Below are 72,089 nucleotides of genomic sequence, written 5' to 3'. Positions count from 1 at the left end.
CAAGCAATCCAAAACGATTAATGATGACGACTTTGAAAGAAGCGTACACACGCTTCAAGGAAATTCACGATAATATTAAAATAGGTTTTTCCTCATTTGCAAGCCTTCGGCCAAGGCAATGTAAGCTTCTTTCCAATTCAGGAACACATAATGTGTGTGCACAACCCATGAGAATATTAATCTTATTTTACATAGTTTGAAAAGAATCAATTTAACAAAGGATATTAAAATGTTAACTGGTAGTCTTTTGTGTGAAAATACAACATCAAATTGCTATCTACGATCTTGTTCGGATTGTCCAGATTCTTCATCATTGGAAAATACTTTATTCGCTGAGTTTGAAGAAAAATATATTGATCAGTTATCATTTGAGCAATGGGTGACCACGGATAGGTGTGACATAGAAACTATTGTAAAACCTGTAGATGAGTTTGTGTCATATTTTTGCTTGAAATTAGAAAGTTTAATCCTCACGATTTCATTAAAACAGAACAATCCAGCTTTTTAAAAAATACGAAAAATACATTACAAAATGGTGAATTTTTAGTCATTTGTGATTTTTCTGAAAATTACAGCTTTGTATTGCAAGATGAAGTGCAGTCCCATCACTGGAACGTACAACAAGCTACAATTCATCCATTCGTTATTTATTTTAATGGAAGTACGCAAATTGAACACTTAAGTTTTATTATAATTTCCGAAGATTTAAGACACGATTCAGTATCCGTAAACTTGTTCATTGAAAAAATGATTAACTTTTTACGCGTTGATAAGCATAAAGAAGTCAAAAAGATATATTTCATGTCTGATGGAGCAGCGTCGCAGTACAAAAATCGTAAGAATTTTTCGAGCCTATGTCAATTTCAATCAATGTACGGAATTGATGCAGAATGGCATTTTTTTGCTACATCACATGGCAAAGGTCCTTGTGATGCTATTGGAGGAACAATAAAGCGCATGGCCACAAGAGCAAGTTTAGCCAAAGAACGTGAGCATCCAATTAAAACTGCGAAAGAACTTTTGATTGGGCAAATCGTAGAAAAGAAAAGATTTAACCAAATTATCATTTTGTTTTACTACTACTGAAGAGTACGAAATAAAGGCTTCAGAGCTCAGCGAGCAATTTAATAACGCGAAAACGATCCAAGGAACCCAAAATTTCACTGTTTCATTCCATTGTCGGAAAATAAAATTAAAGCAAAACTATACTCAAACTGTGCTGATAATAATTCAAAAGTGTTCGATATTTTAAAAAATTTGAATAAAAATAAATAAAAATAAGTATTAATAAACTGTTTTCATGATATCATAACCCATACCAAAATTCAAACCCAAAACTCTTAGAGTTTCTATAACAACATTGTGTAACTGCCACATTTAATTTAATACTTAGGATAATATTAATTCATTTTATTTATTTATACATATAATATTTATACATATAATATACATAATATCGATGAATACATAAATATGGAATATCATACAAACAACTTGTTTAACTCACGCAAGGCCCTTAACAATAAAATCAGCATCAAACTGCGATTCTTGAAAAAAATACACGGAAATTTTTTTGTTTACTATATGTGAAAATTGTGAAATGTTTGAAATGTCATAACTTTTTGTTTATTAGTTTACCATCACCAAATTTGTATGGTAGATAGCTAATATAATGGAACGTTTTCCTAAAAAATTACGTTCGAAAAAGATAGGGTTTTGAGATATTTGAGTTTTGTGACAAAAATGATATTTTTAAAGGCAAAAAATTTTTTTTTACTGTGCACATTTTCTTAAGAATCACCATTTAGTTGTCTAACTTTGCTGAAAAATCATAACAATCGAACATTCCGTTTTTGCTGTGCAGCTTTTAAATATTTTTGAACCATTTTCACATACACCCTTTTGAAAAGTTAGTCGTGACTCAATATGAAGATTTGATATCGAAAATGACGATTTAGATGAAATTGAAAAACTGTGCAAAGTTTCAACTCAATAGAAAATCATGAATTAAAATTTTCTTAAATTTTGATGCTGTTGCTTGGAATCGCTCAAGTGGCTATCTTCAAATGCATTTTTTTTAAACATTCACACTTTTGTAAAAAAAAACAAGTTCGTAAAACTAGCTTTTTTTAACAGAGTTGTATAAAAAGACACGTTGTGAACGACTCCCGTAAAATAAAAGAAAAAATAAACATTTCTCGGACACGCCCGGATTGATCAATCCGCATGAATTCATTATTTCAATTGCTCCTTTCAATCCTTGATTTCTAAAAGCAAACTAAAACGTATTTCAAAAGACACATAAATACCACTAATTGCAGCTTATCCACGGAGATTGAGATTGAAGAAAATATTTTATTACCCACAGACACGTCAAATGTCAAAGAGGCGTTCTACCTTGAAAGGGGAGAGGGGGAGATTGTGTGAAATTTTTAGATTCCCAATGTTGTATATTGCAGTTAAATGCTCCCGCTTGGTTTCAAATGCTGTTTTTTAGTAGTCCTGGTCAATCTCGGAGCAGAAACTTCGGATGGTACACACAACCGGGGGATGCCAGATTTCCATATGAATGTGTATAGAAACCTTACTTTACGGATTTATATTAATCGAGAAATATGAATGCTATATCCTAATTGTCTTTGAACGGATTAAATTGGCTAGTTGAGAATCAATATAGCCAAACTTGAAGTGTCCGGAAATTCGAAGCATAATTGTCCGGCATTTGAAGCATCCCTTATACTGTGTCCGGATTTCGAAGCAAGCGATGTTTAATGTTTTCGATTATATTAGCTATTTCGTGCATACAAAATGTCATTTTCACTACACTACAGCAAATTTGATAAGTTAATCATGACAGGGTGTGTTATCACTCAGTGTAAAGTACTTATTTCCGTTTGAAATATTGAACTGAAAATTCAGCAGTGCTTAGGTGTCCGGACTTCGAGTCAAAACGGTAACTAAAACTTAACACAATTTTAACATATTGTGATCTTTATAACTTATTTAGATACAATTTTGTTCTTAGTAGCCATTATCTTTCAAATGTTGTAACAGGATTTTAACATAATAAGATTTAAAAAATGCTTAATACCGAATTGCCCAACAGTAGGCAATTAAAATAGATGTAGCAAAGTCTACTGCCATAGATATCACAAACGCTGATATAATTTGAAAAAGTTGTCTAATTTGTAATGTTCTTAGTATCATGTTCTTGAAAAATATTCTTGTTCAGAAAAAATTTGGGGTTGTATACAAGACACGACCGCTCGACGTAAACTACGTAAAATCAAATATAGTACACTGAACCAACTATTCCGCTCTATATAGAAGAGAAGGAACCATCCCACGACAATACTACCCAGCTTTAGCAGCATCTCCCACTCTGTGAGGGAGTAGGGACCTTACAGTCTAGCAGCTGGGCCACCCCATTCATACAGCCCAGTTCAATAATAGATAATACCCTAAAAGTAGGCAATTACCCAGGATTGGAACGCGCTGTATAGGGGATGCATGATGCATAAAAGAACAAAATTTTCAATAGTTTAGCGTTGATAATCAATAGTTTCAATACTACTGGAAAATTGGTGGAAAGTTTACGAATCGATTGATATATTAATCATCAAAATCCATTGAAAGATAAAGGACCTATTAATGTTACAAATCTTACATGATTTCGTGACGGTCTCCAGTTTTGAAATTCTCATTTGACACCCTGTATCAGAGTCTTCCCCTTAGACGTAGTTTACGTCAAAAACTAATATTTCTGAATGTTGATCACAATCTGGAGACCTATCACGAACTGTAACTGCACAGTAAACAATATATTTTGTATCTGATTCTGTTATAAATTTCTAACAAAATATGTTATTTTTATGATAAAATTGTAACAAATTTTGATAGTTTTTTGTTTCGAGTAGTGTAATTTTTGATAGAAATTTAGATATTTTAACAACATCCTGCACCACATTTCTAACAAATTTTATTATAAAAATGCTGTATAACAGATTAACATATTGTGATATAATTTTGATATGACCTTCTAGTCGGGATCTCATCCTTCCACGTTCTGCCGGATACCTTGCTGCAGCGCGACCGCTCGCGCTGCGTCCTTCTCTTCCAGAATCTGTCTGCACTCTTCGTCGAACCAATCGTTGAACGTTGACTTCCACAGTTATTAACTGCGAGGTTTCTAAGCCAGGTTACCATTTTTGCATTCGTATATCATGAGGCTAGCACGATGATACCTCTCCTGATAACGCTGCCTCGAGATTCTGCGCGTATGCAGTGGCGATATCAGGTTGCTTCAGTCGCTCTAGGTCGTACCGCGGCGGCCGTCGATACCGAACATTTTTGATGACGGATAGTTTTGGGCGCAGTTTAACCATCACCAGATAGTGGTCACAGTCGATGTTAGCGCCACGATATGTTCTGACGTCGATAATGTCGGAGAAGTGGCGTCCATCAATCAGAACGTGGTTGGAAAGTTCAATCAATTAGTCAGCGAAATCAATTAGTCGTAGGCCTTTTTCGTTTGTCAGCCGGTGAGCGCTGAAACTCCTTCTCTTGGCCAACCTGAGGGTTCAAATCTTTTATGATGATTTTGACGTCATCGCTTGGGCAGCTGTCGTACTCACGTTCCAGCTGCGCGTATAATGCGTACTTTTCATCATCAGTGCTTCCAGAGTGTGGGCTATGGATGTTGATTATGCTGAAGTTGAAAAACCGTCCTTTCATCCTCAACCTGCAAATTCTCTCATTGTTCGGACACCAGCCGATCACGCGCCTTTGTATATCGCCCACCACTATGAAATCTATCCCATGTGTGTTGCCGCAGCTCTGATAGATGGTACCTCTTAACGTTCGAACCATTGATCCCTTCCAACAAACCTCCTACAGCGTTTTGATGCCGAATCAACGGTCCTTGAGCAGATCGGTGAGTATGCGTTTGCTCCAGATGAAGTTGAGAGATTTACAGTTCAACGAACCGAATTTCCAATCGCTAGTCCCTTTTCGTCGCAGTGTTCTTCGCCGATAGTTCCGGTCCATACTCGCTAGTTGATAATTCGTTACGTGAGTTTTAGAGACTGGCTTGCAGGGCCTGACACCAAACCCCTTAAATTTCCGGTGGACCATGATGCACAAGTTCACTGATAGTTCCTCGGACGATGAACAGCCCACCCTAACTTGGAGAACAGACGCTGTTGTTAGCCACTCAGACGCTCAGTAAGATTTGCACCTCCAGAGAGAAGCAAACCCCCCTTCCTTATCAGAATACGACCATAGTTCATACCGGGGTTGGTTACCCGATCTTCCCTAAGGTTGCTCGTATCCCGATCAGCGCCACGAGGAGGTAGGGATAGGAGTTGCTGGGTAAGGCTAAGAACCGTGAGATGGGGTCTATTTCATTTCTTCAGGTACGCGAAGTACCAATAATGGTACGCTTTACCCAGCATTTGCCGTGCCTGTGCCGCAAAAAATGCTTTTTTCATTTAAAAGTCATCGAGAAAAGCCAATCAAACGCAATTAATAAACCCTATTTGTACCTTACATGTCTTCTTCTTATTAGCATTACATCCCCACACTGGGACAGAGCCGCATCGCAGCTTAGTGTTCCTTAAGCACTTCCACAGTTATTAACTGCGAGGTTTCTAAATCTTCCATTTTGCATTCGTATATCATGAGGCTAGCACGATAATACTTTTATGCTCAGGGAAGTCGATAATTTTAAATGTGCCTAGACTGGCACATTCATAAACCACTTTAAATCTTGATTATGTTCCAATCCCACAGAATTTACAATACGAGATATGTGAGGTTTGCAGTGGAAGCTCCCTGAAATCAATTTTTTAGCATAACTTTTTTAAATCTTCCACTTCCACAGCCCTATCAAATACATGTACTGCGCCAACCAATCTAAAACCTAAATCGCGTTCAATTCAAACTTGAAACTACATTCTTTATCATCCTATCACCAGGCGTTTTATTCTCGAATATTCAAAACCGCCAACAATAATCATTCATCGCCACGAGTCAGTATAATAAACCGTTTCGCATGCTGTGTTACCATCCTGCTAGGCTTCGCTCGGCCCGGAAGGGATGGCACCGATCCGAGATTTGCTCCAAATTCTACATCCGGCTACTGAGCCTAAAACCGGCATCGGCACCCAACAACTCCGAGGAAGTTCAGATTATGACAATAAAAAGCAATGACTGTTTGGTGACTAGCTGAAGGCCCAACGACTAGCAGCACAAATCGTCGCCGCCGCCGTCGACGTCCTCCTTCCTACGAGGGTGAAAGTCTCCGTCTGCTTGTCGTACAATAAAAACGATTTGATTTGATCGTAACTCTTCTCTAGCTTCCATGCCTCCTGGACGGATCCGACCATGGGGCAAGGAAAGGCGTCCTGGCATGTTTCACGGTGCGGTTATCTAATCGGGAAAAGTGCGACGCTCTACCTACAGCGCCGGAGAAGGGGCAAATGTCATCAGCTAGCATCCTGAATTTTCGACGACGACGACGACCAAGGACGATGAGCCTGGCAGCGAGAGACCTTTCTCCGGCAAGAGGAAATGACTGAAAAGGAAATAAAATTTTACTGCATATTTTTATAGCCCTTATTTTTTGCCATCGCCGTTGTACTGCTTGATGGTGGCGATGAATGTACACGATGAAATGTACTAACCCAGAAGAGAACCGGTTATAAGTCATTTTTGCTAAATTTTAAAGAGCAGGGAAGATGGCAAATCTGTATTAAATTAGGTATTGTTGTTGGATCACGAGCATTTTTTTTTTAAATTTGATGCATTGATTGATCAATCAACATGTTCTCGATGTATGCCTGGCTATATCAAAACACTGCAAAATCAGAACCACCAAGTTACTCATTTTCGGTTACAACGATCCCAGCGTGCATTTCCGGAATCTGGTATGCGCCAGCCCTACTCGACTCCGTTTGCATAGATTTGCTGAGCCGTTGTCATCACTTGAGCCGCGTCCTTCATGTTTATGAGCGGGCTCAGCAAGCGAGAAGAAATCCTTTTATTATCATCTGATACTGCCAGCAGCGCCTTCGGTGGGTGACAAATTCTTTCCGATGGTCTAAAAAGGTCCCGGCAGTTTCTTTCCTTCACGGTGGCGAAGCAAGTTGGTGGCATGGGGACCGAGCGAGTGGAATGTGATGAAGGACTATGAGTGCTTCGGATCTGGCTTCGTACATGTTTGCCAATTGTCCTCCTCACTTGGGCTTCTTTATAGAGCTAGCGGAACCGGAAAGCTTCGAATTCGGGGAAATCATAAAGTACGACAAACACGCTTTTGTAGATCTATTGATTGGTTGCAGAAGCGCCAAGGGAATTAAATTAAAGTAGGAGTATGAGACACAGCGCACACAAATTAGGCTCGGAGACGAGCCAGCCTCGGGCTGAAAGTCTCTTTAATAAAGACACAAAAAAAAAAAAAAAAACAAATTAGGCAGATAGTTGAGTGCCGTTAATAAACATTTTGATGGTTGGTGTATTATAGAATCAGAAGCATTAAATGTTTCCAAATTGTTCAAATAATTATGTAAATCTACAAGATTTACACATATTAATGTTTTTTTTGTGCAATTCGAAATTATAACTCTCTATCTCAATTTAATCCGGTAATTATTCAGTCAAATAATTTTCAAATATTTTCGGCGTTATGTGCGTAGCTATTTTTGCCAATAAAGAAATTATGATTAATCAGCAATTCGGCTGCTTCTACTAACGTTGAGTTACTCTCAACGAACTGGAAACGATGCATGGGTGGATATGATAGGATAGTTTTCTGCAGACACGAGCCTTTGCCGTTACGAATCGGCAATGATCACTTGAAAACCGCTATCAAAGAATAATGATGAAGCAAATCAACCACGCCTAGCAGCGGCTAGTTTTGCCATATGTAACTGACTTCATAAGGTTCCGTTTTCTGTAAAACAGGTTTCCGATTATTCTATAGATCGGCTACAACATAGTGGGCTTCGTAATCGTGCGGCTAGCGTCGTCAATTCTAGACAAACATTTGAAAAGGGCGTAACAGCCAAATTTTATTCTTTCTGATTCTTCGTCCACATAAACAGCTATATATGTAGACGAAGAATCAGAAGGATTAAATTTTGGCTGTTACGCCCTTTTCAAATGTTGGTCTAGAATTATCGAAACGCATGTGCTGTGGAGTGTGGGTTCAATTCCCACCCCGGTTAAGGGAAAAACTTTTCGTAAAGCGAAAAGTTCTCCAATGGTCCACTGGGTGTTGTGTAAATGTCATGTCCGCTAGCTCATGCTAGATGTTAAGTGTTCAGTCTGTGCGACCTCAGGTCGAAGACGGTGATTCTGTCTTTTAACATTCTCTAATACTATGTTTCCAACGAAGTTTCCGACCAAATTTATGAAAACTCCGATGACAAAAGTAGGTAGCTCTTTTTTTCGGCGCCCATGCCTACCACCAGTATGGCATCTCAAGAGCCATTTCTGTGGAACTCTTTCCGGAAAGAAGTACAAAGATAGTCGAGTAAAGTTGTTTTTGGTTCAATTCGATTGAATTGATTCCGAACATGCAGAAGGCGGTCATGTTCGGATAGATGGCGATGACGATGTCGTCGATGATGGCGATGATTACGGTTGCCAACCAGCAAACTGATTCCAATGACAATGAATAGTAGTAGAATGCGATTCGGTTACTCCATCGGTTATCGGTTCTATTGCAATTTGGATGTGAGGGAGGAGGGGAGCGTATAACCAATCCTGCAAGGGAATCAGTTGAAAGGATTTTATTGCGCTCCTGCAGCAGGGGTGGCTTCGGTAGTTCATATTCAGCAGCAATAAAAAGTAATGAATTTCCTGATTTTAATTGAAAATTGGCTTTTTATAGGATGCGATTGGCGAAAATGGGTGTTTTCCCGAGAAAATATATGAGCTTCGAAACATTGTAATTCCGTGCGGAACTACCTCGCTTTCCGGTAGAAGGGGACGACAGCAATAAAATCAATACATTTCCCAACGAACTGCGCGTTAAGCTCGATGAGAGGTCGTTAAATTCGAAAAAGCATTGAACGATTTATGCTTTCCAATCAAGTGGCGAAAACGTAACAAATTAAAGAAGAACAACGACGTGATGGCCTCTCGCTCGTCATCAATCAAATCCCTTTTGACCTTTCTCGGTTTTCGTTAGCCAACGCTCGGACTCGGCACACAATCAACGTCCAAATCACATTTGCACCACGACGGCTCCCAAGCGGAAGGCTATCGACTCCTGGAAGTAGAATGGCAACCAGAAAGGCCAGTTCAGTTTTATATCCTTCCACTTCGTGCCGACTTCCCCGGGATGGAAAGTGCCATTCAGCCATTCATGGTGGGAGGGACAAGCTTTTGCTGAGTTCAATTTGAGTGCAGTGAAAACATTAGCCTTTTCGACATTTTCGACGATTCCATCTGGTGGCGTTTTACTAATGCCAAGCCATGGTCTGACGTGGCCCCGGACCTGGGCGGGGATCAACCCTCCTCAGAAACAGCACTCTGATATCGGTTTTCGATTTAGCTTTGAAGTCAAAGAATAAAAACCCATTTCCACCGACACGTTAAAGTGTCAATCAAGCTAAAACCGAATTCCCATTTTTCGTTTGCTGCTGTGGTGGACTGGAAACCGCAAGAAAAATAACCATTTCAAATAAACTGTTCGATTATCACTCACGCACACAATTGGGCGCACACGTGACAAATTCTTCCGCTTTAATCACTTTTTAACGACCGGACTGAAATTAAAACAGGGTTCCGCAAAGCATTATTTAGGAAGTTCCCATTTTTTGTTGGATGCTTTTTGACAATATCGATCTATTGTACTGCTTCAACATGATATCCAGTTGATCTTAGAACCATCGGATTGGTCACCCTAATGCCGTATGCTACAATTCGTGAAAACCTATCAGGACTGTTGGTTTCCACCGCCTTTCGAACTCCCACCCCACACCAAACCATTCGTTTTACTGCCTTTTGCATTCAAATAATGTTCCTCTTTCCCAGTTATTGGCAGTAATAACGGTGATGATGGCGCTGACGTTGTCCACGTTGCCACTCGACGCGGCACACGTTCACACCGACTCCATCCAGGCCATCGTCCTCATCCTTTCCACTGTATTATGGACGACAACGATGACGGTTGTTATTTTTAGTTATTTTCAATTTCCCGAACACCACCCCTTCGGTTTCCGGCGCACTTCCGGTGGACCGGCTGTGCTGACTTTTGTCTCGACGCATCCGGACCGGTAGGCTCTCGCTTCCATTTGCCAGCGTTCGGCGGGTTGTAGATTGAGCGGAACCATGCAGGAGTTCAGAGAAGCACATTTGGCCGCCTGAACCTGGGATGTACGAAGGGGGTGCGGGTGAATATGCATGCAATATCCGTTTGGCCTGTGGCTGCTGGATTATTATTGCCTACGGGTCCTATCTATGATTGAATTTATAGCCATTGGGATTCTAAATGGTACGGAAAAACGTTAGGTCAATTGAACGTTGAAAAAATTGGCTCAGTATCGTTTAATGTTTGAACATTCATTCCATAAATTTTCACCTTAGTCGTATGCATATTTCCACGGAAGGTTTTTAATTTTAGATGTTTTAAATCTTAACACTTTACTAACACTTTACTTACGCATAGAAAAAAGAGGTTCAATGAAGGAACCAACATTATTTTAGGGCAAAAGACGAGAAAAATGTTGCTAGCAGTCGGCCTCATATGCCAAATCTATAAGAAAGGGCACAGACTAGAGTGTACCAATTACAGAGGGATCATCCTTCTGACCTCGGAGTACTAAATCCTGTCGCGTATCCTGTTCAACAGACTGAGACCGCTTGAGGAGTCCTTCGTCTGCGAATACCAGGCAGGTTTTCGTGAGGACCGATCAACATCGGATCAGATGTTTAGCCTGCGAATGATCCTTGATAAATTCCGGGAGTACAACTTGCAGACTCACCATCTGTTCATTGATTTCAAAGCAGCGTACGATTCAGTAAAAATAAATGAGCTGTGGCAGATAATGTCCGAACATGGTTTTCCGGCGAAACTGATTAGACTGATACGTGCAACGCTGGATGGCTCGAAATCATGTTTTCGGATTCGGATTGCAGACGAAGTGTCAACCTCGTTTGTGAGGACGGATTGAAGCAGGGTGATGCACTTTCAAATTTATTGCTCAACATTGCACACGAAGGCGCTATTAGGAGATCTGGCGTGCAGAGGAACGGCACTATCATCACCCGGTCGCATATGCTCCTGGGCTTTGCGGACGACATCGACCTTATTGAAATCGATCGCAGAGCAGTAGTGGAGGCTTTTGTCCCACTGAAGAGGGAGACGGCGAGGATAGGCTTAACCATTAACTCTACCAAGACAAAGAACATGGTGGCGGTAGAAATAGGGGAAGACCTAGTGGTGTTGGTGCAGAGGTAGTGCTTGAAGGGAGTGTGTTTGAAGTTGTTGAAGAATTTGTTTATCATGGAACGCTTGTGACATGGACAATGACGTTTCCCGTGAAGTAAAAAGACGTATTGTTGCTGCGAATAGGGACTTTTACGGATTACGTAACCAGCTTAGGTCCCACAACATGCAAACGGAAACGAAATTTGCTCTATACAAAACTCTGATTCTACCAGTGGCCCTTTATGGACATGAAGCATGGACATTAAAAGAGGCGGACCGGAGAGCTTCCAGGGTTTTTGAGCGAAAAGTGCTACGTACAATACTCGGAGGGAAACTAGAAAATGGTGTGTGGCGCAGACGCATGAGCATAACACAAAGCGGTTGGAGATTGAAGAAAAAAGGGAAAAAAAAGAAAAAAAGTAAAGTGAAAAAGAAAAACAAGGAAGGGTGGGGGGCAAGAAGATGAAAGGAGGAAAAATGAAGAGGGAAAAAGGAGATAGGGGCAATGAAGGAGCAAGTAAGAGAACGGAAGAAGGAATGGGAAAAAAGGAGAAATAATAAATAAGAAACATTGTAAAAGGAAAAAGGAAGATAAAAGGTGGACAAAGAAGAAGTAAGTAGAAGGAAGGAAGATACAGGAAAAAAGCAGGAAGAGGAAAGATTAACCCTTTTACGCCCAAGACCGCCTTCAGGCGCGGTCCATTTACTATTTTTTTTGAAACTTTGAATTGTTCAGATTTCGAAAAGTTTTTGATGTCAATCTGTAATATAGACTTCAACGCATGTTTAAATGAGATTGAAAGTTAATTTTCGAAATTCTACACATTTATAAAAATATTGCAAATTCAGTAAATTTTAGTTCCCCGTGTTTCGCTCGTACACCCATAAAGAATGAAATAATTGTAGTTTAGCATTTTTTCAAAACTAACTTTAATCAATAGAAGGCTATAGTGTTGCATGATACACTCTAAAATATTTATCCAACGGAAAATAAAAAAAAATAAAAAAAATAAACTATATATTTAGAAATTGAAATGAGTCAGCATTGAATGAGAAAATTTGAACTCCAAATATGTCGAAAAACCAAAAAAGATGAACAGATTCAAGAAATCATTTTATTGGATTAACACGTACGTCCCCAACCCCCATTTTACGACAAAAGTCAAAATTCAAAACCACGCAATCGGCTTCGAAATCCATCGTGCCACATGTCAAACTTCATGATTTTGCAAAACAAGTACACTGGAGTACATTTCGAAGCTCTTCGATCGAATTGGCCGGGTACTTCCAGGGCCTGGTTCTCCTGGGTAAGTGGCCAATTTTTGTTCAATCTTGGAACCCATCTCAAACTTCATGATTTTGCAAAACAAGTATACTGGAGTACATTTCGGCGATTTTCGATTGAATTGGCTACCCTCCGGGTACTTCCAGGACCTGGTTCCCTCGGGGAAGTGGCCAATTTTCGTTCAATCTTGGAACCCATCTTGCGAAATGTCAAACTTCATGATTTTGCAAAACAAGTACACTGGAGTACATTTCGGCGTTTTTTGATCAAATTGGCCACCCTCCGGGTACTTCCAGAGCCTGGTTCTCTTGGGGAAGTGGCCAACATCCGTTCAATCTTGAAATCCACCTTGCGGCATGTCAAACTTCATAATTTTGCAAAACAAGTACACTGGATTCCATTTCGGTGATTTTCGATCGAATTGGCCAACTTCCGGGTTCTTCCAGGAAGACCTGTGCGCTGATAGAAATTTTTACGTGATAGATCATTTTCAGACAGCGGCGGTGGCGTCACTTCGTTGGTGATCAGCAGTGGCGTGGATCGGTGTGAACTATAGTTGCAAGCGCCAATATTTCTTCAGAAGTTCGTCAAGGAATTCTTCCAGAAGTTCCTCCACTAGATTTTTTAAAAGATCGTCAAGAAATTCCATTGGACATTCCTCCGTAAGTGCCTCTAGGAAGCTCCTCCAGAAACTCCTCCCGGATTTCGTCTAAAAGTTTCTTCAGGAATTCCTCCGGAGGCTCTCCCATGAATTCATCTGGAAGTTCATCCAGAAATTCCTCCGGAGGTTCTTCCAGGAATTCTTCCGGAAGTTTCCTGGAGGAACTTCCGGAGGAATTCCTGGAGGAACTTCCGGAGGAATTCCTGGAGGAACTTCCGGAGGAATTCCTGGAGGAACTTCCGGAGGAATTCCTGGAGGAACTTCCGGAGGAACTTTCGGAGGAATTCCTGGAGGAACTTTCAGACGAAATCCGGGAGGAGTTTCTGGAGGAGCTTCCCAGAGGCACTTCCGGAGGAATTCCTGGAGGAACTTCCGGAGGAATTCCTGGAGGAACTTCCGGAGGAATTCCTGGAGGAACTTCCGGAGGAATTCCTGGAGGAACTTCCGGAGGAATTCCTGGAGGAACTTCCGGAGGAATTCCTGGAGGAACTTCCGGAGGAATTCCTGGAGGAACTTCCGGAGGAATTCCTGGAGGAACTTCGGAGGAATTCCTGGAGGAACTCCGGAGGAATTCCTGGAGGAACTTCCGGAGGTATTCCTGGAGGAACTTCCGGAGGAATTCCTGGAGGAACTTCCGGAGGAATTCCTGGAGGAACTTCCGGAGGAATTCCTGGAGGAACTTCCGGAGGAATTCCTGGAGGAACTTCCGGAGGAATTCCTGGAGGAACTTCCGGAGGAATTCCTGGAGGAACTTCCGGAGGAATTTCTGGAGGAACTTCCAGAGGAATTCCTGGAGGAACTTCCGGAGGAATTCCTGGAGGAACTTCCGGAGGATTTCTTGGAGGAACTTCCGGAGGAATTCCTGGAGGAACTTCCGGAGGAATTCCTGGAGGAACTTCCGGAGGAATTCCTGGAGGAACTTCCGGAGGAATTCCTGGAGGAACTTCCGGAGGAATTCCTGGAGGAACTTCCGGAGGAATTCCTGGAGGAACTTCCGGAGGAATTCCTGGAGGAACTTCCGGAGGAATTCCTGGAGGAACTTCCGGAGGAATTCCTGGAGGAACTTCCGGAAGAATTCCTGGAGGAACTTCCGGAGGAATTCCTGGAGGAACTTCCGGAGGAACTTCCGGAGGAACTTCCGGAGGAACTTCCGGAGGAACTTCCGGAGGAATTCCTGGAGGATTTTCCGGAGGAATTCCTGGAGGAACTTCCGGAGGAATTCCTGGAGGAACTTCCGGAGGAATTCCTGGAGGAACTTCCGGAGGAATTCCTGGAGGAACTTCCGGAGGAATTCCTGGAGGAACTTCCGGAGGAATTCCTGGAGGAACTTCCGGAGGAATTCCTGGAGGAACTTCCGGAGGAATTCCTGGAGGAACTTCCGGAGGAATTCCTGGAGGAACTTCCGGAGGAATTCCTGGAGGAACTTCCGGAGGAATTCCTGGAGGAACTTCCGGAGGAATTCCTGGAGGAACTTCCGGAGGAATTCCTGGAGGAACTTCCGGAGGAATTCCTGGAGGAACTTCCGGAGGAATTCCTGGAGGAACTTCCGGAGGAATTCCTGGAGGAACTTCCGGAGGAATTCCTGGAGGAACTTCCGGAGGAATTCCTGGAGGAACTTCCGGAGGAATTCCTGGAGGAACTTCCGGAGGAATTCCTGGAGGAACTTCCGGAGGAATTCCTGGAGGAACTTCCGGAGGAATTCCTGGAGGAACTTCCGGAGGAATTCCTGGAGGAACTTCGCGAGGAATTCCTGGAGGAACTTCCGGAGTAATTCCTGGAGGAACTTCCGGAGGAATTCCTGGAGGAACTTCCGGAGGAATTCCTGGAGGAACTTCCGGAGGAATTCCTGGAGGAACTTCCGGAGGAACTTCCGGAGGAACTTCCGGAGGAACTTCCGGAGGAACTTCCGGAGGAACTTCCGGAGGAACTTCCGGAGGATTTTCCGGAGGAATTCCTGGAGGAACTTCCGGAGGAATTCCTGGAGGAACTTCCGGAGGAATTCCTGGAGGAACTTCCGGAGGAATTCCTGGAGGAACTTCCGGAGGAATTCCTGGAGGAACTTCCGGAGGAATTCCTGGAGGAACTTCCGGAGGAATTCCTGGAGGAACTTCCGGAGGAATTCCTGGAGGAACTTCCGGAGGAATTCCTGGAGGAACTTCCGGAGGAATTCCTGGAGGAACTTCCGGAGGAATCCCCGGGGGATACTCCGGAGCCATTCCTGGAGGAACTTCCGGAGGAATTCCTGGAGGAACTTCCGGAGGAATTCCTGGAGGAACTTCCGGAGGAATTCCTGGAGGAACTTCCGGAGGAATTCCTGGAGGAACTTCCGGAGGAATTCCTGGAGGAACTTCCGGAGGAATTCCTGGAGGAACTTCCGGAGGAATTCCTGGAGGAACTTCCGGAGGAATTCCTGGAGGAACTTCCGGAGGAATTCCTGGAGGAACTTCCGGAGGAATTCCTGGAGGAACTTCCGGAGGAATTCCTGGAGGAACTTCCGGAGGAATTCCTGGAGGAACTTCCGGAGGAATTCCTGGAGGAACTTCCGGAGGAATTCCTGGAGGAACTTCCGGAGGAATTCCTGGAGGAACTTCCGGAGGAATTCCTGGAGGAACTTCCGGAGGAATTCCTGGAGGAACTTCCGGAGGAATTCCTGGAGGAACTTCGGAGGAATTCCTGGAGGAACTTCCGGAGGAATTCCTGGAGGAACTTCCGGAGGAATTCCTGGAGGAACTTCCGGAGGAATTCCTGGAGGAACTTCCGGAGGAATTCCTGGAGGAACTTCCGGAGGAATTCCTGGAGGAACTTCCGGAGGAATTCCTGGAGGAACTTCCGGAGGAATTCCTGGAGGAACTTCCGGAGGAATTCCTGGAGGAACTTCCGGAGGAATTCCTGGAGGAACTTTCGGAGGAATTCCTGGAGGAACTTCCGGAGGAATTCCTGGAGGAACTTCCGCGAAGGAGGAAAAAAATGGAAAATAGTAGATGGTAGTAGAGAGGAGGATGAAGGATGAAGTAAGGAAGAAGTAATGAAAAAATAAGATAAGAAGAGGAAAGAAAGTTGAAGGTAGAAGGACTGAAGAAGGAGGAAGAAGAATGAAGAAAGAAGCAAGATAGAAGAAGAAAGAAGGAATGTAGATAAGAGAATAAGGAAAAAAAGATTATAAGCAAGAAAAGAAAAGAAAAGGAAAGAAGAGAGGAAAAAGCAGCAAAAAGAAAAAAAGGATGAGATAGGAGAAAGAGTAAACTAGACAGAAGAAGAACGAAAGAAGAATGAAAGTAGGTGAAAAAAGAAAAGACTGCAGACTGAAAGTAAACGAGGAAAGATGAAAAAAGATGGAATGAAGAGGAAAGAAAGTGAAGGAGTGTACTTGTCGCTGAAAATCCAAAAACAAGCAGCAAAATAGAATAGCAATCAGTCTTTTTCCTCATCTGCAGGACGATAAAGACAATGGTGCGTTCCATTGCATCTGCAACAAATATCTTCTCCTTCTTCTTCTTATTCTTATTGGCATTACATCCCCATACTGGGACAAAGCCGCCTCGTAGCTTAGTGTTCATTAAGCACTTCCACAGTTATTATCTGCGTGGTTTCTAAGCCAAGTTACCACTTTTGCATTCGTATATCATGAGGCTAACGCGATGATACTTTTATGCCAAGGGACGACGAGACAATTTCCAATCCGAAAGTTGCCTAGACCGGCACCGGGAATCGAACCCAGTCACCCTCAGCATGGTCTTGCTTTGTAGCCGCGCGTGCAACAAATATGGTTAAGTACTTGATGTGAACTTTTCTAACTGCGATAGTTTGTATATTTCAGAAGTAAAACACAAATCATCTCAACAGATGGCTTTGTTTATGTCTAAATATTGATAACTGATACTTTTTTTAACCAAAAACATCATCAAATACCGAACATTTTTCTAAATACGCGACAGGCGATCATTGTCCTATTATGTTGCAGTTTGGGACAAACGACTATTGTGAGTTGATTTTGTCCCGACATGTACGAAAGAAGATAAAGTTGTTGTCATTGGCAATATTTTAGTTTTACATTCACTGGAGAAGGTAGAAAATAGAAGAAAATGAAGAAGAAAGAAGAATAAAATAAAAATAATAAAGATATAAAAACGAACGAAGAAAAAATAAGAAAGAACAAAGGAAGTATAGAAGCAAAAATAAAGAAGTAAGAAGAAATAAGAAGTAAGAAGAAGAAAGTGGAAAACCCTGATTAATCCACCTAGCGGTGTTGTTGCCTTTCTCGTGCATTTTGGAAAAACATGTATATTGACCATAACTTCTAATCCCATAGTCCGATCTGGAAATTTTCAATAGAAAACAATGAGGCAGGATTCCCCGTCGAATGCGAGCAAATAGGTTAAGGGTAAGTGCCCAAAAAGTGAGTCAAACTTTTTTACGCGATTTTTGTTTAAAAAAAAGTTGTATTTTGGCCATCGCCAGGGCCGGATTTAGCCGGAAGGGGGCCCCTGTAAACAATCATTAAACTGGAACCCAGCGGGACATCGCAGCAGAGGCAGACCCAGAGGTTCATGACGGCGAAGCCTCAATAAAGAAATAAAAGAAGTCGACCGAAATCTAACCTGGCAACAGGTTAAAGCGATAGCCGGGCTACGCTCAGGATGGAGATCTTTCAAGTCGGCCCTTTGCACCACCGGAGGTGTACAGGATCCATAAGTAAGTAAGTAAGGGCCCCGGGGCCAATAGGTTGTGGGGGCCCCAAAATGAACAAAAAAGATTGGTTTTGGTATGTACATTAGGCCACGGCATCACCGCCCACCCCCCGAAATCCGGCTCTGGCCATAGCTTCTGATCCTATAGTCCGATCCGAAGAAGGAAGGAATAGAAAATTGATGAATTTGCGATTTTTGGGGTTTTTGGCGTATATATCGTTTCTTTCTTTTAATATTTTCACTTCACCCTTTTGTATCTTTCCTACTTCTGCATTTTTCAATGGGTATTTCAAACGCAGTATTATAATCCCGATATGATTTTTGACCGGGGGTTTTTCGGTTTTGTAGCCACTTTAGCAATGAAAACGAAAGTCGGGAGAAGAAACAAACTTTCGTTTTCATTGCTAAAGCGACTGCAAAGCCGAAAAATTCCTGGTGCTAAAGCCAAACAGTGATATGATTTTGGGGATATGGGCCACCTTGAAGAAGAAGAACATATGAAGCCCAGGGGATAGTTCCAATAGCTTTGGGAAATCCTCCGGAAGCATTAAAATTGACCATTATAAAAAAAAATGATAACTTTTCTCTTTCTACTTTTTCCCTCCTTCTTCCTTTGGTATCCTTATTTCTTTTTTTTTTCTTTTGCTTATTCGATTCGCAAATACGAAGGTAGGGTAAGAGGCCCCAAAACGTCCACCCCCCAGGCAAAACACTTTTTGTGGTTTCCCTCATATTTACCGTTATTATGTAGGTTAGGCAAAAAAAAGTTTCAACATAGTGTATGGGAAGGTCGGAAAAACCGAAAATTTCCACATTTTGAAAAAAACATCTAACATTTTGGCGAGGCAAAAAGCCCTAGTGGCACTAACCTACAATGTACTTGCGTCTCCACGTACTATCCATACCAGAATGCTGATTCGCCGACGCGTGGTGCTTTGTTCCCTAGGAGCTGCCATCTAAAAGGGGTTTTGCCTCATTATTTTTTCCGGCAACAGAATATCACCACTTTTTTGAAATGTGAATATTATCAATATGATTGAGATTTTTGACAATTTTTGAATGGCATCAACTAGCTATCTTGTTTAGCTGTTGCTTAATGTAAAAATACCCATGATTAGCGTTACAAATAAGACAATAAAGCAATGTTTGCTTAGCTAGGGCATATTGCCCCCTTCCTGTAGAGCTTTGCTAAATGAAACAGTACAAAGCGCAAACTACGCCGCAAACAGTTGCTCAGCCTCAGTCGCCATGATTCGCAGTTTTAACGAAGGTTCCGTCCGATTCGATGTCGACATCATCGCTTCAGGATTTCAGCAACGTTTGCTACGATTTTACATCTAATGACAAATTTTTAGTTTCAAGTCTTGTCAAGTTACATACAATAACACAAAGATTCGACGTTCTGATACATACAATAACAAAATGATACTGCCTTGTTTACAACACCCCATACTCTGACTGGGGTTTAATATCTCAGGGTTTAATCACCGTGGAAACTTTATTTGTTGTTTTGATTGACTTTTTCCGGTAAATAGTAAATCAAGACAACAATTTGGCGTTACACGTTTCGGCAGTCATAAAACGCTACTAGCTGGCAACATCCTAGTTGTTCAGTCAGAATATGGTTGCTGTCGATCTCAATACGTTTGCACTGAAGCAATCAATTCTAATCAAAACATGATCATTTAACTCATAAACTTACATCACACAGTGATTAAAATCCGGATATTTCTACTGCAGGTTAATCCATCCCATAATGCTATCAGCATTCCCACGTGACAAGAAACACTTGTTGATTGGATTTACGACATCAAATTGGAAGTTCCCATTCATACAATCTAGATTTCTTATATGATTTCCACTCTGGTTATCAGACAGAACGAATATATGACGACCATTTGGCTCCCGTACAGTAGGTCACGCAGTCAGAAAATAAGCGATAAGGATGAGGCGAAAAACAAACCGACCGAAGCGCATGAGCAGCCAATTTAGGAGGAGGGTGCGTATTTTTAGATTGAGGTGCTACGGAAGAGGCAAACGAAATATAGAAGCATAAGCGAAGGGAACATTGAATGAAATAGTTCGCTACTTGTATGAAGGGTCCTGTGGCGCAATGGATAACGCGTCTGACTACGGATCAGAAGATTCCAGGTTCGACTCCTGGCAGGATCGATTCTTTTTAGCATTTTTGAATACTCGAACTTGAATTATGTAACCAATTGAGAAAACTAGTGGGACTATTGCTATTTCTCGTACCGCAGGATCAAACCTCCAGGCATTATTTATCATTAATGTCATCACTTTCAAGCGCATTATCAACTGGGAACAAATTCGAAAACAATCAAATAGATAATATAATATAGCATGATGTATCGATCCAAATAAGATACGAGTAACTGTATGAAAAGATGTAAATTTCAAGTGACGTACGTTTTCTGTTCACACGTACGAATGGAGCCAGATTATACTTTTAATTATAAAACTTTCAATCAATTTATTTTTTCTCCGTGTGATTTTTTCATTTATTTTAAACTCTTTCCATCTCAATACTGCAAACGAAGCAACAAAAGACAACCCGTCAGCTTATCCTTTTGCCCTACTTTTCCCATCCCGATACAATTCTATGCCATAATAGTCATCCTTGACAATCAGCTCGCTTCAAATTAATACATGATTCACTCTACAAATAACGGCATTGCGAAAGATTTGTCCCGAAAGTAGAATTTATGGTTTTGTACTTGACAGAATTGTGATTTATGTTTTCAGCTTTTTTTTTATTTCATGTGCCGCAGCCTCTATCCACATTCCCAGTATTCTGTTGCTGCATTGCGTGGTGGCACTGAGCCTTTAATCCTCAATTCGACTGATGATGCCCTCCTTGGCCATCCAGGGCTCCACGCCAACCCGCAAAATCGACCTTGGAAATCTCGCTAATGATGACCGTTCGTTCGGTCGGTTGGCTGCAAAAGTTTTGATAAGCTCAAGTTTTCCTCCTCCGAGATAACAACCGAATGAATAGGGACATGGTATAACAATAATAAAAAAAAATGCTCCATCCTCGGATGCGGCGATCCGGATGGGTTCCGGCCAACAACAGGCAGAAATCGAATTAATCATCGGATTAGCTCGAAGGGACATTATTATTTTAATGGTGACAACAAGAGGTTTCTTTTTGTTCGGCTCTCTATCCTGTCCCGACGAAACGAGCAAACAATTATGAAAACAGGGGCCTGCGGAAACTTTCGCTTCACCATATCGGAAGGATGCGTAAAAGATGTATCGTTCCGCCACGACGATCCGCAGAAGGGGGTATACGATTGAACGACGAACATAACTAGAAGTCTAGCTCTTGATATTAGTGTCATTTCTTGAGAATTGTGCTTCTTTCTTGGTAATTGATTCTAATTTTTAAAGATTACATGATCTTGCCAAAACTCGAATGAAAGTCGATAGTAAAGCGATTAAAATTATGACTTCCACCGTAAGAATTTTATCATTCATTAACCTTCACGCTAGCTAAAATTTGAATTTATCAACGATCTTTAGAAAACGATGTAAATTAAGACGGAAAATGCAACTTGTTTTGTTTATGTGGACGAATTCAACCAATTCAATTTAGATCTTACTGTAAAGTCATTTAGAAAATATTTAAAAGGATCAACTGTATCACAAAATATGCATATTTGTCAAATATTATGTATCTAAAAAAATTCAAAATATGTTGACTATTGACTATTTTTTCCTGTAGATCTGATAATAATGGTACCCTCTAATGTCCTTTAATACAGCAAGAATAGATATTGCGATAATTCGGCCACTGCGCGCCCTGCTGTGACCTGGTCCTCTGCGATGCAGCCGTGTGTGGCTCCATTTGTTTCGTTAATGGTTTTACTTTGCTAGTTTTGCACTTTCAGGTGTTATTTATGGTTTTCATCGATTGTGTAAAACTTTTGCCATTTCGCTTTTCCCCCGGCCTGTGAGCATGGGACGGTCTTGCTGTGACTGTTTGTTGCTTTGTTTTGTCCCTCGAAAGCGAGAGTCAGGAAAAGTCCTTGCCCTCTAGCTGGCACTCTGGAAGGTCGCCACGTTTACAATGAATTGATTACTTTTTAAAGATGCTGTCGTTTATCATCGGAGAGCCAGAAAAAATGTGAAACGATCAAGGACTATTTACACTTCGAATAAATCACGCGTCCGAGTCGTGTGAAAGCTGGGAAAGCCTTAAGAAAGTTAAAAATGCTATAAATCATTTCTAAGAAAGAATATATTTTGTTCCTTTGCAATCCATAATGTATCGTCAGCTATTTGCCTAATTCAACAGATAAGTTTTGATGGCGTTATAGGTCAGAACTTGCGAAGTGGCAGAGGGAACCAAAATCCATATAAAATACGGGATTTGCTATCAATTTATGCACAATTCGCGAACTTAACTATAAAGCATTAAACAAGAACAACAGTGGCCTTGTCTTTGCGGTTAACGTTTTGTCATAGGTTATAAAGAGTGGTTATAAAGAGTGGATATTGAATCGACGCACAGTGGTGCGTTTGGGGAAAAACGTGAACTTCATTAACATTTCAGGATGTTGTTTTTTGCATCAGTGTCTTCGGGAATTATTTTTTCAAAAATATGGCTCATAGAATGACGAAAAGGCAGACCAGACCAAACAGACAGATTGCAATGCAGCTAGTTGAAAAATGATAAGTAAAATTCCGTTTCAAAAAGCCGGCCGAATACCCTGTAGAGAATTCATGATAGTTTCTTATCTTCATCTTATTAGCAATCTCCCCGGAATCATCATCGGACCTAGTCGGGTCGAGAAAATCCAACTCGGGAGTGTGTTGGTCGATGGCCCGAATCCAACTCGGGATTGAGTTGGACGATGACCGGAATCGTCATCGGACCTAGTCGGGTCCAGAAAATCCAACTCAGGAATGAGTTGGTCCACAGCCGGAATCATCATCGAACCCAGTCGGGTCAAAAAACTCGGGAGAAAATTTGTCAATGGCCGGAGTAGTCATCGGACTAGTCGGGTCGAGAAAATTCAACTCGGGAGTTGGTTGGATGATGACCATAATCGTTATCGGATCAAGTTAGGTCGACAAAATCCAACTCGGGAATGAGTTGGTCGATAGCCGGAATCGTCATCGGACCTAGTTGAGTCAAGAAAATCCAACTCGGTAGTGAGTTGGTCGATGGCCGGAATCCAAGTCGGGAGTTAGTTGGATGATGACCAGAATCGTCATCAGACCTAGTCGGGTCAAGAAAATCCAACTCGGGAATGAGTTGGTCGATAGCTGGAATCGTCATCGGACGTAGTCCGTTCGAGAAAATCTAACTCGGGAGTAAGTATGTCTATGGCCGGAATCGTCGTCGGACTTAGTCTGGTCGAGAAAATCCAACTTGGGAGTGAGCTGGTCGATAGCCCGAAACGTCATCGGATCTAGTTGGGTTAAGCAACTTTAGCAACTTTAGCTTTAGCTTTAACAGCTTAGCTTTAAGCTAACACAAAGCTTTAGCTTAACTTTAACAGCTTTAGCTTAACTGAAGCAACTTTAGCAGCACAGCCAGGCTTTAGCAACAGGCTGAGCAGGCAGCTTTAACAACTGGGCAGGCAGGCAGCAGCTGAGCTTTGACAGGCAACTGAGGCAGGCTGAGCCAGGCTTTAGCAGGCAGCTTTAGCTTGCAGGCAGGCAGGCAGGCAGGCTGAGCAGGCTGAGCCAGGCTGAGCAGGCTGAGCCAGGCAGGCAGGCGGGCTGAGCGGGCTGAGCCCAGGCTGAGCTGGCTGAGGCAGGCTGGGCAGGCGGGCGGGCTGAGCCCAGGCTGAGGCAGGCAGGCTGGGCGGGCTGCAGGCAGGCTGAGCCGGGCTGGGGCCCAGGGCACAGGCAGGCTGAGGCCGGGCTGGGGCGGGGCTGAGCCAGGCTGGGAGCCCAGGGCTGGGCAGGCTGGGCTGAGCTGAGGGGCAGGCGGGCTGGGGCTGAGGCAGGCTGGGCGGGGGCAGGGGGGCTGGTGGGGCTGGGGCCAGGGCTGGGAGCCAGGCTGGCGGGCGCTGGGGCGGGGCTGGGGCAGGGCCAGGCACAGGCTGGGGCTGGGGCTGGGGCTGAGCCCAGGCTGGGGCCCGGGGCTGGGGCCAGGCTGGGGCTGGGCCGGGCTGGCTGGGGCTGGGGCTGGGCGGGCAGGGCTGGGGCTGGGGCTGGGGCTGGGCGGGCTGGGGCACTGGGCAGGCTGGGGCCCAGGCTGGCTGGGCGGGGCAGGCTGGGCAGGCTGAGCCAGGCAGGCAGGCTGGGCAGGCTGACAGGCTGAGCAGGCAGGCGGGCCAGGCTGAGCCAGGGCAGGCTGGAGCCCAGGCTGAGGCAGGCTGAGCCCAGGCTGAGGCAGGCTGAGCGGGCTGGGGCTGGGGCGGAGCTGAGGCAGGCTGGAGCAGGGGCCAGGCTGGGGCCAGGCTGGGCGGGCTGGGCGGGCAGGCGGGCTGGGCCAGGCAGGCTGGGGGCGGGCTGACAGGCTGGGCGGGGCTGGGCTGGGCCAGGGCTGAGCGGGCTGGGGCCCAGGCTGGGCAGGCAGGGCTGGGGCGGGCTGGGCCAGGCGGGCTGGGGCCGGGGCTGGGCGGAGGCAGGCAGGCTGGGGCACTGGGGCTGGGGCTGGGGGCGGGCTGGGGCCGGGCTGGGGCCCAGGCTGGGGCTGAGCAGGGGCTGGCTGGGGCAGGCTGGGGCCTGGGGCTGGGCGGGCAGGCTGGTGGCTGGGGGCGCAGGCAGGCCAGGCTGAGCCAGGCTGGCAGGCTGAGGCAGGCTGGGGCAGGCTGGGAGCGGGCTGAGCGGAGGCAGGCACTGGTGAGGCTGGGGCTGGGGCTGAGCCAGGCTGGGCAGGCAGGCTGAGCAGGCTGAGCCGGGCTGAGCCAGGCTGGTGGGCAGGCTGGGCAGGCTGAGCCCAGGCTGAGCAGGCTGAGCGCAGGCAGGCTGAGCAGGGCGCAGGCAGGCTGAGCAGGCTGAGCCCAGGCTGGGGGCTGGGCTGGGCTGAGCCGGGCAGGCTGGGCTGAGCCGGAGGCTGGGCCAGGCAGGCGGGGCTGGGGCGGGCTGGGCAGGCTGAGCTGGGGCCAGGCTGGGGCCGGGCTGGGCAGGCTGAGGCAGGCTGGGCAGGCTGGGCCAGGCTGGGGCAGGGGCTGGGGCTGGGCGGGCTGGTGGGGCTGGGGCCAGGGCTGGCGGGCTGGGGCTGGCTGAGGCAGGCTGGGGCTGAGGCTGGAGCCAGGGCTGGGGCGGGCTGGGGCGGGGCTGGGGCAGGGCTGGGGGCTGGGCAGGCTGGGCTGGGGCCCAGGCTGGGGCTGGGGCTGGCTGGGGCAGGGCTGGGGCCAGGCTGGGGCCCGGGGCTGGGGCGGCTTTAAGCAGCTTTAAGCTGGGGCTTTAGCTTTAACAACTTTAAGCTTAACTGGCCAGCTTTAACTGCTTTAACTTAGCTTACTTTAAGCTTAACAACTTTAGCTTAGCTTTAGCTTAGCTTTAACTTACTTTAACAGCTTTAGCTTAACTGTAGCTTAGCTTTAACAGCTTTAACTTTAGCTTAGCTTTAACAACTTTAACTTTAGCTTTAGCTTAGCTTTAACAACTTTAAGCTTAGCTTTAGCTTAGCTTTAACAACTTTAGCTTAGCTTTAACAGCTTTAGCTTAGCTTTAAGCTTAGCTTTAACAACTTTAGCTTAGCTTTAAACAGCTTTAGCTTAGCTTTAGCTCAGCTTGATGATGCCTGCGGTACATAATTCGGGCCTGGTGGCCTCACAACTGGATCTCAAACAACGAGCTCCATCGTCGTTGTCACCAGAGGCCGATAACAACAGAAATTCGGGATCGGAAGTGGGGCTAGGTCGACCACACTCTACGTAGGGACGGAAACGAAACCTGTAAACAAGCATTAGACTGGAACCCAGCGGGACATCGCAGCAGAGGCAAACCCAGAGGCTCATGGCGGCGAAGCCTCAATAAAAAAATAAAAGGAGTCGACCGAGACAACGCTCAGGATGGAGATCTTTCAAGTCGGTCCTTTGCACCAGCGGAGGTGTACATGACCCATAAGTAAGTATGTAAGTAAGTAAACATTAAAAAAACTCGATTCGGAACTACTGAGCCCAACTGTCATTTTTATTATTCCAGTGACATTATTTTATTATTTATTGAAAGACGCAGCAAAGCAGAAACAATAATAATGACAGTTGTGCGCTACTTCCGTATTGAGTGGGGGCCCTCGAAAAAGTGTGTAAAATTAGTTTTGAATTCCGGGAGACTGGTCCTTAAATTAATTCTAGTGTGCCACGTCGAGCGTGCTTACTAAGGGTATGCGATAACACACTTTTTTCCTAACGAAACGAAATGAAACGAAATTTAAAATGTCTATGTTGATTCGGATCGAAACGAAACGAAATAAAGATTTCTTTCGAGACTTCGAAACGATAGACGAATCCAAGTAAAAATAAGAAGAAGACACACGACGGTGTTAACTTTGACAGATCCTACAGCACAGCATAGGAAGATTATTTTAAAATGCTTATTATAAATTCTAGACAAATTGTAATTAAAATCTGATTGAAGTATGATACGGAAAAAGTTCTGAATTACATATTCGGAAGCTTATCTCAATTTTTTGAATATTTTCCAAAAATGTATCTATCATACAGTTCGGAACTTTTTCCGTATCATACTTCAATCAGATTTTAATTACATTTTGTCTAGAATTTATTATAAGCATTTTAAAATAATCTTCCTATGCTGTGCTGTAGGATCTGTCAAAGTTAACACCGTCGTGTGTCTTCTTCTTATTTTTACTTGGATTCGTCTATACGAAATCAAGGTTCACTTAATTCGAAATTTTTCGAAACGAAACGAAATTTAATTTTTATTCCGCGAAATTTTTATTAAATTGGTTTTACATTATGTACGCAATTCTGATTTCACTTTTTCGAAATCGAATAACTGTTTTGCAACCAAACGAGTTACAATAACAGAAAAGGCAATCTGTGATAAATCGCCACATTCTCGCCGTTTATACCATTGGCGATAAGACAATACCCCAGCATTTGTGCCGCTTCAAAGGAATTCATCGTGGAGCGTGTGCTCCCGAATCTGATCAATTTTATATCAGTAAGTATATAAAAATAAAGGGATTTGGGATTTTTCATATACGGATTCAAATTTCGTTTGAAATCTTAGTTCACTTAAGAATTATGTAATTATGCTGAAGCATACTTCATATTGTCTTGTCAGCGTGGACTAAGTACTGACCAGGCTTGTAAAATGTCATCTGCATGTCATTTGACTAATTTGCTCATAACTTTCTTTAGAAGCAAAATTTCTTCCATAATTTTGAATGTACTCATAACGCTTGAGTAGGGTTATATTTTTGTCCAAGGGTACATTGCTCTAAGTATAACATCAAAGGCTGGAGAGTGAAAACTCTTCAAAATGTCACGTGTCATTTGACATAATGTCATTTGAATGACATTTTGCCTCCCACGCCCCAGATTACATATTTACAGCAAAGTCTCGTTAGACAAAGTTGTAGGCCCATTTAACCGCTATAAGTTCGTCATACAACATGAATTGATAGCTACCTTCTGAAACAAGTTCTGGGAAAATTATACAAACGAATGCAAATGACATTTTACAACACTGGTACTGACTTAGTCAAAATTAGAAAATGAATGCTTAGATTTTTTTTTATTTAGTGGGATACTCGATTATGTATCCACACCTGCCAGGCGTATACGCAGATAGAGAATTGATATTACTAGACCAACATTTGAAAAGAGCGTTTCAGCCAAAATGTATTCCATCTTATTCTTCGTCTACATATACTGTATATATAGCATACATTTGCTCACTAGAAGAATCCTGTGCACCTTTCTAAAATGCACGAAGATATGTATTACCGATTGAAATTCACAGACCCATAGTATTATATACAATCAGCTCGACAAACTGAGGTATTGTTTTTGTGTCCTTGGCATATGAGAACAGCTGTTATGGTCAGTATGAGCTGAAAGCAATTATATGTAAGTAAAGAACTTTCAGCAATTTTAATGATCTTTCAACCCGTTCTGGATTTTTTTTTGCACATTCCATGCGAAGATCTAGAAATGCCCACAAATCTGCATTGTTCCTTACATACTGTGCAAATAGTCAAAAAAAAGCTTATTAGCTTGATTAACTATACACATTAGAGTGGGGCGCAGTTGTATGGAAAAACGCAAACTTCGTTCGATCAAGTGAGATCAAGGTTTTTCTGAATCGTTTTGGGACCCCAATCAACTGTGCAAAATATGGGCTCAATTGGTTGCAACCTCGCATGCCGCATCGCGTTTTAAATTTACATGGAGATTAGTATGGGAAAACGTACTTTTTACATTTTTGCTCTTAGCAGCTTAAATTTATCATCAATCACGTGACTCAATACGTTAGCATCTAGTCTGGAGGATGCCGAAAGACTTTGCCGAAGATGGTACGTAGCTGGAAGGTTTACTATAAGGTTTATTACGTTTCGAAAATTGATTGTGTAAACCATAACTTATTTCGTAGACGTTCCAGCAACGTGCCTTCTTGAGCAAAGTTTTTCGGCATCCTTTGGACTATACTTTAACGCAATGTGCCACTTGGTTTACGATGAACTGATGCCTCTAGTAGTAGAAATGCAAAAATATACGTTCTCCCATACTAATTTCCATACAAACTTCAAACACGATGCGGAAAGCGAGGAAGCAACCAATCGGTCTCAAATTCAGCAAGTTGTTCAGGACCCAGAATGGCTTCGAAAAACCATTGATTTGAAAAAATGACCATGACGCCCCACTCTAATACACATCGTAGTTGCTAATCATGATTGGCCGAGAAACAGCAAATATGCACACTGCACAGCTCACCAATTAACTAATATTCTTGGGATATAAAAAAGTTATTCTTATTGTATACTTGCTTCGGAGTTTCCAATAATGATGCGGGTTACGTGCTTATAGTCAATTTAGGATTAGGAGAGGAAAATTAGTTTAACACTCATTGTTATAAGAGACCGAGGAATGCTCTGCATCTCCGTGAGCGCTACGGGAAAGGAATCGTTGGTTAGTTTAGAAGGTAATTCATGTGAAACCCCTTGATAAGCGACAAAATATTTATTGTAAACGAAGTTACTTTGAAAACAAGAAGACGAAAACTGTGTTTCAAATCAATCCAACGCAAGATCAATGTGCTTCGTTTAATAATCTTCTACAACACGATCGATTCCGCACTAAATAATTTTGTGCTTCGATGCAGACATAAGTTTTATCACTTCACGTTCTCCCACACTAGCTGGCGTGATCAGCATCAACACGATCGATTGCACACTGGTTAAACAAATTTCTGCTACGCGAGGTAGATTTTTTTCACTTCGCGTTCTCCCGGACTAGCTGCCGTCCCATGACCAGCATCCATACGATCGTTTCCGCATTCATGTAGAAGAAAACTACATATGAATTTGTCGAATTCCGCGGAATTCCGTTAAATTTCGTTAGAAGCTAGTTTTTTCCAGCGAAATTTTTGTAATTGTACGAAACGAAACGAAATCAAGAAATCAGATTTCGCCATGCTCAAATTCCGCGGAATTCCGTTTCGAACCACCTGAAACGAAATTTTTCGAAATACCGCATATGCTTAGTGCTTACAGCTGTACGCTAAGAGATAATTTTTATCAACTATCACCGAAAATCTGTAAAATTTATTTATTTACCGAGTAGATATTCGCGATTTATTTTAATAATACATAATTGCTTCAGTTTCATTAATTTGCCTAATATGAAAAAGTTTTCTAAACGTTGCAACATTTATTTTATGTTTGTAATTAATATTTTGTCGATATCTGGCATGTGCCAAATTTTGAATTTTGTTAATAAAACGAGTGAATTTGTTTCTTAGGTGCTGTTTTTTGCTATTCTCATCAATATTAAATCACAATTTAAGCGAGCAAAAAATTCTTCAAACAAGATATCGCTTCACTTGCTTTCCATTTGCTCTGGTCATTCCATTCTAAGCGATCGTCACTTTTAAAACAGGATGTTCATTTCCAATCCGTTTCTTGGTTCTATTCCATCTTCTGATCATATCAGTTGTACAAAATGATGGAATAGAAAAGAGCATATCAGCCTAAAATTAAGAGGTCAAAATCAATTACTTCCGGGGAAAATCTCTTAAAGCGAAGATCTATGCTTCCACACAACTGTTGGATTTCATCAAGCAAAATTGCCTTCCGTTTCACATTTTTCCGCTCAATGATTCTCCCTTATAGTTTCTCTACCTGCGATCTAGCTAATAAATGTTCGATGAAACTAGGAAAGACCTAAGCAACTACTGCAATACACACCATCCGGCGCTTCGGAAGCAACAGCCGCATCATCCTAGGCAAGGATATTGCCGAGGAAAAGCTAATCCACGCCTCTAGCTTATCGTGTTTCGCCACCGCACCTTACCGCAGAACGAGGTTAGCTTCTAATGAATCCTTTCAGTCGGGTTAGGCAAGGAGGAGTCTTGCACAAGGGAAACGGCAAATAAGTCAAGCAAACGTCTAAGAAATACTAATTATTTCTTTTCTCGCAACTGCGGGCGCCAGTGCGGGGCATCGTCTTTGTGTCAGACGTTGTTGGTGTTGCTACCGAGTGCTGGGGAGCTTACAAACACAATAGGCATTACGAAGAATTCGTTCATCACTCCCCTTGGCCGTAGTGTACAGGGTTGCATTCTTCGGCGGGATGAGATGCCAAATACAAAACTTCCTTCGAAGTAGGATAGTCGTTTTCGATTTCCTGGGCATTATATTATCAGGAAGTTAGTAAAAATTCTATAACAGAATAGCTGAAAATTATTAATTTTAAATTCGTGTAGCTTTTAAGTTTATCACTGCAATGATAGTAGGTATGATTCATTTTAAAATATGCTACATATTTTATATTTTACTCTTACTACCCCTAAGCATAAATATGACCCTGGTTTTGGCTTTTTTTGCGCTCGACTTGAACTTCAAACTAAGATGATGCAGGACTGGATTCGTCTGAAGCCTTATAGACTTTAGTGATGTAGGAGGCACGAAACTTTTGTTTCGTCCCAGTTATCGCTCTGTGAGTGAAGATAGACGGTTCACATGTTCACTTGCAGCAAATATTGCTAAAGCATGCTCCTGAGCGGCAACTACAGTAGCAACGAGGCCTCCAGAATCACTAGGGAAATTGATGCTGCACAAGAAAAACATTAACATTAGATCTGATCCTGTTTCGCAGTACCCACGTATATTATAGACTCATGCAGGATTTTGTTTGCCTTTCCGTTTCGTTCCTAGTTAGCGGCAGATTGTTGGCAGGGAAAGCATAAGCTACTTTCCACCAAGAAGAGTACTAATCATCTCGTTCGTCATTATAATCATTTGTTCGTTGATTCGTAGAAAATGCTGATGCGGATGCAAGATGAAACGGCGGTTGCCGAGGATCCACTTTCACGGCGATGATGCTCTGGTAGGAGCTGGGGTGATGCGGGAGGTTGGGTTTTGCGAAAGAAAAGGCCCGAAAATGAACTTCGAGGAAAATACTGCAATCATCATTAGGTGTTTGTTTAGGGCCAGTGATGTGTTTGTTCAGTTACGGAAGTTTCATCATTAAAAATGGGGGCTTAATTTTAAAACTTTGTTTCATACAATGAAGAAATTTTAGTACGTTGTATGGATTGCGTTATGAATATTTTAGCAATGTATATATGAAAAAAAATGTTCTCAAACATCTGTACTATATATTAGGTAATCAAAACATGTTTGTATAATTGATAGAATTGTTACAGTGGCATAGTTATTTGCTATTATGGTCCTAATAGGGTGCCTGTTAAGAAAATTGAGCTAAAGCATTCTTGAATACTTCACACTGGTAGGCAAAACCAACCATGACCGACATGATTGACAGAGTCAAAGCAACTGCAGCTGGCAAACAGGACATATTGTAATTCAATCCAATGTAGAACGCACCGTATACCGGCAAAATGTCACTTCCGCTTGCAGCGGAATAGACCGAAGGATAGAGCTCAGTAAAATACGTAATCCTAATTGTTGCTTCGGGCGTAGCCAATTATAATCTGTTGATTCAAATGTTACCAACGTGAATCGTTTTCCAGTGGTGCGCAGTGCAAACATAAATCTCACATTTTTCTTCGCTTGCCATTCACCAACCGAACAAACCAAGACCACCCTTATTTGAAGTACCTACCGGCGATGATGACGGGGATGATGTGAAATCAAGCGTGAATCCATTGACGACATGCAATTTCCTACCGTGGATGGGGGAAGTGGGAGAAATCAGATACCCCGAAGGTATGTGATGGATAAAATAAATTTACCGATAATTCACTTTAGAAGCTGAAATAAAAACCTGATTAATCCGCCTAGCAGTAATGCTACCTTTCTCGTCTGTTATAATAATAGATTTTTTCCCATAATTTTTGCGCCCATGGTTCATCTGGTTATATTTCAATAATTTTAAGTAACCTTTTTTGCGCATACACACATACACATACATACACACGAACACACACAAACTAGGGCATCACCTCAATTCGTCGAGCTAAGTCAATTGATATATAAGACTATGGGTGTCCGGGCCTCCTATAAACAGTTTGTTTTTAGAGCGAAAACATAGCCTTAACTACTAAATGCTAAATAACTCAATAACTTACTAAATGCTAATTGCATTAGAAAAGTTGTAAAGATGAATTCTTTCATCAATATCAATACATTGGTTCATTATTACGAATGCAGCTATGCATTACTTGCTTTATTTCAACATGTCAATTATTGCGGTCGCAAAAGGGCCCACTTTAAGTCAACTTTAAGGGCTGTGTTATCTACAAGTATATAAGCTTAGTGGTGACTTGTGTGGTGAAGACCTTTAAGTATTCATTTTCAGTCAATGAATATAAAACAAATTTTTATTTTTTCTCACTCTTGTGACACTGTTTGTGTCAGTAAATTAATTTGATTATGTTTGGCTACGAAACTTTCATTTCTCCAAAACACTACTTCTAACTCGTTTTAAATTCTGTTTACATACTCCAAAATTAGTGGAAAATACATCGCACATGGTGCACCAATGAATAAAAAGTACGTATTTTTTTTTACGAGGAAGGACTGTTTGGCCGGATGCCATTTGGCAGAAGGCAACTAGGCCGAAAGTTGTTTGGTCGATCAGATCATTAGGGCGAAAGTCAATTGGTCGAAAGGGTCATATTGGCCGAATAGGTCATTTGGCCGAACAGGACATTTGGCTGAATAGGTCATTTGACCGACCATCTGATTAGGCCGAGCAGGACATTTTGTCGAATAGGTCATTTGAAAAGTGAGAAATGAGGTGTGAAAATGGAGTAATCTCACAAAAGCGAGTAGTGCGAAGTGGGTAGTAATGCGTCTCACTACTCACTTCGCGCTTCTCACCTTTCACATTGAGAAGCGAGACGTCTCGCTTTTCAAACCTCATTTATCACTATTCAGCTATTCAGCCAAATGATCGGCCACATGTCGTATTCGGCCTATTCGGCCAAATAACCTATCCGGCCGGATGACCTTTTCGGCCAAATGACCTATTCGGCCGGATGACCCGTTAGTCAAATGACTTTCGGCCAGATGGGTTTCAGTCTAATGGTTTGTTCGGCTACGTATAGGCATTATTCTCAAATGTTTCTAGGTATAGTGATTATTCTCAAATTGGAAAGTACTCATGAAATGAGACGAACGGGACATATGGTCAAATGGATCAAATTGCGTATTTTTTTTCGAATGGGGCGTACGGTCACAAATGCTAACTAGGCCAAACGGATCATAGAGCAGAAAATATCGTTTGACGGAACGGATCATATGGCCGATCATGTTATTTTGCTGAAAACATTTAGCCCAACAGGTCGTTTGACAGAATATCAACTAATTGGCTCAGACAGTAGATGGATAAGTATTAGATTACATATGGCATAGCATGGCATTTAAAATCTTTTGATCAACATGTTTTGTAAGACGGTTCTTTATGTGTCAGATGTCCATCGCAGTAGCCCAATTTTTATACTTGAGAACATGCGAACCAAAACAATAAATTTGACATTAAAGATACTTTATGCAAAATATGGGTTACTATGATTGAATTGTGTTGATCACCATCATCATCATCATCGTATGTGGCAACACATTTTTATCAAACATGTTGTAGATCGTGGAAAATTCACGTCACAATTAGTTTGATCTTTATCTTCCTTAAGAAGTTTATTTTAAGCAATGAAATTCGTTTCGATTGGTGTTGTACTGCAAATCCATTCCGTCTTGAAAAAGCTTACCTTGAAAGGAAGGCTCTTCTTGGATATCGTATTAGGATAACTACTCCGACGTTGTTGCACAATAATATAATAACTATACCGTAACACTAAGCCCCGAGAGCTGCACGTGAAATGACTTTCTCCGACAGTAATTGGGGATATCGCAATTGAAATTGGGAGAGATTTTTTTTAAATCAGAACATTTGTGTTGGGTAAGCAACCAAGTACAGTCAAATATGCAGAGTATCAATCTCGATTTAATTGAGCAGAGTAGTTCACAAAATGTGTGCAAAATCATAATTTTGCACAAATGCTTCAAATCCATGATTTTGCAAAAAAATTGAAATTATTTCTGACTTGAAATATTTTGGCTTTTTCAGTCAGATATATTCAAACGGGTTTTTATTTGCATTGCATGGGGAAAGCCCGTTTGAATATATCAGACTGAAAAAGCCAAAATATTTCAATAAACATCCCAGTCGAACTGTAATCAATTATTTCTGAGTTATTTTCTAATCAGTAGACCAAACTTCGCTCAACGCTCAAAAGCAAATAAGCGCTATTGAGGATCTAAAAGGAAATTGTCTATCTATCAACACAACATCAATTTTGATGTTTGTGTTAGAGAAGCGCTTCAACATCAAATGGTTTCAGGAGGCAAGACTTCCTCATCGTCCATTGCCGGAATCCCGCCCGTTTAGTAAATGTTACTATTGTATGGGTGAAGCCTCTGGCCTATTTTTATTGTATACAAACAAAGCGTTCTCCTGCTCGCGTGTTGATTTGTTGAAAGTTTCGAAGCGATTATGCGAAATGGCTGGTCGTAAGCAGGAAAAGAGGAAAAACCTAGCAGCACTTGTTGAGAAAAGCAAGCGGAAGTGCTGGCGGAGGAAATCTAAGTACATCTACCTACATACATACATTTCTTCACTTATTAACAGCATTCGAGTTACATTTAGCTACTAACAGCATTTACATTTATCTTGGTGTCGCTGAGGAAATTAAGCGAATTAGAATCTCTATTAATCCATATTTATCTATCTATCTTCTATCTATCTATCTATCTATCTATCTATCTATCTATCTATATCTATCTATATATATATATATAAAACTCAATGTTTGTATGTTTGTATGTATGTTTGTATGTATGTTCCAGCATAACTTCTGAACCCATTTACCGATTTTAACCAAATTTGGAACACACATTCTTTATCTTAAGGAGACGACATGCCCTTTGGAAAAGGAGGAGGGTGTGGGGGGAGGTGTATTGCTTAGTTATCGGTCAACTCAGTGTAAATTCTTGTGTAACCCCTTGTGTAACCCCTTGGCCGATTTCAACCAAATTTGAAACACAAATTCTTTAACCTACAGAGGGAACGATAGGGGGGTTAAGCATGCTCTTTGGAAAAGGTGGAGGGTGTGGGGGAGGGGTATTGCTTAGATATCGATCAACTCAGTGTAAATTCTGAACCCCTTGGCCGATTTCAACCAAATTTGGAACACAAATTCTTTATCTTAAGGAGACGACCATAGGAGAGTTGAGCATGCTCTTTGGGAAAGGGGGAGGGTATGGGGGAAGGGGTATTGCTTAATTATCGATCAACTCAGTGTAAATTCGGAACCCCTTGGTCGATTTCGACCAAATTTGGAACACAAGTTCTTTATGTTACAGAGGAGACGGTAGGGGGGGTTAAGCATGCTCTTTGGAAAAGGGGGAGGGTGTGAGGGGAAATGTATTGCTAAATTATAGATCAACGCAGTGTAAATTCTGAATCCCTTGGCCGATTTCAACCAAATTTGGAACACAAATTCTTTATCTTAAAGAGACGACGATAGGAGGTTAGGGATGCTCTTTACAAAAGAGGGAGGGTATGGGGGGAGGGGTATTGTTTAGCAATCGATCAACTCAATGTAAATCCTGAGCCTCATGACCGATTTGAACCAAATTTGTATCAAATATTGTCTAATAATAAGGAAGCGATTTTAGTGGATGTGGTTAAGTCATTTTAAAAGGGGGAGGGTGTGGGAGAGGGGTATTGTTTAGTTATCGATCAATTCAGCATGACTTCTGAACCCATTTATCGATGTCCACCAAATTTGGAACCTATATTATCTGTCTAAGGAAGACTATATCAGACTGGGTAGGAGTGCCATAGCTAAATTAGAGAGAGGGTATATTCATTAAACGAACAGTTTAGTATACCTTTTTATCGCATAGGTCATTCAAAACCAATCACGTAAACACGTAATCTCCACCCAAAGGAAACTATTACAGAGAGGCTGGAAGGGACTTTTGGAATGGGAGGGAGGGGGGGTATTGGGATTGGGTTGTTTAGAAAACGACTTAATTTAAAATCCCTTTATTCAGTTCATCCGAGGTTCTTTGACATTATATAATGCTCCGAAAACAAATTGCCCGAATTCCTTAAAAATAGCAATCCCATTAACCCCAATAGCAAGGCCATTAACATAACACTATTTGGCCTAAGGCCATTCGACATAGGACATTTGTGATAATTATGAACAGCATCAAAAAAATCTTGCATAGAAAGCAATCATTTGCTGGGTATAAAACAATGGTAATTGTTGTTCATCGGACTAATGGTATGCCCAGTGAAAAGCAATGATTAATGTGTTTCCTCCTGAGTGGTGGATGTGATTGATTCTTTAAAAGTAGGCATTTGCCCGGAATAAGGCAATGGTGGGTGTGATCCCTTCTTTAAAATATGCGTTGCCCGGAATATGGCATCGATGGATGTTTTTCCTTCTTTAGAAATAGACGTTTGCCCGGAATAAGACCTTTCGAACCCACGATCCCTTCTTCAAAATCAGTAAATGTTTCCAAAAGCCTTCTTTTAATCAAATGATAAAGTATGAATAAGTAAACACAATTACCCTGTTGACCAATTGGTTTTTATCATTTTCCGATTGTAAAAGAAAACTGCAAACCAAACTGGCCATTCCGAGTAAGGCCGGGTACATAAAGCTAGTAATCTATTAAACCAGAAAACCACTGGAAAAGGGGTATTACCGATTTGATTTTTTTTTCATTGTAAAAAAAACAATTGATTGAAAAAACCCTATTCTAGTAAAAAGAATTATTGTTGATTATGATTACCTTTCCACCTTTCCAGTCAGTAAATCAACATTTTCCGTCGCTGCATTTGTTAGTGATTGAAATCTTATAAATCTAAAATCAGAATCTGACGAGAGAACTTCACTTAGTTGCTATTGAGGCCAACATCATCCACTTGAAAATTTGCCGATGAAACGTTAATACATTGATGTTGTTTCTGTTCTCGCTGCTGAACTTCGAAGAAAATTCTCACGGTTCCCTTCTCTCAAATAGAAATGTGGTTATGAAAAGAACCGAATCAATTTCCATAATGCGCCTTTTCAATCACTAGTAGCAACAAAACCAAAATCAGAATCTTGAGAGAATTGCACTTAGCTGCCACTGACGCCATCCATGCGAATACATATTTGCAGCACCTCTCAACGATGGGCGCTCGTGATTCAACAGCTAGACGGAAACTTTCTGACGTCGTACTTTGAACAAATTCGTCTCGCCCAATCTTCCTTTGTATAGAATGGTGGTCCTTAGAAGAACCGATTAATTACTAATAATGCAATCGGTATGAGTACAAATATTGTGTAACGCTCACCAAAGGGGTGTGGCCCCAACGTTAACTTTATTGATTGCAAGAAAGCAACTTTTCTGCGCGCGAGAGCCATTTCGTTCGAGATGTCGCGAAGACCATACCGCGGTCCCACCATCGGAATCGGCGGAATTTCTGCCGGAATTTTATTCGCACCGATGGTGTGGGTCATGTGGTCGTCGTCGTCGTCAGCGTCAGTAGCGCCAGATTAAATTTTCTTGCCTGTTTTGCTACGATGGCGGCTGCAGCGCAGCAGCAGTGCAGTGGAGCACATTTCAGCAACGGTGCCGTCTGAAGTACTAATGATTGGCTACTATCAGTGAAAGCAACTCTTAAGCCACTACTTTGGGCGATTTTGATAATAGTACAAATTAATCGCTTGGTGATTGCAAAAAGTTTCTGTCGGTAGCAGAGCGTACGACGGAGAAAGTGCAGAAAAATATTCGCATAGATTGCAGGACAGCAAAATTATAATTTTGGTAATTTTGTCTGCTACTTGTCTCAGGTTTTATTTCCATCCAGGCGAATACATTTTTGCAATCTCTCCTTCTGACGCGTTTCATGCTATGTGGATGTGAGAATCATAATATAATGGCAAGTGGGAGAGTAACAAGGCTATAAATGATACAACTGGAATTACAACCATGCAAACTTGTGTCCTTTTCCGTCATCAAGCTAAATTGAATCGGGAAGATTGTGTTAGTCAAAGTAATATTGATGTACACGATCCATATAATTGTTCTAGGAGGAGCCAACGAGAGTTTAGATGTATTGATCGAAACCAAATAATCCGAATTAATGCAATGAGCTGGATTAACAGTCTGAATAAATAATAAATAATGGATTAACAAGCATGACATTCTCTGATCAGTTTGTATACTAGATTTGATACAAAATGCTTAACACAAAGAATGCCACACAAAATTGTTTTGGGTGTACTACAGACGGCAACAGTCTGCTGTCGCCAAGCGATTATAATTTGCACTTTCAACTAAATTCGTCTCGGCTAAACCTTCGCCTCCACAAAATTGTGATCCTTCTGCAACAAAACCAAAAAAGGATGTTGAGAAAAATTTACTTGGCTCCTACCGATGCCGATGCCATGCGAATAAATATTTGTAGCATCTTCCTCTGACGCGCGCTCGTTATTCTTCTACGGACGGCAACTTTCAGGCGTCGCAACACGGTTAATTTGCACTTTCTTCACAAAACAACCTTCCTTATTTAAAATGGTGGTCCTGAAAAGAATCAATTTATTGGTCCTGCAAAAAAAAACACACAGATAGAAAAATCCACTGAAAATTACGCTGAAGATGATGCACATAAGTGGAACGCCATTTTTAGCGTAACTCCACACTGGATATAGCCTAAATGTATACAATATTTGACGTGAATCGTCAATATTGCATTCAAGTTGCAATCAATCTTGTCAGCAAGAGGACCATTTCAGCGCAGAATAGCGTAAATTTTCGCATGCCAAGTTTTACGCGCTGTTTATTCTTCATTATTTTTTTCTGTGCAGATCCAGAACCATGGAAGAAAATTTCACTGGTGTGACCCTGACGCCAACGATAGCCACTCGATAGTTTGCCGCTAAACCACTACAGATGCAGAGAAAATGAAACGGTGGGTCACCACAACGCCCGTAACTTACATCATTCTGATGTTCGTGTTAGGAATGCATGAACGGGATTGGTTGGTTCTGATATTTTTACTAGGCAGGACAAGAATTGAAATTTTCAATTGTTTATCGTAAATAATAAAAAGTTTCAAAGAAATCAACAAATTGCTGGAGAGTTTCAGAGTCGATTAATATATAAATCTCGAAAATCCATCGAAAGGTGAAGGCTCTATCAACGTTCAAAATATTGCATGATTTCGTGACGGTCCCTATTTTTAGATTCTGATTTGGCACCCAGTACCTTCGAGTAAGACGTTGTCCAACGTCAAAATCACAGAAAACAAATGATTATCTTCGTATCTTTGACCGACGTGTCGTTTTGCTGAATAATTGATAAATCTCTCACATTGTGAGAAGCGGTAAATCAACAGTGACGGCTAAATAATGAGAGTTGGGCAATGAAGTGAGTAGTGGGAAGTCAGAAATGATTATTTAGTGAGAAGAGAAAAGAGAGGGGTAAGACGTCTCAATTCTCTTTTTTTACTTCTCATTTGCCACTAGGAAACATATCACTTCTTACTCATCATATATAACTGTGAGAAGTGAGAAATGAGAATTTATAAATGTGAATGGAGAAGTAAGATGTGGGAAATGAAAAGTGAGAAGTGATGAGTCTCACTTCTCTATTGTAATTTCTCAATTCTGTGTTCTCAAGAACTCACTATATAAGAAAAAGCAGTAACAAGAGAGACATCTCACTTACGAGTTATATCTTCAAACTTCTTATTTTCAAAAAGTTAATTGAGAATAATTGAACAGTGAGAAGTGAGAGTGAGGAGTGATAAATGAGAGGTTAGACGTGTCACACCGTAGTTCTAACTCCTTAATAAATATTTTTGTTTAAATCTCACTTCTACTGTAAGAAGTGAGAAATTATCTATAAGAAATGAGACGACTCACTTCTTACTTTTCACTTCCCATTCCTTATTTCTCCATTTCACACTCTCCTTTTCTTACTTCTCAGTTAAAATAATCACTTCCCGCTCCTCACTTTTCAAAACAAAAAGTTAGAATGAGAAATGAGAAGTAAGACTTCTCATTTTCTACTACTCATGTCTCACTTCTTACTGTGAGTATGTGAGTAAGAAGTTAGAAATGTAAAATGAGATTGCTCTTTTCTCACTAATCACTTTTTACTTTCCATTTTCCCTTCTCATTTCCCATTTCTCACCACACACTTCTCAGCTCTTTCTCCTGACTTTTCATTCTCACATCTCACTGTGATAAGTTGGAAATAAGAAGTGAGAAGTGATTATTGCTAAAATAAAGTGAGAAATGAGATGTAAAAAGTGAGAATAGAGGATTGGAAAATGGGAAATGGAAAAATAAAAGTTGAAAAAGAGAAGTGAAATATGGAGAAAAAATGCCATCATATTTAGCACACTAGAACTGCGCCACGTGGATAAAAGAACGAAGTAGAGTCGCGAATAGACGCTTCACAGCTTAACTCTTCTCGAATATTTTTTTCAATTTGAAAGTATCGTCTGGATGTGCTACGTGTTTTACACGTTACGTATTACAATGGTGCTAGTGCGGTATGGTTTTAATTCAAATAGACAATTAGGTTTCGATAGAGCGCAGATAAAATCACGACTGTGGCAACCGCATTGAATTATTCGTCCCCGGATGTTCATTTTTAACAGCACCAATAGAATTCGAAGCGCCATAAAGAATCGATATCCGGATATGAATATCTAATTTTTTTTTTTTTTTATTATTCCTTTATTTATTTGTTAGGCACTCTGTGTTACTTAACCGCTACTGTGCCGAGATCTACTGTGGCATTCTGCTCTACAGAATCCACACAGAATCTATTTTTAGATTTCCATTGCTATTATTGTTGTCGTTGCCAGTCCATCTCATCGTGAGTCCATTGTGTCAGTTTGTCCATGTCGTCCATCCGATGATCGTTGCATTGTTCGGTTGCCATTAATCCGGGTAACGTTGGAGGAATGCCTCCGAGAAGAACAAGTTGTCAGTCGTCATCAGGCAGCCGTGACGGTAAAGCGTGTACCCCAAACGCCACCGTATGGGCTGCGGATCTGGCGACTGACGAGGGTTTAGGGGAGGGGCTAAGAATCGATCCCATGACCATCCGCTTGTAAGGCGAACGTGTAGCCAACTACGCTTCGGGACCCCCCTTATGAATATCTCATATTTTCGCATATTTTGTGTTGTAACGCGTTTGTTTAAATCTGGTCTGGACCTAATCGACCAAATGGTTTTTGATACAATTAAATAATCGACTTAATGGCCTACTCTCTCAAACACTCTGGTCGATTATTTTTTGGTCATATCTTTTGTTCGAACAAACAACATTTCCGATTATACAACTGGTTCGGCCAAATCACTTTACCGACCATTTGCCTTGTTCGGACAATTTACATTTTCGACAATATGACCTGTTTAGACGACGTTTTCAACCGTATGTCCCTTTCGCCTAAATTGCAATAGCGGCCATGACCAAAAGGCCAAACGACATTTTATACCAAGCAGCGAGTGCCGCCAACTAATATTTTCGGCCGTATGCCCTTTCGATCAAATGACAATTTAAAAAAAAAGCAATCTCGTAAAGCACCCTCCTCAAAACTGATCAAACGTTTACAACTGGTTGGTTTACAATTATTTACGATAGTTGATACACTATACGACCCTTGATAAAGGCCACAAGCACAACCCATCGGCTAAAACGTCGGGCAAGCCAAAAACCATCGTCCATCGTCCTATTCCCAGCAAAGCTCATTTGTACCAACGCTCCCCTTACCGGAAACAAACTTTGTAGAGTGTGCGTGCACATGTGTAACAATGTTTTGCTTTTCCCACCCCTTCGGCCAACGGGTAAAAATCCGAGATGGTTTTTCGATTCCTACTGATGATGAGGCTACCTCCCCCTTGGTAATAATTAAATGTTATTTTATGTTTTCGTTTAACGAGCAAATTACTTCCAGTGAATTTGCGACAACGTCGCCGAGGTAGAGAAAACAAACATAAAAATCTCTCGATAAAGATCGGATCCGGTGACGTCAACCCGGGAATCGATTCAATCTCCCGAAAGGTTTTTTTTATGGATTCATAATGAACTGTATCGAATTTCGTTTAGAAAGGAATCGCCGCGGGCGGCGGCTGCATGTACTATTTCAGCGACTGAAGTAATTGCTTCTTGCTTGTTCTTTCTCTTGTGATGACTTCGATAAATAGAAAAAGGAAAACATTAAACGAAATACGTGTTTAATTCGAATATGTTCATAGTTCCTTGACGTTATTTTCATTGTTTCCGTGTGATTTATATTGTGAGGCTCCGAAATCATGGTGCACGAATCACGAAAGAATCAGATGTCAGTCATAAGCAATTTATGTTGGGTACAGTGAAGAAAACAATAAGATTGTTGAAATAATTGATAACTGGAATCAACTCTATTTGATTTTAAATACATCCACAGTTGATGGAAACTAGAGTTCTACAAGAAGAGTAACGTCATGTGCCACGTTTGACAGGTCTCCTGCTCGTTTGGAACGCGCATTTGTATGGAACTGACAGACGATTCTGTTCCAATTCTGACACTTGACGACACTGTTATTATAGTCACTGTAATGGAAACATATTTTAACTGAACCAGACTTTTTTAAACTTTATAATTTTCCCAACTTTGGAGATCATCACACCCTGAGTGATGAAAAAGAATTAAATTGGAGGGGCGATAGCCCGCTATGGCTTCAAGCTGTTGACAGTATAGATGTTAGTCGACTTCTTCTACATTTTTCTGGAAGCTAAGCAACCATAAGTCTCATTTTAATATCTAACGCTTGTTTGTAAATTTTCACGACCGTATTATTGATGTGAGGGTAAAAAAATCGGGTAAAAAAAACCTTCATCAATATACGCTGGTGGAGTGTAACTTCTGGGTGAGGCTACGGAATTTTTCAAACATAAAAGGAGCAAAAGATTTACACGTAAATTAAAAAACTTTCATAATTTATTCCAATCTGGAGATAAAATCCTGAACGATAACAGCAATCAGTTTCTCATCAAATCCTAATCGTAGTTGCAAACTTATTGCTTCATCAATTTCGAAACTTCCTCTCCTTTTACTTCCAATCTACAAGTATTTCAAAATTCATTATAAAGTTATGCAAATGCTGCTAATTCCCCCCATTACGCAAAGCTGTTACTTTGCCCCGCGCCGAGTGAAAGTGTTGAAAAATTGCCTATGCCAATCACGTCCCGGTTCGAGCATTTTGCTAAATTACTTGACTTACTTATCACCACTATACGTGTCGTTTCCGATACCTCCTCGAGCGGCTGCCTCTCTGCCTGGTTCGGGGCTGCTGGCTGGTATTCCCGGGAAGACACGGCCTACGTGCCCTGCTTGACATTGTCACCCTCATTCCACTCTCGCACCGAGCAGCAGCCGTTGTTAAAACATTTTTCATTCCGTGTGATGCGAAAAATGCTGTTGAATCAGGAGCGAGCGTGCCATTAAAGGATTGAATTATTAATGTGGTGCCGAAGCCGGCTGTCTAAATCTCATTTTTCTAGTGGCAGCTGAATTGGCTTCCCATGGTAAAGACGAAATTGTGCGTGAACGCTGGAATTGTTTAATGAATACAGAAACAAAAGCGTTAGAGTCAGCGTTGTTATTAAATAATTCTATAATGAAATCAAGAAAATTAAATAGCGTGGACTGATTATTTTAAATACTCCTTAAGAACATTTCGAAAATAGAAATATGTTATTGATGCACATAAACATAATGCAAAGTTCTTAGGTGTTTCTCATATATATTTTTATTCAACTTAGGACCTATATAATATAGGTTTTCCCTAAACGGGCACCACTTGTCAGGGAAACTCCATGCCATGCTTTAAAATAATAATAAAAAAGGAATGTTAAACGCCATATTGCCTTGACGGTGACGGAGTGCTGCAAGCCTCGCGGTTTACGTCGTAATGCCGAGTGACATACAACCAGCAGAGACATGCCAAATTCCATGGATCAACATTTTCGGATAATTCCGCGAATCTTTTCCAAACACTGGTGACAAATGTTAAATGATGCTACACTGTCACTGATGCTAATGAAGGCTGAATGATGTTTTCCGTTAGTTTGTATTCGGAACTTTGAACTGGAAACGAGGAGGATGTTTTGTGATTTAACCCTTTCATATTTACATATTTTTGTCCAAGCAATATTCATTTTGTTTATTTAGCTAACATCTAAACACAAAAAACTGACTCAACAATTTGATGCCACAATACACGATTTGAATATACTTTTTAATGCACACTGCACGAAAATGTGAATGAATCTGGAGTTGAGTACGGGAAATGGTAGATTTTTATCCATTAATACTCGACAGTAATGTTATACGGCTAGTGTTGGATGTTGTTTAATGTTCAACCCTTTCATACGTTTTCAAATCTTAATATCACGAGTGCTGAAAGGATTGATGGAATGAATGTTCACATTTTTATAATGAATGTCGATTTTCCAGTTTCATTCAATAATCATTTATTCAATCTTCCCATATAGCTGCAACAAATGTTCTCAATCAGCAGTAAACATCAACCGACTTTAGGATTCCATAAAACACAATCGATCATCTATTAGCAGCAATCAATTGTCGGCCATAATTCATATTTATATGCCAGCTCTCGCATTCTGATGGCAGTACGAAACAGACATGTTCATCGGTACAGCATCGGCCGCACGTTCCCGTATAGCTGTTATCGGAGTGCTTTCATCAATTTTTATACGAACGCACGACGTTGCTGGTACTGGTTTTGAGGATTTATTCATTTTTAGATTCCATAAATAATATTCATCTTCCATCCCTGGCCCGTTCATGAGAATTTATCGGGGGTCTTCCTAAACATCTGAATTCTAAGCCGAGGAGAGAAAACAGGGTCTGAATAGCCCAAACTTTGATGTTTTTCAGGCAGAATTGATGGAAACAAAAACGTATACTGTCGCTACTCGCAGAAAGCCAGAGATTCTTTATGCTGAATGAGCGCCTGCCGTTTTGTTCACCAGCAACCGAAGCTGAAGGCTATAAAGCATAATTCATAATCATTATTTATTACCACCAACAACGTATCTTTTATACCGCTTCCACTTTGTTCGCATCCCCAGGTTTAAGCCCGATCGCTACCACTAACTGCTGTCTGTTCGACAGTTAGAAGAGATGGTGTGATGCTTTTTTTTGTGCCCGACAGAAATAACAAAAGGAAATTATGATGTCGAATCTGAAACTTGCGTCCGAGGGATCGGATCTGTGCCGCCGCTCAGCTGCTGGCGCGATGGATGGCAAAAGCCGGATAGAAATATCAAATTGTGGATTAATCCGAAATCACATAAGAGGACTACACTGCAGTAACGGGCGGACGTACATAGCCTCTGCTCTCAGTTAGAAAAACAGCACTTCCGGATAAACAGCTATTCCAATCAGCAATCATAGTTTTGTTTAGAAAAAGATGTCTATTAAAATTAGAGCTACAGTATTGTCATTGGGTGGATAAAAGAACTATATTTAATCGAGGCACTGATTCATCCACCTAGCGGTGTTTGTGCCTTTCTAGTGCATTATAAGACTTGAGTGAGATTTTCTAAGCGTGTTTTTATATAGAAGTCGTATTTTGGCCATAATCGGTAACTACTTCTGCATTTTTATGGGAAATTCTTCTGTGAAATGTGAACTCCTTCACGATTCTCCTGTCAAGAATTATGGGGCATTCTTCTTCTTCGTTCCTATTGGCATTACATCCCCACACTGGGACAGAGCCGCCTAGCAGCTTAGTGTTCATTCAGCACTTCCACAGTTATTAACCTACTGTCTGTGCTAAAAAAAACTTACGTTGTCTGTGCTCTGGGGTCAAATTGACCCCAAATTGAAATTGCTATAACTTTTTTAATGTTTGGCCGATTTTGGATTTTTGGGGCTGTTTCGAAAGATAATTTAATCATCTAATAGGCGGAAAATTAGCTGATCTTTGGTTACGCATGTAGACCCAAAGGCCTTTATTTCAGGGTTTTCTTGGATGACCTAAAATAGATTCTGTGAACACATTCTATTATTTGCAGCATCGCTGGAGCAGGTTGAATACAAAGAAAACTTTTGATGAACTCTACCACAACATTCATGTTTGTCAAAAATGCCACAAGCCAAAATACATCAGATCTCACATTGAACAATAAACTAAAATATAACAGCTCACTAGCGCCGCATCTTGGAAGAAGTGCTCATTATATTGAGCACCACTTTGTAGTCCTGGACATCCTGAACAATGTTGCCGAATAAAACTTAGGTGTAGGTATGAGGGATCTCAAGCCAAAGCAATATTTCAAACATGCAAGAATATTGCAAGTACACTAGCGCTGCCTATTTATAAATTTCCCAATTATTTATTCCGTCCCATGACAGTCCATTCCTATCAGACGAACTTTGTTAAAGACGTCATCCTTAAAAATTTCAAATTTGTGCGATAAGAATATGAGGAAAATTCAATATATCGGAATTATTTGAGTAGTCTAAAATAATTATTTCAAATATACCACCACCTAGCGATCAAGCTCTAAACTAATCAATGTCTCATGTCAAAGCTCACGCCTTCCTGCATAACCTTTTTGAAACGGTGCAGTTCAAAATGGGTAGGATATTCAGATATATGTAAAATAAGCATGAAAAATCACTGTTTTTGTACTCTTTGTCACGAAAACCCCTCCCCGCGATGTACCCGCCCACCTATAGTCAATCTTTGGTAACAACCTGAAAGATGATTGAATTATCTTTTGAAACAGCCCAAATTCAAAATTCGCCAAACATTAAGAAAGTTATATCAATTTCAATTTGGGGTCAATTTGACCCCAGAGCACAAACAACGTAAGTTTTTTGAAAAAAGTACACTGTAGCGCATATTTTCAAGATTTTTCAAGCGAATTTTCACCTAGGAGACAGATCTCGTAGTAGTAGTATTATCAAACTACCAAAAATTAGGAGAATCGGATGAAAACTAAAAAAATGGCAGCCACTCAAAGTGGCCTGGGGTCATATTGACCCTAGAGCACAGACAAAAGGTTCAAATGCTCTCAGGTTTTCTATTATGGACAACTGCAACTCTGTAAGAAATTTAATGATTGACCGAATTAAAATTTTTGGTCTATTCAGTGACCTCCTTGAATCCCAACTTATTTCCAGGATTTGAAGGCGTTTCTAAATATTGTAAGGCAATGCAATACTTAATATAGTTATTGCAAACCCAACTTGTGAATATTTGTACTTTTAACTGTAGTACGTGTTACAGTTAACTCGATAATTATCCATAAATCAACGAATACTCGATAACGATAACGTTAATTCAACGCTCACTTTATCGTCAACAAAGCATCATCATACAACCGTTATCGTTATCGAAGTTGGCGTTAAATTAACGACGATAATTTATCGATTAACAATTCTGGGGTGACATTGTGCATCTCGATTCGAACGAAATTCTATCGAGTCGAACATGTTTGGCATTAGGGCTTTCGATTCGATCTAGAAAACGACTTATCGTTCGAGTATGCTCGAAGACTGGGAAAAGACGCGTCTTAGGTTGTTTACTTGACAAATGGTGATCAACCTACAAGATGCGAATACATAGTTAAGAGTAATCAGGGGTATACCACAAAAGTTCAACTCAATGGACGCAGTGGTTCTACGCCCCAACAAAAAAAAATGCTCGAAGAGGTACAAGATCAACACGAGATGTTTTGGCATTATGAATACTCGATAGTACACTGGAAAACGACTCAAGTCAACCGTCTAAGACGAATTAAGTACTGTCCATTTAATTCCACCGAAAATTACTGGTGGAATTAAATGGACAGTACTTAATTCGTCTTAGACGGTTTAATACATTCCACTAAACGAGCTTAATATATTTTTCTGACTCAAGTCAAATGAAAAACGCTCGTCACCTTTATAGCTTTCGAATGTTGTTCGAGAGTCATTTCTTGCTGAAAGTTTTTAATTATATTTGTTATTATTTCTCTACAGGAAGAAAATAAAAGTTTCATTATTGTATCTTGAAGGAAAGAATGTCATTAGTATACCTACTTCTATAGTTTCCAGACAATATGCAATCTCTAATTATCCCGAAATACGCGTAAAAACGACTTCAACTAAAATCGATTTTTTGCAGTTTTCACGTATTTCTTGACGATTTCGATAAACCGCGTGAAAAATCTATGGGGAAAATTTGCGTAAAAACGTGTATATTCCAAAATCTACGTAAAAATAATTGAGTTAAATAAAAAACGCGCAAGAGATAACCCAAGTGCATTTAACTTAAACGCATGGAAACATCAAAGTAATTTTTTATCGAATCCTTCTTTAGCTTTAAATTATTTAGCTTAAACTTGGATCTATGGTGTAAACTCGAATAAACATAAAACTTATAATTTGTGTTGTAACAATATCTCAATTTACAAAAAATATCGTATCGGCATAATATAAATTGCAACTACTCAATAAATAATATTGCTTTTTATAATCATTGAGCACAATTTGCTTGTTTATAAATTAACTACCAATTCATACCCTGAAGCATACCTTTCCAACAGGCAACCAGGCAACATGCTACACGCAGATCAAATTATCTCTCATTCTCTCTATTTACTCACATTCGCCATGCGCTGAACGTTGTCTCTCCAGCGGGCGGCATACTAAACACGGAGACAGCTATCTCTTATTCTCTCTTTTTACATTTCGTTTGACAGAACATACTCGATTGAGCTAGTACAGCACCATTCGAAATCTTGTACTGCGACTGAATAAAGTCGAACGAAATACATAATGCCGCATTTTTTTCGAATCGAATGCAAAAACGTACGAATCGAGTGATTCGATTCGAGATGCGCAATGCCACCCCTGGTTCGAACCATATGCAATAAAATGTTTCTGCCAGCACTACCGGACAACCTAAAGTTGTCGGAGGGCTAAACCCTTCTTCCTTCTTATCGGAATTTTTACTTTGTGAAATGATTCTGAATAACTCCCATTAGCTCCAAAGCCCTATAAGATCAATAATTTTAAAATAACACTTAAGTTAAATTATTGATCCACGTAGTTCGGCAGTGCTCCTTAGCCGTGCGGTAAGACGCGCGGCTACGAAGCAAGACCATGCTGAGGGTGACTGGGTTCGATTCCCGGTGCCGGTCTAGGCAATTTTCGTATTGGAAATTGTCTCGACTTCCCTGGGCATAAAAGTATCATCGTGCTGGCCTCATGATATACGAACGTAAAAATGGTAACCTGGCTAAAAACCTCGCAGTTAATAACTGTGGAAGTGCTTAATGAACACTAACTTGCGAGGAGGCTCTGTCCCAGTGTGGGGATGTAATGCCAATAAGAAGAAGAAGAAGTTCGGCAGTGCTGGCTAAATAAACGATTTTTTGCATATAGGGACACGGCAGGTATTTTCATCTGTTCGTCATAGTCTCGAAAACCAATAAAAAAGACGCTTTTTTGTAAAACTCATACGTACCAAATCGTTGCTTTCGTTGGTTTTAGCCCCTATGACGATGGACGGAAATACCTGCCGTGTCCCTACCTACTTTTTTTTGGTTATATTTTAACAGAATGTGCCACTTGGCTTACGATGATCTGAATTCTCTAGAAGTAAAAATGCGAGAATAAACGTTACCTTATACTAATTTCCATACAAACTTCGAACGCGATGCCGGAAGCGAGGAAGCAACCAATCGGGTCCAAATTCTGCACAGTTGTTTGGGTCCCAGAATGGTTTTGAAACATTGATTTGAAAAACTGACCATGACGCCCTCTCTTATAATCACATAATTGTTAAGTGAAATAAGGTTTTAACAGAGTTTAAATCAGAATACAATCAAAATCCTACAATTTCTATTTATAAAAATATTGATATAAAGCTGAACTGACATGAAATTGATCTGATTCAGAAGCTAACACTACACGATAAATTCCTTTAAAAGCAGATATTTGACTTTGAAAAAATTAAATCAGAATTGCGTACATAATGTAAAATCAATTCAAAAAAAGTTCCGCGGAATAAAAAATCAAATTTCGTTTCGTTTCGTAAAATTTCGAATTAAATTAACCTTGATTTCGTATCGTTTCGAAGTCTCGAAAGTAAATCTATATTTCGTTTCGTTTCGCTTTATTTTAAATTTCGTTTCGTTTCGTTTCGTTAGGAAAAAGTGTGTTATCGCATACCTTTAGTCTTAAGGGGATACGGGAGGCACAAACAATCATCAAATCGTCATCATTTTCATCATCGAATGCGTAACTTTTTTTTCTACAACAAATATGATTTTGAAATAGTATCAGCGGCGCGTGCTTACTCTCCATCTACATGCTGATACATTCACAGTTACATCAAACAACTAAAAACTGAAATACGCCGCTTCAAAGTTACGAGGTGATAATGCTAGAAAGAGACAAAAGATAGGAACAATAACACGGTGTGTAGTGCTTCCCCGAGTCACCTTAATGTACATAGGTATTTCAAAACGACAGATTTTTTTATGAGTCCAATAAAAATCAGGTGGGGATGTTCTTGTAGCTATTTCGACTACTTTTGATTCAGAAATCATTCCCACATCTAAATTTGAAGAATTTTAGCATGTTTGGGTGAAATCATACATAGCAGGTAAAACACACGTGTTTGCCTCAGTGTATTTTCCACCTTACCACGCGCATAAAAGCACTATAAAAGTTTTTTTTTTCCAATGTGCTTAACCAACTTTACCACAACTGCCTCCAGAGCTCACATCTACGGTGACTTTATCCAACGCAATAAGCATAAGCGTTATTCCAAAAATTTCGTTTCATTTGGTTCGCAACGAAATTTCGCGGAATTTGAGCATGGCGAAATCTGGGGCCTCATTGCGCATCTCCTTTCGACAGCTCTTTCGTATGGCAGTTTGCATAGTTTGCTCGTTTCGAGCCGGGGTTGCGCAATGCCACCCCTGATTTCTTGATATCGTTTCGTTCCCTGAAATTACAAAAATTTTGCTAGAAAAACGGAATTTCCCAAAATTACGAAACAAATTTAAACTTAAACCATACTGTCTCCTGTGTTGGTAAAAACTCAAATTCTCAAATCTCATCCACGATGCAAATCAAGCGCGATGCAAACCTCATCCGACTCATGGCCCCGAAAATCATCCAAGATTCGACTCATGATTTGCACAATTGCGTGATTTTTGCGTGTTCTTCATCGTTAAATTCATCAAAATATCTTTCTTTGCTTAAAATAATAGATAATAAATCCATACGTGAACATCAAATACGCTTCGATTGGGTTTTGACACTTTTTGGAGCGAAAACATTTTTCGGCGAATGACCGAAACGATGCGATTCTGCGTGAAAAACTCATGCGCGATGCTCTCCATGCAGAATCGCAAGCGAGCCAGCTCTTGCATGAGGCTTCGGTGAGTGAGATTTGGGCATGATTCTACCAATACTGACTGAATCGTAATGTCAGGTAATTGTGGTTTATATTTTGAAGAAAATTCTGGTCAATTGGTCAACTTGATATTGTATAAAATGTTGGCTTCTAAAAAAAACGATTCATTTTCCAAAATATTTTTTTCCAAATCTTCTTCTTCTTCTTATTGGCATTACATCCCCACACTGGGACAGAGCCGCCTCGCAGCTTAGTGTTCATTAAGCACTTCCACAGTTATTAACTGCGAGGTTTCTAAGCCAGGTTACCATTTTTGCATTCGTATATCATGAGGCTAACACGATGATACTTTTGTGCCCAGGGAAGTCGAGACAATTTCCAATCCGAAAATTGCCTAGACCGGCACCGGGAATCGAACCCAGCCACCCTCAGCATGGTCTTGCTTTGTAGCCGCGCGTCTTACCGCACGGCTAAGGAGGGTGAAATTTTTTCTCAAGGTTTATATTTTGGTTTTGTTACTGCTAGTTTTTTCCAAATACTAGCAGTAACAAAACCAAAATATAAACCTTGAGAAAAAATTTCACCTGACTATTACTGACGCATCAGCATCAGCCAATCAATGATTTGTCGCTGAAACGCGATGAACAGCGTCTTCCAACAACGAGCGCTTGTGTTGCTACGACAAAAAATTCCTGCTATCGCGATTATTATTTATTTAGGGGAGAACGGTCCAAAATGCACCCCTTAAGCTTTTTTGATGTTTTCGCCCATATAAACAAAAATACCCAACCATTTCAACGTATAGGTGCAAAATTTATAAACCCAGCTACATTTCACAATGATCTCCTATTCAAAACAATAAGGTTTTCATGACTTTCTAACGCATTTAAAAAATGTTTCAAAAATAGGCCTGGGGCAAAACGCCCGAATGGTGGTCTAATATGACTCAATTGCATGTCAAATGATGGTGAACGCATGGTTGTTTGTTATTTCTTAATGGATTGAACTACAATCTTATGGATGTGGTGGAAGAATAGCAAATCGTTAAATTTGAGTGAATATGAAGGGATTTAGATGAAATCTTCCAATGAAGCTCAATGATGGATATCTAATTATGAATTGTAATGGTAATATTCGTTCATAAATGTACTACAACAGATTATATGAGTGATTTTATGAGTGAGGCCATTTTGCCCCAGGGGTGCATTTTGGACCGTTCTCCCCTATTTGTTTTCTTGCCGCTCGCTTGCGGTGTCAATCGAATCTGTATCTTCATCACTTTTATCTACTCCCTTTCGCTTTGAGTAGTATAATTATCACCGAAAAAAGCCAATAAATTAATTTCGATAAAGTCACGTGGTGATCAAAACTTTTCTAACCTTTTTTTGAGTAAAACGGAGCTTCTGAAAAGAACCGATTATCAATCCACAATGCGTATTTCTAATAACTCACGCAACCAAACGTTAGTTCGAGCCTTGCGTGAAAAATTCACTTGACCGCAGCTGCTGCCTAACAGTCACTCGATGCTTTACCGGTAAGGGGCCGCACACTAATTACGTAAGCATTTTTTCTGGAATTTTCGAAGCACGTACGGGACTGGTTGGTTCATCTATTTTTAACAATCCTTGCCGAAATTCTATTTTTCAATAGTTTAGCGCCTTCAACCCATTGTTTTCATTGTTGGGCAAAATCTTAAAGAGTTCGTCGATCGATTGATACTAAAATCTTCAAAATCGGTTGAAATACGGTTGAGGTACCAATCTCGATAATCTAGCACCGAAAAACTATCATCTTCTTATTTTGGCTTTGCTGCATCGCAGCAAACGAAAAATAAAAAGATGACAGCTGCTCGTTGCGTCAGTATTGATAGTGGTGCCCATGAAAACGCGAGGTGGAACAAAATTGGATTCCATACCCATAATCCTGAACCCAAAAACATGAACTGACAAGTTCATGAAATCTTGATTATATTTCATGATTCCAGGAATAGTATTCATGGTACTGTGCAATCCCCACCAGTCGACAAAATGCATAACCGGCTATACTTCTAGCACTCCGTTCCCTAGAAGTAAGAACGGCTGTGAAATGCCACGCCGGACTCAAGTTCGAGTCCTGTGATAAAAAAAATTTCATCAAAATTAAACTTTTATATTCCTTTGAGGCAACTACGAAATCCTGCTTTACTCATAGCAAACTATTTACTTTACTTACTTATGGGTCCTGTACACCTTCGATGGTACAAAGGACCGACTTGAATGATCTCCATCCTGAGCTATGTCCAGCTATTGCTTTAACCTGTTGCCAGGTTAGATTTGGGTTGACTTCTTTTATTTCCTTATTGAGGCTTCGCCGCCATGTGCCTCTGCTGTGATGTTCCGCTAGGTTCCAGTCTAATGCTTGCTTACAGATTTCGTTTCCGCCCTACGTAGAGTGTGGCCGACCAGTGCTATCGGCCTCTGGTGACAACGACGATGGAGCTCGTTGTTTGAGATCCAGGCCCAAATTTAATACCGCAGGCATCTGTTGATGAACACCTGCAGCCATTGAGTGTTTTCTACTGATACATAACAAACTATCATGGAACAAATTATGCCAAATTTGGACCATTAGAGCCGATGTTCACATAGCGGTTTTTCAAGCAGCGTGCACGCTGCGTCCACTTAAGGTACGCAGTAGAGTTTCCATTTCCCGGCCATTTATGTTGTCCCGGGATTCGGGATGAAAATTCTTGTATATCCCGGGAATTTTCGATGTTTTTAAAAACATTATTTTTTTGTTTTGAAAAAGTTTTTTTCGAAGTTTAGGGGTAAAGTACATATTTTAGAAAGGCCAGATGATACAGAATTCAAATTAAAACTAAATTCAATTTCAGTTTAAATCGATCCTTGGTTTGACTTCAAAAAGCAAATAGTATTTGCGTTTGTATCGGAAAGTAGAGTTTCTGGAACAAATGTTCGCCGAATAGTGTCAGACACCTCACTGTAGACGGAAGATGCACAGTGGAATCGCACTGGGACCATAAGCTCACGAGTCACAAAGAAAACACAATAGTAGGGTTCCCTATACTTCATTGCAGGTTACTGACTGATACTTCTACCAGTAGTTACAGTTCCCACTATTCATCAACGGGTTATAGACCCAGGAAAAGTTCCAGATCTACAATTTAGTGTCGATAAACTTGTCCCAAAGACTTTATCAAAGACCACCGTACCAAACTACCGTCGTCGGGGGGACAATGGGTCTGGGGGTGAGAATGGGTCAGCGCCTTCACCGACAGTCTGGAGGTCGAATGACAAAATCGTTCAAAAAGGTCTCTTATAATTAAGTATTCTTGTCCTCAGATATATTAAACCTATTCTACAAGCATTCTATGTAGTTGAAACAGTGACCCTTTGTCACCCTCGACGACGCTAACTAATCTGTGACGTAATCGCAGTACGGGATCTATAAATCGGTTGTATAAGTCGTGTGGCTTCGTGAGATCATGAATTGGCTGCGTTAATCATGGGTAGCGTCGTACCGAATTTATCGGGGCGGGCCAGCAAAAGTCTAAGATGGGCTTCAATCCAAAACATTTAGAAGCTGGTCAGCAGAAGTCCTGAAGGAACTCGGAACTCGGACCAAAACATAAACATCGGGGACCAAGAGCTCAGAATGAATAGCGAGGAGGGCCGAGGAGATTAACGAGGCGTGCACACTATGTAAAGTAAATTAAATTACGCGTTAAATCGAATCGCAAAATAAAATAAAATAGAAATGCAAATATAAACTTTATTTGATGTATTAAAACTATTTTCACATCAATCAATGGGTTTAAAATTAAATCAATCAAAAGATTTAAAATTGAATCGTTTATTTTTGCGTCCTTTTTTTATGCTCCAAATATGTGCTTCAAAATGAATGTAAATTTACAAAATATTTCAGGCTGTGTAGGGAAATGCAGAACATGTATCGGATAGTGTGCGACTCCTCGTTGAAGACGGACGATAAGTAGGAATAATGCGCAAGTTAGAAGTATCTGCTCTTTTGTAATATCAAGGAATATTGGTAGCTAGCGATATATTGTAGATACTTGTTGTTTAAATATAAGAGAGCTGCAATTGATGGCAGAAGTATCAGTCAGTAGACCGCCATAGGGTAAAGAAAACTCTAGTCTTGTGTTTTCGCAAATACAAATTGTAAACATAAACCCTATAGTAAGCCTGAACTAAAAAAAAAGATTTTTTGTCAAGGTTATCCCGGGATTTTCGGGATTTCAAAAATCATATCCCGGGAATCGAGAAATTCCGAGTTTTCCTAAATCCCGGGATTTATCGTCCCGGGATGGAAACTCTAGTACTAGTATCAAATGAAGTAATGTACATGTATGCGTGTGCAGGACTACATTTGATGCTGAGTACCTTGACCTTGTAGCTTGTAAAAAAACGCTACGTGGGCTTCGTCCCTTCAAACGAATAATGGATATTTACAATCGACACTGCATACTATTGACTTTACAATGACTCGCCAGAATCTTAAAACATAATTTAAAGCGCTTGTTAACCGGAACTAGTAGTCGGGGATTTTTCAACAAAGGTGTTGTCATAAACAAATGAAAGCGGCCAAACACATTTTTTCGTTTTTGTGCAGGCGAAAAAAATGCGAACCACGATTGATAGTCACATTATTAGCTATCAAACCAATCGGGCAATGTGTCGACAACCACATGTAGTGAACTATCAGTGACGTGAAAGTGGCTCCCGCTTGCTAACAGTCAGAATACACTCCACAAATACTGTATTTTTATTCAATGTTGATCTGTCCACATCTAGAATCGTTAGCGAATTTATTAATTTACCTCTGACATATTAAATTATTTTTCTCTTCAGATGTTCCTATTTACGTCTTGTTGAAGAAGTAGATCACTTACTTGACCGCTTAAGGCGAGCAAATTAGTTTAAAGATCAAACGAAATAAAACCTTCATCCATCAAACCTACGTAGAAAATTCTGGCGATACTTATCAACTTAAATCGCACCAATCGGCAATGCGGCCCCAAGTATGTATGTTTCAGACCTTTATTTCCCATCAACATGCGCTTGTAAATCCATCACTTAAACGCTTATCGCAAGCAGAAAAAAAAAGAATTCTCTGCACAACAGCATCACTCAACGGGGCTGATGGAAAACGTACGAAAGCTTCAAACGCCACCGTAAAGCTTTTCCTGTGAAATCTAGATCCATCATCGTCAGCCGGATGAAGAAACATCGGCAGTTGGTTGGTAATGTACGCAAAGCCAAATCCGCTACGAAAAAGGAACAAACAAATCATTCCGCGTGTAGGCCGTGTCATTTCGAATTCCGGGAGAAATGGAAGTGCTTTTCGGCGCAGAAAGTGGAGCAGCTTACAGATATTATTATCTGCGTTTGTCTGCAACTTCCGAAAAATACTTACATCCATCCCTGCTTGCCCTCCCTCACCCCGGTTGGCCAACAGTGCCAGAGAGCAGAGCCAGACAGACAGACACAGGATTTTCGGTGCTTTCGAGTGCGCCTCGAGTGGTGTTTATTCTCGAGTTTGGAGCTCGAATGGCAACCTAGACTCGTCGATTGGGATGGGGCATGGCACGACGACGATGACGATGGTGGCCCGGCAAGCGTTTTGGCAAGAAATGCTTTTCCGGCAAAAACTTCTTATCGCGGAATATTGGGACTCGTTGGATGCTTGCTCATCATTGTTGAGTGTGCGTGTTGGGAAAGTGTGGTAAAACAGGTTATTTAAGATAAAGGTAATTGTGCCTACATCTATTTCGATCATCGTTTATCATCTCCTGGAGGTTATTTATAAATATCCGAAGGTTCTTCGTAGCTTGGTTGGGGATCGTTGGTTTAAGTACCTCCGAAGCTAAGGTGAATCTTTACAAAATGTTGTGCATGTGCAGATAGATGGATGTTTTTAATTTCATCAAAAAGAGGTAAGAGTATTGTTGAAACGTGTCTCCAGGCACTTAGTATTGCACTGTTCATAAAAACTTATTGATGTGATCACTGATCACATGTGATTTTTGTATGCAATTTCAAGCAAGTACAAGCTTTATTAAAAGATCTACAAAAATTAAAACCCATGTAATGCATTAAGATTGATCTCAAATTTAATTTTTAATTTTCACAGCCAATTTATGTTGGAACTTTTATCTATATTCATTATTTGGTCCAAAATCCCTAGGTCAAGGTTGTCACTGCTTTATCAAGCTATGTTTTATTTGAATATTATTCATGTGTTCAACTGAAATAGTTTCGAAACGTTGAGTTCTGTACTCATTTCTCCCCACGATCCCATCTTGCCAAAATCAGCAAACGTTTCTGGGAGAAAGATTGGAAATTCATTTCCGATTCGCAGTTTGCTTCCCAGAATAAGATACCTAGGAACATCTATAATAGGAACCGCTGAGCTACGCTTTCCCAAGTGGGGCTGGTCCAGAATCCTATCGAGTCATCGCCGTTGCGGTCGTAGCCGTCTTCATGGGTAATGATTTAGTGGCAGGCGTGCAGAAGTTTGCGTTAATTTTAGGGCTTCCGTTGGGAATCGTCATCTTTCACTACGAAGTAGCAGGCTTGATGGGGGTCGAGGTGAAGATGAGATAGGACGATGGAGACGATGGACTGAATTGCGGATGGAATTGGATGGGAATTGATAGCGTATGGCAACGCAAATGGGTTCATGCTTGGCAACATGAAGCGTGCAGAGTTAATACTTCCTCTCATGAGTTATAGCACATCAAGTTATGAATAGTGTTTCTACAGTGCTCAAGATTATGTTTATCTCATTATTGAAGTGCGATCAAATTATTGATTGTTGAAGAACAGTTTGTGATACGAAATAATTTTATCCAGAATGACACGTGTCGAAACAAAGTAGATGCGAATAAAGGTGACGATTGAGATAACGAATTAGGTCGAGATTTGAAATTCAGATAATAATAGAAATGTTCTTCCCGGAAGGAAGGCAAGGTTTCCGGATCGGAACAAAAAAAGCAAAGTATTTTTTTTTTGTGCTTCCGAAAATACACGGCAACGGCTTCAGATGCTCTTGAGTTTGTCTCCCAAAAGTATCCTAAAGTGTTTTCGGGAACAATCCCAAGCCCGTGTTCTTCGTACCTCGCCGTTCTTCACGATTCGCATCTCGAGATTCGCCTTCAAGGGGGCGGGGGAGTTAAGCTGTGCTTTATTTTTCACAGTTTCAGCTATTCCCATTAACATTGGAGCAGTCTAAACACCGCGCCTTCGAAAGTATTCTCCAGAAGCCGGAAATCCATTTACGATTCCGTGCGACCCGAAATCATTCAGTAACAGAACAATAATAAAAACACATTTAGATTCAAATTCCCGCTGACATTTTCCTTCTTTCCTAATTGACACTTCTCTCGCGAATCCGGCCTGCGCGTTTCCCCGAAAAACACGGTTCTGCAGTAGTGAGGACAGCAAACAATCCAATTGAAATGTGCTCCCCGTAACGGGAAAGAGCCACTTGAGGTTTTCAAATTCTGAGCTCGCATATTCACGGTGTATCACGTCGTGTTCGATTCGATACTTTCCTATAGTACCGCATCTTACCTTCGCCATGGTGCCGACCACATCCTCATGCCTAGTGTTTGAAAACGAAGGCATGATTTTGTATGACTGTTCCTAAGCAATAAAACCCGTCGAAAACTGAGTCGATTTATAACAAAAAAAAATCGATTTCTATGAAAGAATGTTTAGGAGAATGTCAAATCGTATAATCTCGAACTCTCTGCCATTCTGCCCTTTTATTAGCAATACAAATTGGGAAATACATGGCTTCAAGTAATTCCACCACTTTAATGTAGGTATCTCCAAAGACAAAATTTGTCGACAAAAATGTCGAAACAGTAGGGTAACGGGAGGTAATGTTAGCTCTGTAAGGTAATGTAAAGTAACGTTGGCCCATAACGCAAATTTATCAATTGTTCAGCGATTATACATCCTTTCATAGATAGATATTTATCACTGCTTCTTTAAAAAGGGTATCAACCACTTTTAATTTACAATTATTTCAGAAAATATCCTATACAATATCCAACATATGTGGGCGTCCGAAATTTGAATTGGCGCGGTATTCTTGGCCAAACATAAACATACTTTTTCTAAATATTATTTTATAAAATTCGGGAATTGTTCTTCAGGAAATTAAGTTTTTGCTCCGAGAACGCCCTCTAAATTTTCTACTAGAAAATAAATCATTGTCACCTCTACACTTATAAAGGTGATTTTTTAACAACTATACCGAGTTCATCATTTAATTTTATTCAAAATATGTTTTGAAACTAAAAAATATTTTCTGCTGAATTTATTATAATTCTCCTTTGAAAATGTTGATTAGTTTAGAATTTCTCTAAGATTTTTTTCAGATACTCTTCTAGGAGGCTCGAAAAAAGGCTTTCGGGACTCTTGAAAGGAGGCTTCCGGGTATCTTGAAAGGAGGCTTCCGAGCCTCTTGAAAGGAGGCTTCCGAGCCTCTTGAAAGGAGGCTTCCGAGCCTCTTGAAAGGAGGCTTCCGAGCCTCTTGAAAGAAGGCTTCCGAGCCTCTTGAAAGAAGGCTTCCGAGCCTCTTGAAAGGAGGCTTCAGGCCTCTTAAAGGAGGCTTCCGAGCCTCTTGAAAGGAGGCTTCCAGGCCTCTTGAAAGGAGGCTTCTGAGCCTCTTGAAAGGAGGCTTCTGAGCCTCTTGGAAGGAGGCCTGAGCCTCTTGAAAGGAGGCTTCCAGGCCTCTTGAAAGGAGGCTTCCAGGCCTCTTGAAAGGAGGCTTCTGAGCCTCTTGAAAGGAGGCTTCGAGCCTCTTGAAAGGAGGCTTCTGAGCCTCTTGAAAGGAGGCTCTGAGCCTCTTGAAAGGAGGCTTCTGAGCCTCTTGAAAGGAGGCTTCCTGAGCCTCTTGAAAGGAGGCTTCCAGAGCCTCTTGAAAGGAGGCTTCTGAGCCTCTTGAAAGGAGGCTCTGAGGCCTCTTGAAAGGAGGCTTCTGAGCCTCTTGAAAGGAGGCTTCCGGGCCTCTTGAAAGGAGGCTTCCAGGCCTCTTGAAAGGAGGCTTCGGGCCTCTTGAAAGGAGGCTTCCGGGCCTCTTGAAAGGAGGCTTCCGGGCCTCTTGAAATGTGGCTTCCTCGCCTCTTGAAAGGAGGCTTCCTGGCCTCTTGAAAGGAGGCTTCCTGGCCTTTTGAAAGGAGGCTTCCGGGCCTCTTGAAAGGAGGCTTCCGGGCCTCTTGAAAGGAGGCCTGGGCCTCTTGAAAGGAGGCTTCCGGGCCTCTTGAAAGGAGGCTTCTGGCCTCTTGAAAGGAGGCTTCCGGGCCTCTTGAAAGGAGGCTTCCGGGCCTCTTGAAAGGAGGCTTCCTGGCCTCTTGAAAGGAGGCTTCAGGGCCTCTTGAAAGGAGGCTTCCAGGGCCTCTTGAAAGGAGGCTTCTGGCCTCTTGAAAGGAGGCTTCCGGGCCTCTTGAAAGGAGGCTTCTGGCCTCTTGAAAGGAGGCTTCCGGGCCTCTTGAAAGGAGGCTTCCGGGCCTCTTGAAAGGAGGCTTCCGGGCCTCTTGAAAGGAGGCCTGGGCCTCTTGAAAGGAGGCTTCCGGGCCTCTTGAAAGGAGGCTTCCGGGCCTCTTGAAAGGAGGCTTCCGGGCCTCTTGAAAGAAGGGCTTCCGAGCCTCTTGAAAGGAGGCTTCCTGGCCTCTTGAAAGGAGGCTTCCGGGCCTCTTGAAAGGAGGCTTCCGGGCCTCTTGAAAGGAGGCTTCCGGGCCTCTTGAAAGAAGGGCTTCCGGGCCTCTTGAAAGGAGGCTTCCGGGCCTCTTGAAAGGAGGCTTCCGGGCCTCTTGAAAGGAGGCTTCCGGGCCTCTTGAAAGGAGGCTTCCGGGCCTCTTGAAAGGAGGCTTCCGGGCCTCTTGAAAGAAGGCTTCCGCACCTCTTGGAGGGAGGCTTCGGGGCCTCTTGGAGGGAGGGTTCGGGGCATCTTGAAAGGAGGCTTCCGGGCCTCTTGAAAGGAGGCTTCCGGGCCTCTTGAAAGGAGGCTTCCGGGCCTCTTGAAAGGAGGCTTCCGGGCCTCTTGAAAGGAGGCTTCCGAGCCTCTTGAAAGGAGGCTTCCGAGCCTCTTGAAAGAAGGCTTCCGGGCCTCTTGAAAGGAGGCTTCCGGGCTTCTTGAAAGGAGGCTTCCGAGCCTCTTGAAAGGAGGCTTCCGAGCCTCTTGAAAGGAGGCTTCCGAGCCTCTTGAAAGGAGGCTTCCGAGCCTCTTGAAAGGAGGCTTCCGAGCCTCTTGAAAGGAGGCTTCCGAGCCTCTTGAAAGGAGGCTTCCAGGCCTCTTGAAAGGAGGCTTCCTGAGCCTCTTGAAAGGAGGCTTCCAGGCCTCTTGAAAGGAGGCTTCCGGGCCTCTTGAAAGGAGGCTTCTGAGCCTCTTGAAAGGAGGCTTCCTGAGCCTCTTGAAAGGAGGCTTCCTGAGCCTCTTGAAAGGAGGCTTCCAGGCCTCTTGAAAGGAGGCTTCCGAGCCTCTTGAAACGAGGCTTCCGAGACTCTTGAAAGGAGGCTTCCGGGCCTCTTGAAAGGAGGCTTCCGGGCTCATGAAAGGAGGCTTCCAGGCCTCTTGAAAGGAGGCTTCTGGGCCTCTTCAAAGAAGGCTTCTGGGCCTCTTGAAAGGAGGCTTCCGGGCCTTTTGAAAGGAGGCTTCCGAGCCTCTTGAAAGCAGGCTTCCGGGCCTCTTGAAAGGAGGCTTCCGGGCCTCTTGAAAGGATGCTTCCTGGCCTCTTGAAAGGAGGCTTCCTGGCCTCTTGAAAGGAGGCTTCTGGCCTCTTGAAAGGAGGCTTCCAGGGCCTCTTGAAAGGAGGCTTCCGGGCCTCTTGAAAGGAGGCTTCCTCGCCTCTTGAAAGGAGGCTTCCGGGCCTCTTGAAAGGAGGCTTCCGGGCCTCTTGAAAGGAGGCATCCGGGACTCTTGAAAGGAGGCTTCTGGCCTCTTGAAAGGATGCTTCCGTGCCTCTTGAAAGGAGGGTTCGGAGTCTTTTGAAAGGAGTCTTCCGAGCCTATTGAAAGGAGGTTTTCTGGCCTCTTGAAAGGAGGCTTCCGGGCCTCTTGAAAGGAGGCTTCCGGGCCTCTTGAAAGGAGGCTTCCAGGCCTCTTGAAAGGAGGCTTCCGGGCCTCTTGAAAGGAGGCTTCTGGCCTCTTGAAAGGAGGCTTCCGGGCCTCTTGAAAGGAGGCTTCAGGCCTCTTGAAAGGAGGCTTCCGGGCCTCTTGAAAGGAGGCTTCCGGGCCTCTTGAAAGGAGGCTTCCTGGGCCTCTTGAAAGGAGGCTTCCGGGCCTCTTGAAAGGAGGCTTCTGGCCTCTTGAAAGGAGGCTTCCGGGCCTCTTGAAAGGAGGCTTCCGGGCCTCTTGAAAGGAGGCTTCCGGGCCTCTTGAAAGGAGGCTTCCGGGCCTCTTGAAAGGAGGCTTCCGGGCCTCTTGAAAGGAGGCTTCCAGGCCTCTTGAAAGGAGGCTTCCGGGCCTATTGAAATGAGACTTCCTTGCCTCTTGAAAGGAGGCTTCCGGGCCTCTTGAAAGGAGGCTTCCGAGCCTCTTGAAAGGAGGCCTGGGCCTCTTGAAAGGGGGCTTCCGGGCCTCTTGAAAGGAGGCTTCCGGGCCTCTTGAAAGGAGGCTTCCGGGCCTCTTGAAAGGAGGCTTCCGGGCCTCTGGAAAGGAGGCTTCTGGGCCTCTTGAAAGGAGGCTTCCGGGCCTCTTGAAAGGAGGCTTCCGGGCCTCTTGAAAGGAGGCTTCCGGGCCTCTTGAAAGGAGGCTTCCGGGCCTCTTGAAAGGAGGCTTCCGGGCCTCTTGAAAGGAGGCTTCCGGGCCTCTTGAAAGGAGGCTTCCTGGCCTCTTGAAAGGAGGCTTCCGGGCCTCTTGAAAGGAGGCTTCCGGGCCTCTTGAAAGGAGGCTCCCGGGCCTCTTGAAAGGAGGCTCCCGGCCTCTTGAAAGGAGGCTTCCGGGCCTCTTGAAGGGAGGCTGCCGGCCTCTTGAAAGGAGGCTTCCGGGCCTCTTGAAAGGAGGCTTCCGGGCCTCTTGAAAGGAGGCTTCCTGGCCTCTTGAAAGGAGGCTTCCGGGCCTCTTGAAAGGAGGCTTCCGGGCCTCTTGAAAGGAGGCTTCCGGGCCTCTTGAAAGGAGGCTTCCGGGCCTCTTGAAAGGAGGCTTCCGGGCCTCTTGAAAGGAGGCTTCCGGGCCTCTTGAAAGGAGGCTTCCGGCCTCTTGAAAGGAGGTTTCCAGGCCTCTTGAAAGAAAGCTTCCGGGCGTCTTGAAAGGTGATTTCCGGGCCTCTCGAAAAGAGGCTTCCGGGCCTAAGGAGGCTTCTAGGCCTCCTGAAAGGAGGCTTCCAGGCCTCTTGAAAGGAGGCTTCCGGGCCTCTTGAAAGGAGGCTTCCGGGCCTCTTGAAAGGAGGCTTCCGGGCCTCTTGAAAGGAGGCTTCCGGGCCTCTTGAAAGGAGGCTTCCTGGGCCCTTGAAAGGAGGCTTCCGGGCCTCTTGAAAGGAGGCTTCCCGGCCTCTTGAAAGGAGGCTTCCGGGCCTCTTGAAAGGAGGCTTCCGGGCCTCTTGAAAGGAGGCTTCCGGGCCTCTTGAAAGGAGGCTTCCGGGCCTCTTGAAAGGAGGCTTCCGGGCCTCTTGAAAGGAGGCTTCCGGGCCTCTTGAAAGGAGGCTTCCGGGCCTCTTGAAAGGAGGCTCCTGGGCCTCTTGAAAGGAGGCTTCCGGGCCTCTTGAAAGGAGGCTTCCGGGCCTCTTGAAAGGAGGCTTCCGGGCCTCTTGAAAGGAGGCTTCCGGGCCTCTTGAAAGGAGGCTTCCGGGCCTCTTGAAAGGAGGCTTCCAGGCCTCTTGAAAGAAGGCTTCCGAGGCTCTTGAAAGGAGGCTTCCGGGCCTCTTGAAAGGAGGCTTGAGCCTCTTGAAAGGAGGCTTCCTGAGCTTCTTGAAAGGAGGCTTCCAGGCCTCTTGAAAGGAGGCTTCCAGGCCTCTTGAAAGGAGGCTTCCTGGCCTCTTGAAAGGAGGTTTCCGAGCCTCTTGAAAGAAGGCTTCCAGGCCTCTTGAAAGGAGGCTTCCGAGCCTTTTGAGAGGAGGCTTCCAGAGCCTCTTGAAAGGAGGCTTCCTGAGCCTTTTGAAAGGAGGCTTTCAGCCTCTGGATATGAGGCTTCCAAAGCCTTTTGAAAGGAGCCTCTCGAGCCTCTCTTTAAAGGAGGCTTCCAGGCCTCTTGAAAGGAGGCTTCCGAGCCTCTTGAAAGGAGGCTTCCGGGCCTCTTGAAAGGAGGCTTCCAGGCCTCTTGAAAGGAGGCTTCCGAGCCTCTTGAAAGGAGGCTTCCGAGCCTCTTGAAAGGAGGCTTCCGAGCCTCTTGAAAGGAGGCTTCCGAGCCTCTTGAAAGGAGGCTTCCGAGCCTCTTGAAAGGAGGCTTCCGATCCTCTTGAAAGAAGGCTTCCGAGCCTCATGAAAAGAGGCTTCCGAGCCTGTTGAGAGGAGGCTTCCGAGCCTCTTGAAAGGAGGCTTCCGAGCCTCTTGAAAGGAGGCTTCCGAGCCTCTTGAAAGGAGGCTTCCGAGCCTCTTGAAAGGAGGCTTCCGAGCCTCTTGAAAGGCGGCTTCCGAGCCTCTTGAAAGGGGGCTTCCGAGACTCTTGAAAGGAGGCTGCCGAGCCTCTTGAAAGGAGGCTTCCGAGCCTCTTGAAAGGAGGCTTCCGAGCCTCTTGAAAGGAGGCTTCCGAGCCTCTTGAAAGGAGGCTTCCGAGCCTCTTGAAAGGAGGCTTCCGAGCCTCTTGAAAGGAGGCTTCTGAGCCTCTTGAAAGGAGGCTTCCTGAGCCTCTTGAAAGGAGGCTTCTGAGCCTCTTGAAAGGGAGGCTTCCTGAGCCTCTTGAAAGGAGGCTTCCTGAGCCTCTTGAAAGGAGGCTTCTGAGCCTCTTGAAAGGAGGCTTCTGAGCCTCTTGAAAGGAGGCTTCTGAGCCTCTTGAAAGGAGGCTTCTGAGCTCTCTTGAAAGGAGGCCTGAGCCTCTTGAAAGGAGGCTTCCTGAGCCTCTTGAAAGGAGGCTTCTGAGCCTCTTGAAAGGAGGCTTCCTGAGCCTCTTGAAAGGAGGCTTCTGAGCCTCTTGAAAGGAGGCTTCCGAGCCTCTTGAAAGGAGGCTTCTGAGCCTCTTGAAAGGAGGCTTCCGAGCCTCTTGAAAGGAGGCTTCTGAGCCTCTTGAAAGGAGGCTTCCTGAGCCTCTTGAAAGGAGGCTCTGAGCCTCTTGAAAGGAGGCCTGAGCTCTTGAAAGGAGGCCTGAGCCTCTTGAAAGGAGGCTTCCTGAGCCTCTTGAAAGGAGGCTTCCTGAGCCTCTTGAAAGGAGGCTTCTGAGCCTCTTGAAAGGAGGCTGAGCCTCTTGGGGAGGCCTCTTGAAGGAGGCCTGAGCTCTTGAAAGGAGGCTTCCTGAGCCTCTTGAAAGGAGGCTTCTGAGCCTCTTGAAAGGAGGCTTCCGAGCCTCTTGAAAGGAGGCCTGAGCCTCTTGAAAGGAGGCTCTGAGCCTCTTGAAAGGAGGCTTCTGAGCCTCTTGAAAGGAGGCCTGAGCCTCTTGAAAGGAGGCTTCCTGAGCCTCTTGAAAGGAGGCTCTGAGCCTCTTGAAAGGAGGCTTCTGAGCCTCTTGAAAGGAGGCTTCTGAGCCTCTTGAAAGGAGGCTCTGAGCCTCTTGAAAGGAGGCTTCTGAGCTCTTGAAAGGAGGCTTCTGAGCCTCTTGAAAGGAGGCTTCCGAGGCCTCTTGAAAGGAGGCTTCTGAGCCTCTTGAAAGGAGGCTTCTGAGCCTCTTGAAAGGAGGCTTGAGCCTCTTGAAAGGAGGCTTCTGAGCCTCTTGAAAGGAGGCTTCCTGAGCCTCTTGAAAGGAGGCTTGAGCCTCTTGAAAGGAGGCTTCCTGAGCTCTTGAAAGGAGGCCTGAGCCTCTTGAAAGGAGGCTTCTGAGCCTCTTGAAAGGAGGCTTCCAGGCCTCTTGAAAGGAGGCTGAGCCTCTTGAAAGGAGGCCTGAGCCTCTTGAAAGGAGGCTTCTGAGCCTCTTGAAAGGAGGCTTCCTGAGCCTCTTGAAAGGAGGCCTGGAGCCTCTTGAAAGGAGGCTTCTGAGCCTCTTGAAAGGAGGCTTCCTGAGCCTCTTGAAAGGAGGCCTGAGCCTCTTGAAAGGAGGCTTCCGGGCCTCTTGAAAGGAGGCTTCCGGGCCTCTTGAAAGGAGGCTTCTGGGCCTCTTGAAAGGAGGCCTGGGCCTCTTGAAAGGAGGCTTCCGGGCCTCTTGAAAGGAGGCTTCCTGGCCTTTTGAAAGGAGGCTTCCTGGCCTCTTGAAAGGAGGCTTCCGGGCCTCTTGAAAGGAGGCTTCCGGGCCTCTTGAAAGGAGGCTTCTGGGCCTCTTGAAAGGAGGCTTCCTGGCCTCTTGAAAGGAGGCCTGGGCCTCTTGAAAGGAGGCTTCCGGGCCTCTTGAAAGGAGGCTTCCGGGCCTCTTGAAAGGAGGCTTCGGGCCTCTTGAAAGGAGGCTCTGGGCCTCTTGAAAGGAGGCTTCCTGGCCTCTTGAAAGGAGGCTTCCTGGCCTCTTGAAAGGAGGCTTCTGGGCCTCTTGAAAGGAGGCCTGGCCTCTTGAAAGGAGGTTTCTGGGCCTCTTGAAAGGAGGCTTCCGGGCCTTTTGAAAGGAGGCTTCCGAGCCTCTTGAAAGGAGGCTTCCTGGTCTCTTAAAAGAAGGCTTCCGGGCCTCTTGAAAGGAGGCTTCTGGCCTCTTGAAAGGAGGCTTCCGGGCCTCTTGAAAGGAGGCTTCTGGCCTCTTGAAAGGAGGCTTCCGGGCCTCTTGAAAGGAGGCTTCCGGGCCTCTTGAAAGGAGGCTTCCTGGCCTCTTGAAAGGAGGCTTCCGGGCCTCTTGAAAGGAGGCCTGGCCTCTTGAAAGGAGGCTTCCGGGCCTCTTGAAAGGAGGCTCTGGGCCTCTTGAAAGGAGGCTTCCGGGCCTCTTGAAAGGAGGCTTCTGGGCCTCTTGAAAGGAGGCTTCTGGCCTCTTGAAAGGAGGCTTCCTGGCCTCTTGAAAGGAGGCCTGGGCCTCTTGAAAGGAGGCTTCTGGCCTCTTGAAAGGAGGCTTCCTGGCCTCTTGAAAGGAGGCTCTGGCCTCTTGAAAGGAGGCTTCAGGGCCTCTTGAAAGGAGGCATCCAGCCCGCTTGAAAGGAGGTTTCCGGGCCTCTTGAAAGGAGGCTTCTGGGCCTCTTGAAAGGAGGCCTGGGCCTCTTGAAAGGAGGCCTGGCCTCTTGAAAGGAGGCTTCCGGGCCTCTTGAAAGGAGGCTTCTGGCCTCTTGAAAGGAGGCTTCCGGGCCTCTGCGAAGGGGGCGTCCTGGCCTCTTGTAAGGAGGCTTCCTGGCCTCTTGAAAGGAGGCTTCCGGGCCTCTTGAAAGGAGGCTTCTGGGCCTCTTGAAAGGAGGCTTCTGGCCTCTTGAAAGGAGGCCTGGGCCTCTTGAAAGGAGGCTTCCTGGCCTCTTGAAAGGAGGCTTCTGGCCTCTTGAAAGGAGGCTCTGGGCCTCTTGAAAGGAGGCTTCTGGCCTCTTGAAAGGAGGCTTCCAGGCCTCTTGAAAGGAGGCTTCCTGGGCCTCTTGAAAGGAGGCCTGGGCCTCTTGAAAGGAGGCTTCCTGGCCTCTTGAAAGGAGGCTTTCCGGGCCTCTTGAAAGGGAGGCTTCTGGCCTCTTGAAAGGAGGCTTCCTGGCCTCTTGAAAGGAGGCTTCCGGGCCTCTTGAAAGGAGGCTTCCGGGCCTCTTGAAAGGAGGCCTGGCCTCTTGAAAGGAGGCTTCCTGGCCTCTTGAAAGGAGGCTTCCTGGGCCTCTTGAAAGGAGGCTTCCGGGCCTCTTGAAAGGAGGCTTCCGGGCCTCTTGAAAGGAGGCCTGGGCCTCTTGAAAGGAGGCTTCCGGGCCTCTTGAAAGGAGGCTTCCGGGCCTCTTGAAAGGAGGCTTCGGGCCTCTTGAAAGGAGGCTTCCTGGCCTCTTGAAAGGAGGCTTCTGGGCCTCTTGAAAGGAGGCTTCCTGGCCTCTTGAAAGGAGGCTTCCGGGCCTCTTGAAAGGAGGCTTCCGGGCCTCTTGAAAGGAGGCTTCCGGGCCTCTTGAAAGGAGGCTTCCGGGCCTCTTGAAAGGAGGCTTCCGGGCCTCTTGAAAGGAGGCTTCCGGGCCTGTTGAAAGGAGGCTTCCGGGCCTCTTGAAAAGAGGTTTCCGGGCCTCTTGAAATGAGGCTTCCGGGCTTCTTGAAAGGAGACTTCCGGGTCTCTTGAAAGGAAAGATTTCGGATTTTTTTACATCTCACAGTCCTTGTAAAAAAAACTTGTTAGAGCCCTAAACTGATAAAAACCATTTTTTTTTCAAGGAAAACGCTCAAATGTCAAAATTTTCGTAGAAAAAAATGATTAGACTTAGACCCTGTAAAAAAATCGCGTGAGCAATTTTTCAGTGTAAACGGTTAGATTTCAAAATCCGCGTAAAAAAGTATCACAGTGTGTCACAATAAGTGAAGAAAGTTGAAATATCATGATAAAACAAAAACAATTCGATTTTGGCAACATAAATGTTCCGAACCTGTTGCCAAAATCGAAAGGGGTCTGTAAACATTTCTATATCCACGCTTGCTGACTCATTGATGGGCCACAACTTACAACAGATCCCGTATGCAACATCGATAACTTCCTATGCTTTCCTAGTTGTTTTCAACCATGAATAAATATATACACAGCAAGTAATTTTGAAAACTCAACGACGTTTAAAATTGCAGCTAGTCCCAATAAACTGATAAACACACTATGTTCACGTGGACACACGGACTGGAATGACAGTTTTTCAGCAGACTTTCGCTTGCCTAGCAGCATGATAATCTCCATCATTCTCATTAGTATCCGAGGAGGGCCCTCCTTAGCCGTGCGGTAAGATGCGCGGCTACAAAGCAAGACCATGCTGAGGGTGGCTGGGTTCGATTCCCGGTGCCGGTCTAGACAATTTTCGGATTGGAAATTGTCTCGACTTCCTTGGGCATAAAAGTATCATCGTGTTAGCCTCATGATATACGAATGCAGAAATGGTAACTTGGCTTAGAAACCTCGCAGTTAATAACTGTGGAAGTGCTAATTGAACACTAAGCTGCGAGGCGGCAATGTCCCAGTGGGGGATGTAATGCCAATGAAGAAGAAGAAGATCCGAGGAGGATTCTCATCAGAATTCGAAAACAATTCGCATTTCAATCTCTTAAGAATTCTTCCAGACTTTCGAAGTATTCCAAACGAAATCCAGAGAAATCACACGAGATTTCTTTCGGTATCGTTGAGGGATACCTTTGGAAATCTGAAGGGGAAACCCTTCATAATCCATGGAGGAATTGCTTCAGAAACTTTCGATAAATTGCTTCGGAATTCCTCCGGAGTCATTCGAAGATTTGTTTCGGAATCGTTTGGAGATTTGCTTCGGAATTACTTGATGATTTGTTCCACAATACTTCGACTATTTGTTACAGAATCCCTTGAATATTTAATTCGGAGTCTCTCGGCGTTTTGTCTTGGAACCCCTCGACGATCGGAATCCCTCTGACCTCCCTCTGCTTCGGAATCATTCGACAATTCGACTCCAATTTATGTTATTTTCAACTGGAGTGGACTATATTGATGACCAGAGCAAGAATGAGGAAAATTTGCTGAACATAAAGTCCATTTATCACGAAACTTTTAATGGTTTAAATAGGGTAAAAGATCCAATAGTGGAGGAGCTAAGCACCTTCCAATGCTATTTGATCGATTGTACCAAATTTATACTTCATTTTGCTTACCTTGAGGGTATATCCGAAAGCCCTTTATTTTTTTCTTGCACGAAGAGTGTTTAAGATGTAACAAAATCAAGTTTTGTATCCTAAAAACGTTCCTCCAATTAACTATTGGAACACTACCGCAACTATTGGTGCAAAGGTAAAACAAAAATAAGGTTTTTAGTAATACTTTACTGACATTGAGGGAATGTGCAAGCCGTTTTCTTTTCTTTCTTGTTGTGACATGTCAACTAATTGACCGATAATGCGGGTTGCTGCGATAAATTCGTATTTTCTCTAAAAACTATACTGCCGTTCTATGCATGCTTGTACCAAATTCAAAAAACGACAAATGAGAAAATGGCATTTGAAATTGAACACTAATTTTCATTTCTGGCGTATAACTATAATACAATATAAGATTATTACATTCAGATGACTTAATTTCATTGAAATAATTCTTATTTTTCACTCACAAATAGAATTTGCGACAACGATCATGAAAATAGATCGGCGGGACAGTTATGCCGAGAAATAGAGCACTTGTTTTATGGTTTCTACGCATATCAGCCCCGTTCAATGCATGACTTCGTGAATGACTACTGCGATTGACATAATATGTCTTCACATGCTTTATCTATGGAAGTGAACCTTCCACGTGGTTGAAGTGATTATGTCGCTTAGAATGAGTATTGTACAAATTGCCTCCATTGAACCAGTGCAACAGATCTAAACAGAAAATGCTATTTCAATGTGTGTTGCTCCATAAAATAACAGAATCCGCTATAATGAATTTAATCACCGCGAGACGATTATGCGTAGCAATTAAGCAATGGGACAAACAGACTTGATGTTGTTTTCAATGATTTTCCGAACAAAGTTCGAAATCTGTTGGAGTTTTCTAAAAGTATACATCAAAATAGACTGCTCTATGGTGAAAAGTCAAAACCCACAAAAACTCTACAACATTCCGATGTATTCGATACCGTCTTTGTATCGGATAGGTAAGTACCGATACTGCTAGTACTCGGCATCAAATTAAAAGTATCCAGCACTTGGTTCCACTTGGATCGATTCGTCCCCGTAGGCCTACAACGCACCGTTACACAGCGGAAAGTGTTATTTGTTTGATCTTCCAATGATGGCGTTTCGAAATTTCGGGCTCC

General features: G+C 42.8%; 1 protein-coding gene and 1 non-coding gene across 2 annotated transcripts; one reads left to right on the top strand and one right to left on the bottom strand.

Moving 5' to 3' along the window:
• The first annotated feature begins 20,170 nt into the window (after window positions 1–20,170).
• Window positions 20,171–20,243, top strand: Trnar-acg (transfer RNA arginine (anticodon ACG)). Its single transcript has one exon. It is a non-coding gene; the product is annotated as a tRNA-Arg (tRNA).
• A 3,400-nt stretch (window positions 20,244–23,643) lies between these two features.
• On the bottom strand, window positions 23,644–59,770 carry LOC134222956 (uncharacterized). Its single transcript, XM_062702097.1, has 4 exons — window positions 59,762–59,770; window positions 25,058–25,416; window positions 24,287–24,924; window positions 23,644–24,236 (listed from the first exon to the last, which is right to left on the bottom strand). The coding sequence occupies exons 1-4, from the start codon at window positions 59,768–59,770 to the stop codon at window positions 23,644–23,646; spliced, it is 1,599 nt and encodes a 532-aa protein (XP_062558081.1).
• Between the last annotated feature and the right edge of the window lie 12,319 nt (window positions 59,771–72,089).

The sequence above is a fragment of the Armigeres subalbatus genome, chromosome 3 (assembly GCF_024139115.2).
Source record: "Armigeres subalbatus isolate Guangzhou_Male chromosome 3, GZ_Asu_2, whole genome shotgun sequence".
In the NCBI taxonomy this organism is placed as follows: domain Eukaryota; kingdom Metazoa; phylum Arthropoda; class Insecta; order Diptera; family Culicidae; genus Armigeres; species Armigeres subalbatus.
Note: the sequence above shows the minus strand (reverse complement) of the source record. Positions and strands in the feature narration are given on the sequence as shown.

What these genes read in the sequence shown, in the direction of transcription:
- LOC134222956 (XM_062702097.1), bottom strand. An exon ending in CAGCCCAGCCCCCAGCCTGG is followed by an intron (nt 24,925 to 25,057) that starts GCTCAGCCTGCT and finishes CTGCCTGCCCAG; the next exon opens with CCTGGCTCAGCCCCAGCCCC. An exon ending in CCTGGGCCCCAGCCTGCCCA is followed by an intron (nt 24,237 to 24,286) that starts GTGCCCCAGCCC and finishes CTGCCCGCCCAG; the next exon opens with CCCCAGCCCCAGCCAGCCCG.